General features: G+C 40.4%; 1 protein-coding gene across 1 annotated transcript; it reads left to right on the forward strand.

Moving 5' to 3' along the window:
* The first annotated feature begins 3,681 nt into the window (after positions 1–3,681).
* Positions 3,682–40,774, forward strand: FDX1 (ferredoxin 1). Its single transcript, XM_061144414.1, has 4 exons — positions 3,682–4,088; positions 12,682–12,806; positions 33,861–33,990; positions 40,185–40,774. Exons 1-4 carry the CDS (start codon positions 3,910–3,912, stop codon positions 40,309–40,311), a joined length of 561 nt encoding a protein of 186 aa, XP_061000397.1. The 5' UTR covers positions 3,682–3,909; the 3' UTR covers positions 40,312–40,774.
* Positions 40,775–72,089: the final 31,315 nt, after the last annotated feature.

Below are 72,089 nucleotides of genomic sequence, written 5' to 3' on the forward strand. Positions count from 1 at the left end.
TCTCCAGGGGATCTTCCCGACCCATGGACTGAACTGGTGTCTCTTGTGTCTACTGTATTAGCAGGCAGAATCTTTACCACTAGTGCCACCAAACAAATGGGACCTAATAAACTGTAAAAGCTTTTGCTCAGCAAAAATACCCCATCAACAACATGAAAAGACAATCTATGGAATGGAGAGAATATTTGCAACAGATGCAACAGACAAGGGCTTAATTTCCAACAAACAGCTCTTATACTTCAATATAAAAAAAAAAAAACCAAACAATTCAAACAAAAAATGAGCAGATCTATAAACACTTTTCTCCAGGGAAGACATGTAGATGGCCAACAGGCATATGAAAAGATGATCAACAATGTTAACTATTAGAGAAATGCAAATCAAAACCACAACGAAATACCACTTCAATCCTGTCAGAATAGCTAATATGAAAAAGTCTACAAACAATAAATGCTGGAGAGGGTGTGGAGAACAGGGAACCTTCCTATAATGTTGAAGGGAATGTAAACTGGTGCAGCCATTATGGAAAACAGTATGGAGTTTCCTTAAAAAACTAAAAGAGAGCTATCATATGACCCAGAAATCCCACTCTTGAGTATATATCCAGAAAAGATGAAATTTCAAATTCAAAAACATACATGTTCATAGCACTATTTACAATAGCCAAGACATAACAATCCAAGTGCTCATCAAGACAAGTGGCTTAAGATGTGAGATAAGTATATAGAAATCGCTGGTGGGCATTTGAGGGCTAGAAGGGGAGGGGTTTCAGCCATCTCAAGTAAGGTTGTGCTGAGGTTCCCCCAATACTACATGCAGATGGTGCATCAACATGTACAGCATTCTATAGGTTCCTCGCGTTGCCAGCACTGAATCTCTGGTGCTTACCGGGTCCCATGGTCTGGCCGTGGAGCTGATGCTGGCCGTATATATTACTCAGCCACAAATAAGAATGAAATATTGTTATTTTAAAAAACATGGATGGACCTAGAGTTTATTATACTTAGTGAAGTAAGACAGAGAAAGACAAGAGTTATGTGATATCACTTATAGGTGGAATATAAAAGTAACACCAATGAATCTATATATAAAATAGAGACAGACTCACAGACATAAAAAACAATCTTATGGTTACCAAAGGGGAAATGGAAGGATAAATAGTATGGTATTAACAGATACAAACTACTATACATAAAATAGATAAGGAAAAAGGATTTATTGTGTAGTAATACATAAGGAAAAAGGATTTATTGTGTAGTAAAGGTAACTATATTCAGTATCTTGTAATAACATATGGTAAAAAATAATCTGAAAAAAAAAATGTAACTGAATCACTTTGGTGTATACCTGAAACATAACATTGTAAATCAAGGACACTTTAATTTTAAAAAATTGTGAAAGTCTATAACTTAGTTCTTAACAAAGATACTATTAAATGGCTGCTTTTGTACCAGGCACTATGCCAGGTGCTGAGAGTATGAAGATGAAGAAGACAGCCTTCCTACTTTTGATGCCTTCACTCTAGAGGAGGTATACAAAGTATTTGTGATAGAGCACATGTACCCTGAAGCTCAGAGTAGGTGCTTAATCAACGCTGAACTGGAAGTTTTATAACACTTTACAGTTTACAAAGCACTTTCATGAACATTATCCTATTTGAAACAATGGGGACCATAAAGTTTTCAAGAATAAACAAAGATCTCAGGCATTTAGCAGAGGGAGGGATGATCTTTTGCGATTAGTAGCTATGACTTCATGGGAAAGATAAAATATGAGATGAATGAAGGAATAGGCTACTCACTTCAGTAATCTTGAGCTTCTCTTGTGGCTCAGCTGGTAAGGAATCGGCCTACAATGCAGGAGACCTGGGTGTGATCTCTGGGTTGGGAAGATTCCCTTGGAGAAGGGATCAGCTACTCCCTCCAGTATTCTGGCCTGGAGAACTCCCTGGACTATATAGTCCATGGAGTCAGAAAGAGTCCGACAGGACTGAGAGACTTCCACTTTCACACTTTTAAAACACAGATGGATTTTGACAGGAGTGAAAGATGGGAGAGTGGGAGTTTTAGATAAATACATCAGCAAAAGCATGTCCTCAGTAATTTCATATTGCTTTTTAATCTTTGTTTATGAACGTATAAATTCTCTCTGGAATACTGCTGAATCTGCATGTCTGTAATTTTCGGAATCTACCCGTATTGCCCTTTGAAAATCTGCAAAACTTTTTTTTTTCCCATTTTTAATTTTCCTGCACATTATTCATGAATTCTGATGATTACTAATGGAGATTATAGTATTCATTTAATTACAGATACTTATTGAAACCCTGATACACTCAAGGCCATGGCCCTGGAAGCATGGGGACTACTAAAAGGAACTATGTATACAAACAACTACCCCACAAAGCAGAAATCTGTAAGTGCCTCAGCTGAGCTGAAGCTGGCTTTACAGGAGGGCTGAGAAGTTTTTGGAATGTTTGTTCATTTCCAGTTCTTTTCCTACAAGTAATTCATCTGACCTTGGAGATTTCACCTTAAAAAATGATTAACTTTTTAAAAACAACCTCCTCTCCCAGGCTACTCTTAGGGTTTAATGAGAACGGTTCAACTTGAAGGTCTTTATCGGAAGATTGAGGCAATTTAGGAGCTGGCAGACTGCGGGTCTCTCTGACCTCCGGTTCAATACTCACGGTACATTGTCTCCAGAGACGCTTTCCTCAGGCCTACACTTTCTTGTTCTGAATATTCTTTAAAGTATCTTTTATTGTGTTTAGCATATTTGCAAGAGCCACCTGACTTTAACCTTTAAAGAGTAGCCTTAGGCAGGAAGGCTCAGGAGGAGTTATGGCTCTTTGTGACGCACTATCCCATCCTTACCCCATCTTGCGGGTTAGTTTGTCTAACCCTCAGGATGGCCCTGAAGGATGGAACATCTTATCCACGTAAAAGTGTTCTGGGGATTCTGATCCTCTAAGAGAGTAATTTATCCAAGGTCTCAAGAGCTCAAAAGTGGTAGACCTTGGATTTGAACATCGCTATTTCTGACCTCAAAGCCCATGCCTTCCCCACAACGTATTAACCACGATGAAGTGTATTTTTAAATTCATCTTCCTGGTTTTGTAAAACTCTTTTAAAAGGCTGTCAGTTCGTCAAAGTTTCCTGTTCAGGCTCATGAATTTCAGCTGCTCAACGAGCATTTATTTGCCACTCAAAGTCTGGGAATATCACTTGCCTTCTCCGGTATCCTCGTTCATTCATTACTGTATTTATAACTTTAGAGTCACAGTTATTCTTCTTTGTATCTGCCTATTACCATGTTGAAATTTCCTACGGTCCTTTTTTTTTTTTAACTACTGTTGTAATTCTCTTTTATTCTATTTTTTGAACTCCAAGATGGCCATCTCCCACTTTTTTTAATAGGCAGGAGAAGGAGGGAGGTGCAGAAAAAAAAGAAGAGAGTGGTATAGTTAACTGGGGATTGTTTTATTGTATCTTTTCGTCAGACGTCCTGCTATCTTTTAAAATTTAATGTTCTCACTTGGGGACCCTAGACACCAACGAAGCAGCAAGATCAAGACAAAACCTGGTCAGTAGGTAAAACGAGGCGCGGAACCCCTCCCCTAAAGCCAGGGCCAGGGGGCGGGGCGGAGCGCAGCCAGGGGGCGGAGCGGAGCGCGGGTAGGGGGCGGGGCTGCGCTCAGGACGCGCGGGCCTTATAGTCTCCCGGAAGGCGCGCGGGGCCCGCGGTGGTGAACACAACAGGCCCTCGAGGGAACCCCGGCCCTGCGATCCCCCTGTGCCTCTCCTCTCCGCAGACCCGCGCGGCGTCAGCTCGCCCGTACTCGCTGAGCCTAACCCCGCGGCCGCTGCCGTGCGGCCTGCGTCGCCTCCCGTAGTTCCCCGACAGGCTATGGCCGCCCGCCTCCTGCGCGTCGCCTCCGCCGCCCTCGGCGACACGGCCAGCCGGTGGCGGCTTCTCGCGCGACCCCGCGCGGGAGCCGGCGGCCTCCGCGGGAGCCGAGGGCCGGGCCTGGGCGGCGGCGCGGCGGCGACGCGGACGCTGAGCGTATCGGGGCAAGCGCAGAGCAGGTGAGGCGCGCGGGGTGGGGCGCGCGCGGGGTCGCGCCGAGCTCGTGGGTCCTCTGGTGGCGGCGCCTCCGTCGCCTCCAGAGGTTTCCAGTTCTGTCGTCCTTCCGGGCGCCGGCGTGCGGGCCACAAGCCCAGCCCCGCTGCCTTCTCCTGGCCCCGGGCTGGTCGTCCCGTGCGGTCGCTTCCTCCGTGTCGTCCGGTTGCCAAGTTGCTTCTCAGGTCCACCGACACTTGGCGGAGGACCGGGGCCTGGGGCCCCCGATTTCCCTGTCCCAGCGCTCCCTGTGCCCTCAGGAAAGCTGGCAGTTTGCTGCTGCTGGTTCTCCGTGCGGTGTGGCGTGGATCTAACCTTTGCCCTGCCGGAGACCGCGGTGAACCTCGCGCCCAGTTTGTGTCGCGGCCACGGCTTTCTTCTGGGCTCTCTTCCTCCTGCCGGGTCTGGAAACGTTCTGTCCCCAAGTCCTTGTCCATTTAGGGTACACCCGCTCGTCCCCAAACTTCCCGGTGTGCTCCCTCTGGTGCCTGCTAAGTCGCTTCAGGCGTGTCCGACTCTTTGCGACCCCATGGACTGGTGCCCATCAGGCTCCTCTGTCCGTGGGATTCTCCAGGCAGGAATACTGCAGTGAGATGTCATGCCCTTCTCCACTCCCTCTGGTTGCTGTCGGATAAAAAGCCCCCTGCATTGGACTGGCAAGCCAGGGTTTTAAACTGGGCTTTGACACTTATTATCCAGTTTGTCTAATGCCTGTAACTGGGGGATAAGAGTCGTGTAGGCCTCACAGGACCATTTAAAGAAACCAATAAGAGCATACACATATTGTAGGGAGTCTGGAGGGCTCAGTAAATCCCACCTGTTAGCCTCAGCCGCCTCCTAGGCCCACAGCATTGAGTTTTGTGTACTAAATGTCGAAACAGATGTGAAAAAAAATTTGCCTAGAATATGTTGCAGTTTTGAGTTCTTGGGTAGATTTGTTTCTCAAAGACACGATCCCCTTTAGATACAATAGAGGTAAAATGTACTCATAATTTCAGAGTATAGCACTGTGGTGGATGGAGCCTTAATATAATGTAGGTCTGAACAGCTCTCTGACCCGCTGCCCTGTAGTAGGAAGCAGGGAAAAACAGCTGGGTTTGTGTTCCTCTCTAGTTTCTTCTTTGTGAAGTTCCTGAGAATAGGGTGTGGGACTTACTCATCTTTTTCCCCTTATTCTGTGAGGTAGTGGGTGCTCACTAAATTTTTGTTGTATGAACTGTGGAGGAGATAATGAAGGCAAGCTGGGGTTATTCGTTTAGGCACGGGTGGGGTTATTTGTTACTTCTCAGTTTTTGATGTCCATCTGCCTGGATGCCTTGTTGCCTTGTTTTCTACTTTGGTTGCTTTCTTGAAAAATTGTGTATAAATTGGGACTCTTACTGAACACATTTATGTAACTAATATTTAAAGGGACATGAGTGCTTTTGTGAATGGGAATTCTCTCTTCCAAGTTACTGTTTGATTTGGTATATCAGGTTGTCATAAAGGGAAGCACATCTGTTTTGTTCCCACTTAAACCTACTTTCTGCCCCATTGGCAGAGTTTCTGTCGATGGCCTGTGTTTCCTATCACAGACTGGAGCTGCAACTAAATTTTCCAGGCTACCCAGTATGGTCACCAGTAACCACAAGTAGCCATTTAAGATAATTAAAGTTGAATAAAATTGAAGAATCAGTTTCCCAGTTCCACTGGCCACATTTCAAATGCTGGATAACCACACATAGCTTAGTAGCTACTGTCTGGGACATCAGTTATGTACAACTATAGAATATCTTTGTTATTGCTCAAGTTTAATTGGACAGAGCAGTCTAGAGGCTGTAGTTCTGACTTTGAAGTTTAACATTTAAGTAAACTTTCAGTAACTGAGAGTCAAAAAACTCCTTTAACTCCAAAATACTGTGTTGTAGTACTTTACATTTTGTAGTGATTTCGGTTGCAAAGGGCTTTCACGTATATTATTTCACTTGACCCTTAAAATCTCCTGAGGCAGGTAAAGTAGATAAATGAGAATAAAAATTTTATATTAAGTAGCAGGCAAAACTGGGACTAGAACTTACATAGTTTTTGTTTGTTTTTTGAGCACCATTAGAGTTGATAATTGTTTAGCCCATTGGGTCATTTGGAAGAGTTAAGGTGGCTGTGGAAGTGGGGCACTCTAGATGGGGCCCTTTTCTTGGACCAACTGCCCCAGACCACCCCACATAGTGAAAGGGTGAGCATTAGCAGCCATAACTCCCCTGTCTGTTAGAAGTCTGTTAAGAGCTTTGCCACAACAGCCACTGACACCTTAGTTGAGATATCTGCTGTGGTTGAACAGAATAAATGGCCGTGCATGGTGCATAAAGGGTAACAGTTGAAGGAAGTAGTTGTTTGTGGTACTGGTTGATATATTGATGATGATAGAGGATTTAGAGGGATCATAGTTATTTTCCAGTACCTGAAACCTTGATCTTCTGGGGAATAGGTAAAAACTTTTTGCTAGTTCTTAAAATTGGGGAAGAGAAACCTACAAAACCCATCAGTACCAATTGTTAATAATGAATAAAGTTAGTTGAGTAAAGTACACATGTATGATGCTTTTTAGGGAATAAAATGTTTCCACAAACTTTCTCTCCTTTAATTCTCTCAGCAGCTTGGTGAAGTGTCCGTTGTTGCCACTTACCCATGGTCACCTAATGAGTACATTGGAACCAGGGCTGGACTTTATGTCTTCTGACTCTTACATTCCATACTTTCTCAGCTGCACAATTGCTTTTACTCTGTTATTTCTGCTTTCTCTCCCATCCTTTGGTAACCCTGTTATTACTCTTCATTCTGCAGTTTTTTCTGGGGCTGAACACCTTTAATGGACTCTATTCCTGGGTCGGGAAGACCCCCTGGATGGAGGGCATGGCAAGCCACTCCAGTATTCTTGCCTGGAGAATCTATAGACAGAGGAGTCTGGTGGGCTGCAGTCCATACGGTGGCAAAGAGTTGGACATGAGTGAGGCAACTTAGCACACACGCATGCACACCTTTAATATGTAGCAGCAGTTCAGGCTCCTTAGTAGCAAAAGGACTGCGACTTTAAATAAAAGTTACCAGTGTTTGTTGAGCTCTACTCTGTTAGGAATTTTCCAGATGTTATCAAAACCGTGAGATAAATGATACCCTGATTTTAAAGAGGAGGAATCTGTGTCAGAGTTGAAATTCCTTTGCTGTTGCTTCTCTGGTGACTCAGTGGTCAGTGTTGCTTCGCTGGTAACTCAGTGGAGAGAATTCGCCTGCCAATGCAGGAGACATGGGTTGGATCCCTGGGTCAGGAGGATTCCCTGGAGAATATGGGCAGAGGAGCCTGGAGGGCTGCAGTCCATGGGCACAACTTAGTGACTAAACAACAATAACAAAGCTTAGCTCTAGGGTGCGCCAGAAGCGCAGCAGTCCCCAAACCTCCAGCCTTCAGTGGTGTGTATAAACTATGGAATTCTTTCTGTTGTACTTATTGTCGCTTAGTACCAGGCATTTTTTGATGTCAAATCTCTAGACTTCTGTGGGTTTCAGACATATGTTTCCATCTGGCTTCTGGACCTTTTTTTTTTTTTTTTATTTTTTTATTTTTTTTATGTTCAATAAGATAAGTTTTATTTCTGATGATAAAAGTACACAGTTTGGTGAACTAGGAATAAAGATTTTATAGATTTAACAGTTTAATGATTTCAAAGATTTAATAATCACTAGTGTTAGCACATCAATTTTCTGTCTTTAGCTAAGCATATCATAACTTTCCAGGTTTGTTGGAAAGGCAAATCATTCAATATCATGGTAATCCAAGCCTATGCCCCAACCAGTAACACCGAAGAAGCTGAAGTTGAATGGTTTTATGAAGACCTACAAGACCTTTTAGAACACACACCCCAAAAAGATGTCCTTTTCATTATAGGGGACTGGAATGCAAAAGTAGGAAGTCAAGAAACACCTGGAGCAACAGGCAAATTAGGCCTTAGAGTACGGAATGAAGCAGGGCAAAGGCTAATAGAGTTTTGCCAAGAGAATGCACTGGTCATAGCAAACACCCTCTTCCAACAACACAAGAGAAGACTCTACACATGGACATCACCAGATGGTCAACACTAAAATCAGACTGATTATATTCTTTGCAGCCAAAGATGGAGAAGCTCTATACAGTCAGCAAAAACAAGACCAGGAGCTGACTGTGGCTCAGACCATGAACTCCTTATAGCCAGATTCAGACTTAAATTGAAGAAAGTAGGGAAAACCACTAGACCATTCAGGTATGACCTAAATCAAAACCCTTATGATTATACAGTGGAAGTGAGGAATAGATTTAAGGGACTAGATCTGATAGAGTGCCTGATGAATATGGATGGAGGTTCGTGACATTGTACAGGAGACAGGGATAAAGACCATGCCCATGGAAAAGAAATGCAAAAAAGCAAAATGGCTGTCTGAGGAGGCCTTACAAATAGCTGTGAAAAGAAGAAAAGCGAAAAGGAAAGATATTCCCATTTGAATGCAGAGTTCCAAAGAATAGCAAGGAGAGATAAAGCCTTCCTCAGCAATCAATGCAAAGAAATAGAGGAAAATAACAGATTGGGAAAGACTAGAGATCTCTTCAAGAAAATTAGAGATACCAAGGGAATATTTCATGCGAAAATGGGCTTGATAAAAGACAGAACTGGTATGAACCTAACAGAAGCAGAAGATATTAAGAAGAGGTGGCAAGAATACACAGAAGAACTGTACAAAAAAGATCTTCACGACCCAGATAATCACGATGGTATGATCACTCACCTAGAGCCAGACATCCTGGAATGTGAAGTCAAGTGGGCCTTAGAATGCATCACTACAAACAAAACTAGTGGAGGTGATGGAATTCCAGCTGAGTTATTTCAAATCCTGAAAGATGATGCTGGGAAAGTGCTGTACTCAATATGTCAGCAAATTTGGAAAACTCAGCAGTGGCCACAGGATTGGAAAAGGTCAGTTTTCATTCCAACCTCAAAGAAAGGCAATCCCAAAGAATGCTCAAACTACCACACAGTTGCACTCATCTCACACGCTAGTAAAGTAATGCTCAAAATTCTCCAAACCAGGCTTCAGCAGTACATGAACCGTGCACTTCCAGATGTTCGAGCTGGTTTTAGAAAGGCAGAGGAACCAGAGATCAAATTGCCAACAGCTGCTGGATTATCGAAAAAGCAAGAGAGTTCCAGAAATACATCTATTTCTGCTTTATTGGCTATGCCAAAGCCTGTGACTGTGTGGATCACAATAAACTGTGGAAAATTCTGAAAGAGATGGGAATACCAGACCACCTGACCTGCCTCTTGAGAAACCTGTATGCAGGTCAGGAAGCAACAGTTAGAACTGGACATGTAACAACAGACTGGTTCCAAATAGGAAAAGGAGTACATCAAGGCTGTATGTTGTCACCCTGCTTGTTTAACTTATAGGCAGAGTATGTCATGAGAAAGCTGGGCTGGAAGAACCACAAGCTGGAATCAAGATTGCCAGGAGAAATATCAATAACCTCAGATATGCAGATGACACCATCCTTATGGCAGAAAGTGAAGAGGAACTAAAAAGCCTCTTGATGAAAGTGAAAGAGGAGAGTGAAAAAGTTGGCTTAAAGCTCAGCATTCAGAAAACTAAGATCATGGTATCTGGTCCCATCACTGCATGGAAAATAGATGGGGAAACAGTGGAAACAGTGTCAGACTTTATTTTTTTTGGGCTCCAAAATCACTGCAGATGGTGATTGCAGCCATGAAATTAAAAGATGCTTACTCCTTGGAAGGAAAGTATGACCAACCTAGATAGCATATTAAAAAGCAGAGACATTACTTTGCCAACAAAGGTCTGTCTAGTCAAGGTTATGGTTTTTCCAGTGGTCATATATGGATGTGAGAGTTGGACTGGGAAGAAGGCTGAGCTCCAAAGAATTGATGCTTATGAGCTGTGGTGTTGGAGAAGACTCTTGAGAGTCCCTTGGACTGCAAGGAGATCCAACCAGTCCATCCTAAAGGAGATCAGTCCTGGGTGTTCATTGGAAGGACTGATGCTGAAGCTGAAACTCCAGTACTTTGGCCACCTCATGGGAAGAGTTGATTCATTGGAAAAGACCCTAATGCTGGGAGGGATTGGGGGCAGGAGGAGAAGGGAACGACAGAGGGTGAGATGGCTGGATGGCATCACCGACTCGATGGACATGAGTTTGAGTAAACTCCGGGATTTGGTGATGGTCAGGGAGTCCTGGTGTGCTGCAATTCATGGGGTCCCAAGGAGTCGGATACGACTGAGTGACTGAACTGAACTGACTGATCATAACTTTTGATAGAATTGGAAAACATTTATTTGAGGTATAACATAAAATAAACTGATAGATATAAAATTCAGTGATTTTTAGCAAATCTTTAGGGTTCTGCAGCCATTACCATATCTTTGATTTGTCTAGCCATAAACACAATCCAGCACTGGAATAATTTCGTTTCACCAGACAGTTTGACATTTTACAGTCAGTCCCCATGTCCAACCCTAGTCCCAGGCAACCACTGATCTGCTTTCTGTCTTTATAGATTTGCCTTCTCTGGGAAATTTATGTATTGATATATATATAAAACTGGGCTTATTTAACTGAGTGTAAATGTTATCAAGGTTCAAATGTGTTGAAGCATATGTTTTTTCTGTCAGTTCAGTTCAGTCAATCAGTTCAGTTCAGTCATTCAGTTCAGATCAGTCGCTCAGTCGTGTCTGACTCTTTGCGACCCCATGAACTGCAGCACGCCAGGCCTCCCTGTCCATCACCAACTCCTGGAGTCTACCCAAACTCATGTCCATCAAGTCGGTGATACATCCAGCCATCTCATCCTCTGTCGTCCCCTTCTTCTCCTGCCCTCAATCCTTCCCAGCATTAAGGTCTTTTCCAATGAGTCAACTTTTTGCATAAGGTGGCCAAAGTAATGGAGTTTCAGCTTCAGCATCAGTCCTTCCAATGAACACCCACGACTGATCTCCTTTAGGATGGACTGGTTGGATCTCCTTGCAGTCCAAGGGATTCTCAAGAATCTTCTCCAACACCACAGTTCAAAAGCATCAATTCTTTAGCACTCAGCTTTCTTCACCGTCCAACTCTCACATCCACATCAAGCAGGTCTAAACTTGAACTAATTTCCAGTCTTCCCCAAAACTCCTTCTCCTAAGTTAATCCTCGGTTAACCTGTACTCGCCATTACCCAGGCAAGAAATTTGTGTTACTTCCTCCCTCTCCAGAACCTTTTGATTCTGCCTTCTGAATATCTCTTAAATTAGTATCTCCTACACTGTTGCTTCGTTTATGCCCTTTCATAACCTCCAGCGGGTCTCCCTGCCTCCAGACTATCTTCATTCTTAGTCATTCTCTTTGAAAAAAATGCCAGTTGCCTAGTTGAAAATTGTGCATGTTTGGGAATACTTGCTTTAAAGCATTTTTTTTTTTCCCTGTGAAAAGAAGTTGGAGAGTACAGGCCCATTTAAGGGACATTCTCTCTTTCTCAACACAATTCTGATCAATTTTTAACAATCTTTTTTTTTCAGCATTGTGTAATCAGGGAAGACATTATCTGATAAGGCTGCCTTGGTTGTGAAATGAGATGACTGGACTTGGTAATTTGCATGATATTTATAGCTCTGAAATTATACAATTCTAGGTTTACTTATATTAAAGTTTTCTTTGATGAACTATGCCTATTGGGAGTGATGAAAATTACAACTAATTCTTTTAAGTCGAAGTACATCTTTTCAATTATGAAGTAAAAATTAAAATGACCAGTGGTGGGGAGGGTATTATCTAGTTGATAGTATGATTTTCCTTCCCAAAATTTGGACTCATGTTTGAGAGAAGGGTAAGAAATGTAAGCACGTTAGCAGACTGATGACTGACTGATAGATATCCTATAATAATGAAAAATATAAGGAGGGTTATATTTATCTTCCCACAGATTTAAACAGAGAAAACCTTTTTCTAATCCCTTTGGTTTTCGACCAAAACGAAATGTTGAACTACTCAAAGCTATCAAACTGCTGCCTCTTGTTGACTGTGTTTGTCAGACACTTGCATAACAATTGCCTTATCAATGGTATGATGATTTGTGTTTAAAGCTCTCCACAGCCCTCATCTAGTTTTTAGGGACACATTCATAGAGAGGTTGGTTTTCAGAGGATCTGTGTGAGAGCAAAACAGACTTCATAAGTGATAATGATTGCTAATGATTTCCTGTAACTGTGACTGAAGGTGACGACTGGGGAGACATACTTCACGTGGCCTTGATAGTGACGTACTTACTGTTTCCTTTAGGGTGGCGGAACTTCCCTTCGGGTTGGTGGGTAGAAAGTTATGCCTCTGATTTCTGGTGTCTCCTTCCCAAATAAACTTTAGAAAGAAAAGAAAATCCTGTAAAGGAGAATATTTGCATGCACACAGACACACACAACCTAATTATTTCACCTTATGGGTTCTTCAAGCAACTATTTTAAAGTATCTTGAAATTACTGAAAGTAATAAAGGACTGTTTCCTTTTCCAGCTCAGAAGATAAAATAACAGTCCACTTTATAAACCGTGATGGTGAAACATTAACAACCAAAGGAAAAGTTGGTGACTCTCTGCTAGATGTTGTGGTTGAAAATAATCTAGATATTGATGGTTTTGGTGAGTATGGAACATTCCTTAAAATTTATAAGTGAAACTATTAAATAGGTTTTACCTTTGTTTTGTTGTTTATTTTTGAAGAATTTTAACTATAGCATGCTAAGTGAACTATTAAAATTCAGGATGCTTTAGTGTTATATTCTCACTTATGAAGAATAAGAGTGACACCGTGTTTCTGTTCTTTGAACATTTAATTAGCTATATGCCCTAAAGTCTGTTGCCTCATTACCTTATTGATTATATGTGTGATGCAAAGCTGGGAGTAGTGCGTGGAATTGAAAAATACCAGGGACGCTGTGGGAGAAGGCGAGGGTGGGATGATTTGAGAGAATAGCATTGAAACATATATATTATCTATGTGAAATAGATCACCAGTTCAGGTTCGATGCATGAGACAGGGTGCTCAGGGCTGGTGCACTGGGATGACCATGAGGGATGGGATGGGGAGGGAGATGGGGGGGCGCTCAGGATGGGGGACACATGGCTGATTCATGTGAATGTATGACAAAAACCACCACAATATTGCAAAGTAATTAGCCTCCAATTAAATGAATTAAAAAAGAAAATACCAGATTGAGATACTAAATGTCATATTACAGAGGCTTATGGGATCTTAGTTCCCCAACCAAGGATTGAACCCAGGCTCTTGGCAGTGAAAGTGCCAAGAGTCGTAACCACTGGACTGCCAAGGGAATTCCCAGACTGGTATTTTCTTAATTACAGTGAACTTATGCATTCTTTTTAAGTGAGTACTTTTTTATTGAGCTGTAATTGACGTGTTAGTTTCAGGCATACAACATTGTGGTTTGATACTTGCATGGCAAAACCCACTCCAGTTTTCTTGCCTGGAGAATCCCATGGACGGGAGCCTGGCCGGCTACAGTCCCTGGAATCTCAGAGAGTTGGACACGCCTAAAGTGACTTAGCACGCATGCCTTGTACAGTCTGGAATGTCAGCTCACTTTCCTTCAAAGGGTAGTTAATCTACTTCTTATTAAGGAAGTGTTTGGTTTAGGAAATTTTCACTCCTAGACTTTTCACCTTATTCCTTTACCACTCACAGAAAGCCCATATCCAGGAAACTGCCATCTTAGACCTCAGGGATACACTGTGTGTCACTTGCCAGTTTTGCTCGAGCATTCTCTCTAGTCTAGAATGGTAGTTCTTTAAGAGAGTTCCATGAGTGCCACTTGGGAAATTCACATTCTTAGGCCCCACCCTGGACTTCCTGAATCAGAAAGTTTGGGGTAGGGCCCAGAAATGTGTATTGTAACAAGCCTGCCATGTGATTTGATGCATGTGGAAGTTTGAGAACCACTAGTCTGCAGTCAGGTCCAAGGAGCATATCTGACTATTTTTCATTCAAGGCACTGTTCATATTGCACTTTTAAGAACTCTTTTCAGATCAGAATTATTTCTTCCCTTCCATTTTCCCATTTTATATTAAATATACTTCTCTATATTAATCCTCATTTCAGTTTTCTTTTTTAGAGAGAATGTCCCTTCCCTTTATTAGATTGTGTGCTTTTGGAAGACTCTTATCAGTCAGGTAACCAGAGTTGGCACTCAGTAATAATTTGCTAAATTTGTGAATCTAATGTCAATTACAGGGATAACTATAATTGGACCTACTACATTCCAGCATATGTTATCTATTATTGTAACAACTCTTAAGAGGCAGTTTTTTTTTTTTTTTTTTTAACTTCCAATTTATAGGTGAAGAAACTAATAAAGTTCAGAGAAACTTAATGTTCCCTGGATCATATGGTAGCAAGTCAGAAGGCCTTGTAAGATTCAGGCCTGAGTCTCTCTAACTCCTGAACCTCGGCTTTTTCCTGTAAGCATTTCTCTCTTAAGAAGTGTCTTTCCTTTGTGAACACTTGTTAAAGAAATTAGGTGATGACATAGTTGCTATAGCTCTAGTTTTAAGGCATTTCTTACTCTAAAGCAGTGGTTCTTGGCTGGGACTAAGTTTCAGAATTCTTTAGAAATCTTAAAGATATGTTATGTCATGATAGTGTAGGGAGAGCGGAAGTTGTGCAGATATCCTTTTAAATTCACATGATTCAGATCCATACCATGGATTGACTGATTTATGGAAAAGAACCCATGGATAATTTATATATATATGTATATTCTGTAAAAATTTGTATATAATTGAGTTCCCTCATGAGTTCATATTCAGCAACACTTAGTTGACTAAGTTTGGTTTCTCTGAATTGTTCTCTCACAAATGAAGAGTAACACACTGCACAGTAATTGAGAATAGACCCTGGAATCAGACAAATGTGATTCATAAACCAACATTGTCACTGACTGTTCATAATACCTGGAGCAAGCTGCTTTATATCTGTATGCCTCAGTTTCCTCTTCTGTAAAATATGATTGTATTAGTTCTAACATTATAGGGTTGTTGAAGATTAAGTGGTATAATGGAAGTGAAGTGCTTAGCACAGTGGCTACGTTGGTAAGAACAGTAGAATTTGTGGCATTTTAACTTGGCCTGCTCTCCTCCTCTCCCCTGTTCAGCAGTAGCCTTAAAAATTGGCAGCCTTGCAGCCACTGGAGGAACAAACTGATTTGACTTCCTCAGAAGCGTTCTCCAGAATTTTGTCACTTTATTTTGCAGCTTCTCGGAAAAGCTCCATTCCAAGGAATTGTTTATCTGATTTGCCTCAGAGATTGCTCTGTGAGGAGGCTCTGTCCCTAAGACTTTTGTCTGAAATAATTACCTGCAGTTGTTTAACACTGTGCTGCCTGAGGCTGTGATGCCTCTTGGAGCAAACAGGAGCCTGACCAGAAAGCCTAAAAGAAAGATCTGGGGAATGCAATGTCTGTAGTGGGCTTTGAAATACTTTGGGGATCTGAAGGCCATGCACAAAAGCAGGACTGTGTTTATGTCCAGAAAAGACCTGATAGGGCCTTAGTCTCTCATCTGTGCATCTCTGGCTGACCTTGAGGGTCCCGTGCAGGTGAAGGCCAAGACAGACATGCAGAGTACTTGAATGTTGAAGGTGTGCGTAATCATGAACTGAGCTCCTCAGCAGAGGGCAGAAGCCTTTATTGGGTCAAAGCCCTGAAGGAAACCTCCATATAGTGATCTAGCTGACCACTAAGCTCACTGAACAGAGACATTGCTGATCACATGCTGCTGGGATTACAGGCCTCAGAGTTAGTTTGGGAAAGTCAGTAAAGAAACAAATAGCTGCAAGAACAACCGCCAAAAAGCCAGCATGGCAACAAACCTAGGGGAGACAGTGGTGATCCTTATTTTCAGGGTTGTCATGTTATATTATTTAAAATGTCTACTTTGCAATAAAAAATTCAAGACTCCCAAGGAACAGGAAGGTATGGCCCATACTCAGGAAGAAAAGCAGTCAATAGAAGCTGTCCCTGAGGAGTCCCAGCTATTATACTTACCTAGACAAAGATGTTAAATCAGCTGTTACCGAAGTTCAGAGAGCTGAAGGAAAGTATGTCAGGATGTTCTTTGGCCTTTGTACATCAGTATGTGTGGACTTTGTTACCACTGTGTGTGAGGGTACATTAAAGAAGGAAAGAACATTTTTCCTGTCCTTGAGAAAGCTAATCTTTTGTGTTCTGGAAAGGCTAATGTGGAGGCTGTGATCCAGTAAATCTGTTTTTATACATTTCTCCACAGCTTCAATCTCAGCTTTATGAAAAGACGTATATACTAGACTCTTTACTCCAGAGTTATTTGTGAGAGCAAAAGATTTGAAAGAAGCAAATGCCCATAGATAGAAGACTGATATTTAGCCATGCAAGGGGTTACTATATTACTCCATTAAAAAACAACAAGACTGTGAAAGGAGTTTTGAAAACAAATATCAGTAGTTTCCTGCTGGTAGGAGGGAAGCTTTTAATGCTATGGTATATTTAATCGATATCTTTCTTTGAACATTTAGGTGACTTCCAGTTTTCAGCTATTACAAATACTCTTAAGGTGACCATCCCCAAGAATACTTTTCTGTGTTTGTGTTCCGTAATTTCCTTGTGGTAAATTCCTAGGGAAAGAATTACTTAGTAACATTTGTTTTATTAACTGTTTGCTCTAATTATTTGCCTGTTTTTCTGATGAGGTATTATTTATTTTTAGCCATTAGGAAAGGCTCTTTAAATGTGCTGTTTGACCAAAAAACTAACGAAAATGAAAATTATTTTTAAACATTTATTTGAAAGGCTCTTAACCTCTGTTTTACATGGAGCTACATTTTCCTCAAAATAATGTAAAATACTTTATTTACAGTAGATAATTTTCATGAGTTGCTTTCCATTTCTTTGAAATAAAAGCATATTTTGACCTTAATATTGAAAGTATCTTTAAATTTTTAAGTATTTTTTCTTTCATCATTCATGACTATATATTGCAATAACACTTTTTCACATTGCAGTTTGCAACCATTAGTCATATAATCAGTTTAGTAGCTCTCAGTTACCGGTTAAAGTAATTAAAAAGAAAATATAAAACCACCATTTTTTGTATTATTCCATGAAATGCTTGTTTAACTATTTTACAAAGTGTATGTATACCAGGTTGTGATGTAAAATGGGACTCATACTGTGAGTCAAAATTTAAAACATATATTTTTTCTTTTTGGAAAGCTGTTGGCTAGAATGTTAAGAATGGAGTTCCTGCCTGTGTTTGTTTCCCAGCTCTGTCACTTTGCCACCTTTGTGACCTTCAGTTAGATCTCTAATCTCTTCATACCTTGTCTCCTTAAGGGTAACATAGAAATAATGTTAGTACTTAAGTACTTTGTAAGGTTGCTATAGAGATCAAATGAGTTTATCTAAGCAAGGCTAAATTAATGTTAGCTATTCTTGTTAGCATAGTTATTACTACAGGTTCATTGTTCATTATAACAGATTTTAAAAATACATTAAAAAATGGTAACTTCCCATAGTCTTAACACACAGAGATAAACACTAAAAGAGTCCTTTCCCCCCCAGTTTCCTAGAAGTACTGAAAATTTAATGCCAACAACAGTCTTTAGTAGTTCAATAAGAATTCTGCATTTGTTTACATGGACATAGATACTTAAAGATCAAGGATCCTAATGTGTCCAGAATTTTGGGTATGTAAATATAAATTTGAGATAAGCTAAACTAGGTTCACAAAAGATAAGAGTTAAGCGTAAGTCACTTTCTAGAATAAAAATGGAAGAAATGAAATCAAGAAGGCTGAACTACTGTGTTTATAAAGAAGAGATAACAGCATTGTAAGGGACACCTATGCTTCTCAGGTGGAGCTATTGGTAAAGAACCCGCCTGCCAATGTAGGAGACATAAGAGGTGCAGGTTCGATCCCTGGGTCAGGAAGATCCCCTAGAGGAGGAAATGGCAACCCATTCCAGTATTTTTCCCTGGAGAATCCCATGGACAGAGGAGCCTGGCAGGGTACAGACTGAAGGGTCGCAGAGTCGGACACGACTGAAGCGACTTAACAGGTATGCAGGGCCAACTATTTCATTCATTTCTAAAGCTGAATACAGGAGACGCTTTAAATATTGCCCTTGTTCTAGTCACACTTAATAGGTAAGCACTGTACACAGCTGAGGCTGGCCTGGTTCAGAGTGTCTGTACGGTTTCTCTCTGGGTGATCTTATCCCTTCTGTGACATTAAATCCCATCTGGATGACCGTAAACTGTGTATTGTTAGCGCACACTGTCCCTCTGAGCCCTGGACTTACAGATTTCAACTTCCTACTTATATCTTTTCTTGGAAATTGCACAACTTCCTACTTTATATCTTTTCTTGGAGCCTCTTGATGAAAGTGAAAGAGGAGAGTGAAAAGTTGGTTTAAGACTCAACATTCAGAAGATTAAGATCATGGCATCTGGTCCCATCATCTCATGGCAAATAGATGGGGAAACAATGCAAACAGTGACAGACTTTATTTTTTGGGGCTCCAAAATCACTGCAGATGGTGACTGCAGCCATGAAATGAAGACACTTGCTCCTTGGAAGAAAAGCTATGACCAACCTAGACAGCATATTAAAAAGCAGAGACATTAGTTTGCCAACAAAGGTCTGTCTTGTCAAAGCTGTGGTTTTTCCAGTAATCATGTATGGATGTGAGAGTTGGACTATAAAGAAAGCTGAGTACCGAAGACTTGATGCTTTTGAATTGTGGTGTTGGAGAAGACTCTTGAGAGTCCCTTGGACTGCAAGGAGATCCAACCAGTCCATCCTAAAGGAAATAGTCCTGAATATTCATTGGAAGGACTGATGCTGAAGCTGAAACTCCAATACTTTGGCCACCTGATGCGAAGAGCTGACTCACTGGAAAAGACCCTGATGCTGGGAAAGATTGAAGGCAGGATGAGAAGGGGACAACAGATGATGAGATGGTTGAATGGCATCACTGATTCGATGGACATGAGTTTGAGCAAGCTCCGGGAGTTGGTGATGGACAAGGAAGCCTGGCATGCTTCGGTCCATGGGGTTGCAAAGAGTCAGACAAGACTGAGTGACTGAACTGAAAAAAGTTGTCATATTTAAATAGATTTAAATATGATTTTCACACCCCCCCCCCCCCTGAAAATTACCCTTCCGAGGATCTTGACTATCAGCAATGAGCATCTCTTAGGTGCTCAAACCTGAAACTGGAGAGCATCTTTTATTATTCCTTCTGCATCGTCTCCCTTCAGGCCATCAGCAGTTCCTATCAGATGTGCTCTCTGTCTGTCTCCAGTGGGTCCTGTTCTCACCATTTCTGCAGTCACTGCCTGGGGCTGCCAGCTACGTGTTCCAGGAGCTGCACTTCTCTGCTTCTGCTTTTGAACCCAGCAGCTGGGGTCATTCATCATAATGCAGATAAGACAGGTCCTCTAATTAGAAACCATGAATAAATTCCCATTTCCTTTAGGATAAAATCTACATTCCTTATGCTAGCCTCGGCATTACCTGGCTCCATCTGCCTTTCCTCCTCTCTCCCACTTCTCATGTTCTTTCTGTCACTTTGGCCACACTGGCCATTTATCAAGAGCTGAACTCACCTAAAATTTCTAGCTTGAAGTCTTTGTATATATACTTTACACTTTTTTCTGCCCGGGACTCCTTTCGTCTCCTTCCTGAAAAATCCTTTATGTGTTGCTTTTCATCTTTCTGGTCTCAGTTTGTTACTTCCTTAGAGGGACTTTGCCCAACCACCCAGTCCAATAGGAGTTCTTTTATTACCCTGAATCTGTTTTTCTCCATCACAGCATCCTGTTCATTTCTTTCATCGCATCACAGTCTATTTATGTATTTGTTTATTTCTGCATCTTTCTCCCTGGGGACTGTGAAGAAGGATAAAGTGATTCTTGTTTTCATATATGAAGTGAAGTAATGAATGGTTCAGTTAGTAAAATAAATTTTGGAAGCAATAAATTTATAAACATTCCTATTTCCAACTTTTATGTTAATGTAGATTTTTTTGGATGATCTTTTAAGTTTTCAGTATTATAGTATTCTGTCACTAGGGGGCAGTTACACCTTTCTGATCAAATGTACCTCATTTATTATCTCAGACTACTTTTATTTTCTTACTATGTATTTCCTTTGTGTGACTGTTTCGAGGGAAATTATTCAAATTGTGTGGTCCTGATAATCATATAAATATTTATTCATGTCATGTTAATTGATTCTTTCTGGCTCTGAAATCAAGCTTTACTTCAGAAAAATTAGATTTTAATATTTATTTATCATTTCATATTTTTAGGATATAATATTCCAACATAGCTATCCTCTGGAGTTTTATTTGAGAAAGGGGTTAGCAGTCTTTCTTGTCAGCATCATTATAGAGCTCCAGTTTTTCTTGGTATAATATAAGCTATACACACACACACACAGACCCATGAAACAATCTATTCCTGGTGGAAAGCTCTTAAGTTACATGAAAGGAGCCGTAGTCTGCAGATAGCTAACTTACTCTGGGAATTAGTTTTTTATGACAGGAATTTTAATCTTTAGTATTAGTCTTGTTAAAAAGAAAAAACAAGTTTTATTCATCATCAGCCTTGAAATTAGCCATGCCTTACCTAAACAAAATGCCTTACTTATTCTTAACATAATTTTAAAATTATACATATTTGAAATTGTACAGATTAATAATATTAAGTTTCTTGCTCTAGTAAAATCAGAAGTACTGTGAAGCCCAAAACTTCTGTCAGGAATCCCATAATTTCACGCTGGCAGACTGTGTGAATTATAAATTGTATATTTGTTTCGATACCGTTTACAGTTATAAGCCAGGATCTGCCAGCCTTTGTCAGTGTCTTGTGAACTGTGCTGTTTCCAGACATCTGATGTCTGTGTGATTTTTGTTGACTGTAGTGCTGATATTTTAAACTGTGGTTATAGTTTAATATCATTTTAAAGCCCATGATGGTTTCAGCCAAGCATTTATTAAGTGTTAATGCTGAAAAATGCATCTGAAAATGAATTATTTTGGAACAGAAGTTAAATGTGACAGAATGCAATGAAGGAAGCCAAAAACCTGTCATAATTTCTATTACTGCTAATTTAGGAGAGAGAACTCTGAATTATTAGGTAAAATGCCAGCAAAATTAAAGCAGCACTAAATCGTATATACCTTTAACTTCATGGCAGTTATTGGACGATGGGTAAAACTTTGGTACCACGGACTCATGAGGCTGTAATGTGTCCCTAAGTCATACCAGATTATCGTCTGTTGTAAGGCATAGAGTATTTTAGATTATTTGAAAGGTGGACATAGTAGTGTAAAAAGTTTCACTTCAAATATTTGTTCTACTTAAGTATATTTTGCCACAAAAATAATGACTGGAAGATTAAAGATTTATGGATTGTAAGAACCCATTTTGTTTTATTGAGACTATAACTCGAGTTATGAGACTTCTAACAATTTCAAAATCTTTGAGAATGTATTCCTCATAAAATGTGATCATGTTATGTTTAATATAAGTATGTATCTGTATATATAAGTGTATAGATACATACATACATGTGTATATACACATATATATCTACACATTTTATCTATTAATTTACTTTTATATAGCCAACCACTTACAAAGACACTTAAGCTGTCAGTACTGCTTTGGGATTGTGTATAAGCATAAGTCACATAACTTGTACTTTGAGTTCCCATCTCTCCACATGTATTATTGCATCAATGTACCCATATTTTGATCAGCTATCATTTTAGCTTTTAAAATTTATTTTAGGTTATCATTTTTAGATTGAAGTTTCTATAGTAGTTGCCGCTTGTGTATCCTTTTTTGTTTGATAAGTTGTCTCCCACTGTTTTGTGGACTTGTTCCCAATGTATGTGATTAGCATAAAAAACAACAAACTCTTTTCATTTTTGGGATAGGTTTTGTTTACCAGATTCATTTTCAGGTCAACTTCTTAGCATCTGGAATTTGTTTTCACATGGAGATACTGTTACACATGATGGCTAAATTTTCAGGCCAACCCACAGAATTAACTTAATAGCTAACTAACCATTTATAGCCTGGTTTCTATGAGAGACTGCATTACAACATCTAACTTTTAATCCTAGATCAAGAACTTCTAAACTCCTTGGGCCCACCTACTGCATATGCACAATGCACGTACCCCCTCATATGTTATAGGAACTCTACTTTGCATCCCAGTTTGGTGGTAGGAATATATTTACTGCTGATTTTCAATGCTGGTGATTTCATGGTGGATAGGAACCTGGGAATTCTGTAATGCGGAAGAAAAGTTAGATGAGGCCCAAGGGGAGCATCATTCACTTTGTTCTTGCCTGTAGCGTATGCAGTTTGGGTTGTGGCTTTAGTGGAGTTTGGAGCTGCAGGGATGGTCAATAAGGACATGAACTTGGTGTCAAATAGGACACAGAATTGGTGGCAGCTCCTGCATTTTAACTGAAGACAAGTGGGCAGTGCCAGATCAGCTCTGGTGCAGATCCGGTGCTGATAAAGGTATCTACAAAAACCTACAGCTGACATCATGCTTAATAGTGAAGGACGAAATGCCTTTCTCCTAAGATTAGGAACAAGCTTAGGATGTCTGTTCTTACCGTCTTATTACAATGAAAGTCTGTGTAATGAAGCAAAAAAAAAAAATCAAAGGCATACTGATTTAAAAGAAACAAATAGAACTGTCTGGTTTTTAGATGCCTGTTACATAGACAATCACAAGGACTCTTAAAAAAATAAACTTAGACCTGAGTGAGTTTAGCAAGGTCCTAGTACGTGATCAATACATGAAAATCCATTGTATTTCTGTATACCAGCATGAATAGTTGGGAACCAAAAAAGTTTTTTAAAAGAACATTTATAATACCTACGCCAAATGAAATTTTTAGGTTTAACAAAATATAACATCAATATCTTGAAAATTATAAAACTCTGATGAAAGAAAGCAAAGACTAAAGTAGTTAAGAGACATACTATATTCATGAATTGGAAGACAGCATAGTAAAGATGTCGATTTTTATTGATAAATAGATTTGTTATATTTCCCGTTAAAATCTCAGCAGGATTTTTTGTAGATACAAACAAGCGATTCTGAACTTTTTACAGAAAGACAAAGGAACTAGAACAGCCAGTTTTAGAAGAGAAGGATAAAATTGGAAGAAGTATGTGTAGTACAGATATTAAAACTTGATGTTCCATTAAGCGAGACAGTCTAATATTAGCAAAAAAAAAATACATCTAGTTGATTTTTTGGGGAAGAGCTTTACTGAGATTTAATTCACATACCATATGGTTTACTCATTGAAAGAATACAGTGTTTTTTTTTTTAGAATATTCAGAGTTATGTAACCATCACCACTATTGGTTTTATTTGTTTTCTAGCTTTATTGAGATATAATTTACAACTAACATTGTGTAAGTTTAAGATGTACAATGTGATAGTTTGATACACATATCAGTTGCAAAATGATTATCACAATAGGGTTAACCTCACATCATTCCTTTTTTTTGGTGGTTAAAACATTTAGGATTACTCTTAGCAAATGTCAAATGTATAACACAGTGTTGTATCTGTAGTCACCATGTTTTACAGTAGATCCTCAGACCCTGTTCACCTTAAAGCTGAAAATTTACACCCTTTGACAACTCTCCATTTCCTTTAGCCCCTGCCATCACTTTCTGTTTCTATGAATTTGACTTTTTTAGATTCTACATACAAGTGAGATCATACTGTTTTTGTCTTTCTCTGTCTTACTTATTTCAACTTAGCATAATCCCTCAAGGTCTATTGTTGTCTCACAAATGGCAGGATTTTATTCTGTTTTATTGCTGAATAATACTCAATTGTGTGTGTGTGTGTGTGTGTGTGGTGTATGTGTAATATCTTACTCATTCGTTCATAGGCATAGACTTACATTGTCTTCATATCTTGTGAAAGTCGCTCAGTTGTGTCCAAATATTTTCTCCTGTTCAGTAGGTTGTCTTTTCATTTTGTCAATGGTTTTCTTTACTCTGAAAAAGCTTTGAAGTTTAATTAGGTCCCATTTGCTTATTTTTGTTTTCATTTCCTTTGCTTTATTGAAGTAAAGTGAAGTGAAGTCGCTCAGTCTTGTCCAACTCCTTGCGACCCCATGGACTGGAGCCTACGAGGCTCCTCTGTCCATGGAATTTTCCAGGCAAGAGGACTTTTTTATTGCTTTATTAGCCAGATCCAAAAAAATTATTGCTATGATGTCAAAGAGTATTCTGTTTTCTTCTAGGAATTTTATGATTTCAGGTTTTCAGTTAGGTCTTTAATCCATTTTAAGTTTATTTTTGTATATGGTGTTAGAGAATGTTCTAGTTTCATTCTTTTACATGTAATAGCCAGTTTTCCCAGCACCATTTACTGCAGAGACTGTGTTGTCTTCCTTTTGAGTTCATTTTTGTATATGGTGTTAGAGAATTGTTCTAATTTCATTCTTTTATATGTGATAGCATTTTCCCAGCATGATTTAATGAAGAGACTCTTTTCTCCATTGTGTATTACTGCCTCCTTTGTCATAGAATAATTGACCATAGGTGGGTGGGTTGGTTTCTGGGCTGTCTGTTCTGTTCCATTAATCTATGTGTTTGTTTTTATGCCAGTCCCATGTTCTTTTGGTTACTGTAGCTTTGTAGTATAGTTTGAGGTCAGGGAGATTGATACTTATAGTTTTGCCCTTTTTCAAGATTATTTTGGCTTATTTGGGTCTTATGTGTTTCCATACAAATTAAAAAAATTTTATTCTAGTTTTATGGAAAGTGCCATTGGTAATTTGATAGGACATGTATTGAATCTGTAGATTGCCTTGGATAGTGTGGTCATTTTAACAATATTAATGTTTCCAACCCACGAGCACAGTATATCTTTCTATCTGCTTATACTGTCTTTAATTTTATCAGTGTCTTACAGTTTTCTGAGTATGGTTCTTTTACTTCCTTAGGTACATTTATTCCTGGGTATTTTATTCTTTTTGATGCTATTGTAAATGGAATTGTTTTCGGAATGGAGGAATGTAGGCTGTGCCTTCGAGAGCACAGCAAGCATGAGGGTTTTCTTCTGGGTGATGAACCTGCTTTGTGTCCTGGTTGTGGTAGTGGGTGCACAGACTTACACATGTGTTAAGATTCATAGACCCATATACTGAAAAGACAAAAGTCAGATGCTTATTGACTGGGGGCCTATCTCTGATTACAAGACCAGGAAACAAATTGGCAGAAATACCCATCATGAAATCATGAGATGAAAAAAAAATTTAAAAAGGAGTAACTTAAAGTTTTCTTCTCACAGTTTTAGGCTGTCTTTTAAAATCTTTTTTTTCCTCCAAATACCTTATCAGAGGCTTGTCTTCACTGCTCTCTAATTTTTTTCTTTTTTATTGAACATACAGTTTAAGAAAAAAAAACCCTCCCCCAAAATGCTCAGATTGTTGTATTATTTTGGAGTTTTGCAGGAGAGACTATTTCTTCTTATAAGCACTATTCACAGGGCTTGTAAGTCTTTGCTCCAGGTTTTTTTTTTTCTATAGTGATACTTGTATTACAGTATGACCATATGTGTCTCTGGTTCAGTGATAGCCATTTTATACAGGCTGAGTTGATTTCATCCTGAGCCTTAAAGTTTCTATTATATTTGAGTTTCTTCCCAGTACAAAGAATAAGAAAAGCATATCTATTGACAACTTGTGATAGAAAAAGTTTGAAAGAAACTGTAAAATAAGGAGGAATCCCAAGCATGATGTGTTTATCTAAAGAATAAATATGGGACTAGAATGTGTAATAGGAGCTTGAATGTAGGAACCAAAAGTTAATCTTTTGTATATACTCAACATTTGTCAAATTCTTATTAGAATACTCTCTTCAGCTCTGAACTTGGCATCCTAAGTAAGATGTGGAATCAGCTGGAAAGGTTCCTGAGAGGAGCTATGAAAATTATTAGAGAGAAATAACTTTAAGAGAAAGTTAAAAGAATTGAGATTTCCTAGGGAAGAAAGTGAAGACCTGGGCTACGGATGGTAACTCTTCATTTTGACTGACCAGGTGGTAAAAAAAAGGAATGTCCTAAATATTCTGCAGGGGTTTATTGGCATGTGAACTTTTCTGTGAATTCCAGGATGATTGAGACCATACTGTATGCGCTGGCTTCTTCCTTGGGCTTTTCTGATATCACCCTTTTCTGGTTCTCTGCCTCCCAGTTGACACATCTGTATTTTAATTCTTTTTCTTGGTGGGTGGGGGGAAGTGTCTCTGTGACGATCTCAGTCTCTTATCCTCTTCCTCTTTTACCCCTCCTCTCTGGTGAAATGTCATGACTTTTGCTTCTGTCTTATCCATGTCAAACCCATCCTTTACACACAGGCACCAGCAGGATCTATCCAAAATAAACGTGCCATGTCACTTTCCTACTCAAAATCCTTTAGTAGCTTCCTGGAACTTCACCAGCAACCACTGTTCTCCAGGGGCTGGGTTCAAGAGGGGTGGTAGAGTGACAGTTGCTGGTAATCCCTAGCCAGTAACATCTCTGTGGCAACCCACCCACTGAGAGTGTGCTAGTTAACCCACCCAATGTGTCAGCAAACGGAGCACGTGCTTACAGCACACGCTCAGGCTCCTTAGGAGAGCTTGGGAGACTGCTTGGTCCTCCGTCTGCCTCTATAGCCAGCTCCCAACTCCGCGTTCTGTCCAGGATTGTGAGTTTGTTTTTCTTGCATCTTCTGATATGCATTGCTCGCAGTTCTCAGGATTTGTTTTTTAATAATAAAAATTTGAAGCTTTTTTAAGCTTTTTAAATTAGGGAAGTTGCTTGGTATATTTTAAGGAGGGTTTTACTTACATTTTAAGACAAAAGATGCTGAATCTCCTCAACTTTGTCCCCCAGTATCTCCAGATGGATTTGACATTTTAGCTTTGAGATTGTCTGGATTGGGTATTATTTTTCTTTTTTTCTCTCAGATAAGAACAGAAGGCAAAGTTAGTATGTATTTATTGAATACTAGTGAACAAATCCATTAAGAGCTACAATTCTTCTTTGTGGAGTCATAAAATATTAGAGTGAACAGGCCCTTAGACATCATCTACCTCAATCTCCCATGATATGGATGAGAAGAAAACCGGGGTCCTCGAGAGGCCTGCCCAGGACCCAGTGGACAGTATGGCAGATTCACCCAGAGCCCAGCTGGCCTCAGGGTTGCACCACACCAGTTCTCCTTTTACTGCAGGGGTTTTCTTTCTTTCTGCCCCTCTACCTACCTACTTGGTGGCTCAGCTCTGAAGAATCCACCTGGCAATGCAGGAGATGTGTGTTTAATTCTTGAGTTGGGAAGATCCCTGGAGAAGGAAATGGCAGCCCACTCTAGTATTCTTGCCTGAGAAATTCCCATGGACAGAGGAGCTGGGTGGGCTGTAGTTCATGGAGTCGCAGGAGTAAGACACAACTTAGCGACTAAACAACAACTTAACCTACCTTTTTTTAAGCAGAGGAAGCCCACTTCCTTTTAAGTAAAATATATCCATTTACCTTTTTGTGTGATAAGCCTCAAATATATGCAAAAACAGAAGAGTAAACTACTTGTTAAAATAGCCAATTGGTGTGGGTATATATTTGTGTATTACATAAATGTACAGTATATATATATATTTATATATTCAATATATAAACATACATATAATTTTTTTAAACATACATATAATTTAATATATAAAAAAGTTGAAATTCTCTTAAGTTTTCTTATAACTTACAAATCATAATAATTGCCAACACTTAAATAGGTCTTTTTGGGCTTGATAAAGGACAGAAATGGTAGGGACCTAACAGAAGCAGAAGATATTAAGAAGAGGTGGCAAGAATACACAGAAGAACTGTACAAAAAAGATCTACACGACCCAGATAATCACGATGGTGTGATCACTCACCTAGAGCCAGACATCCTGGAATGTGAAGTCAAGTGGGCCTTAGGAAGTATCACTACGAACAAAGCTAGTGGAGGTGATGGAATTCCAGTTGAGCTATTTCAAATCCCGAAAGATGATGCTGTGAAAGAGCTGCAGTCAATATGCCAGCAAATTTGGAAAACTCAGCAGTGGCCACAGGACTGGAAAAGGTCAGTTTTCATTCCAGTCCCAAAGAAAGGCAATCCCAAAGAATGCTCAAACTACCGAAACAATTGCACTCATCTCACACGCTAGTAGAGTGATGCTTAAAATTCTCCAAGCCAGTCTTCAGCATTACGTGAGCCATGAACTTCCAGATGTTCAAGCTGGTTTTAGAAAAGGCAGAGGAACCAGAGATCAAATTGCCAACATCCACTGGATCATCGAAAAAGCAAGAGAGTTCCAGAAAAACATCTATGTCTTGCTTTATTGACTATGTCAAAGCCTTTGACTGTGTGGATCACAATAAACTGTGGAAAATTCTGAAAGAGATGGGGATACCAGACCATCTCACCTGCCTCTTGAGAAACCTACATGCAGGTCAGGAAGCAACCGTTAGAATTGGACATGTAACAACAGACTGGTTCCAAATAAGAAAAGGAGTATGTCAAGACTGTGTATTTTCACCCTGCTTATTTAACTTATACACAGAGTACATCATGAGAAATGCTGGGCTGGATGAAGCACAAGCTGGAATCAAGATTTCCAGGAAAAATATCAATAACCTTAGATACGCAGATGACACCACCCTTATGGCAGAAAGTGAAGAAGAACTAAAGAGCCTCTTGATGAAAGTGTAAAAGGAGAGTGAAAAAGTTGGCCTAAGGTGCAACATGCAGAAAACTAAGATGGCATCCGGTCCCATCACTTGATGGCAAATAGATGGGGAAACAGTGGAAACAGTGGCTGACTTTATTTTCTTGGGCTCCAAAATCACTGCAGATAGTGATTGCAGCCATGAAATTAAAAGACGCTTACTCCTTGGAAGGAAAGTTGTGACCAACCAAGACAGCATATTAAAAAACAGAGACATTACTTTGTCAACAAATGTCTGTCTAGTCAAGGCTACAGTTTTTCCAGTGGTCATGTATGGATGTGAGAGTTGGACTATAAAGAAAGCTGAGTGCAGAAGAATTGATGCTTTTGAACTGTGATGTTGCAGAACACTCTTGAGAGTCCCTGCAAGGAGATCCAACTGGTCCATCCTATAGGAAATCAGTCCTGAATATTCATTGGAAGGACTGATATTGAAGCTGAAACTCTAACACTTTGGCCACCTGATGCGAAGAGGTGACTCATTTGAAAAGACCCTGATGCTGGGAAAGATTGAGGGCAGGAGGAGAAGGGGACGACAGAGGATGAGACGGTTGGATGGCATCACCGACTCAATGGACATGGGTTTGGGTGGACTCTGGGAGTTGGTGATGGACTGGGAGGCCTGGCTTGCTGCCGTTTATGGGGTCGCAAGGAGTTGGACACAACTGAGCGACTGAACTGTAACTGTAACTGTAAGTAGGTCTTACTTTACCAATCAGTCATGGTTGCAAGTACATATGTTAAGTACACAGTCATATGTAATGCTTGCAGCTGCCCTGTGAGGTTGGTACAGTTACTATTGAGGAAATTCAGGCATGGAGGGTGAAGTAGCCCAAGGTGATGCCATTAGTAAAAAGTGGAACTGAGATTGAATCCGGGGAATCTGGCTCCAGAGTCCATGCTTATGACCCTTGTACGTCGCTTTGTGGTATGTCTCTGCTTTATCTTGTTTTGCTTTGAATGAGATTTAATAAAATCTGCTTTGAATGAAATTTAATAAAAATTAACATTTAAGGAAGCCTCTTTTCTTTCTTCATGTTTTAAAATAACAAAATATGAGTAACAAATGTTTAAAGTATGAAAGAACAATTCTTGTTACAATGATATATTTTTTCACAGGAACTAATTATTGATAATAGTTCCATTAATATTTTATATAATGTTTATTGACCAGAAGAATCTAAATCCAACTGAAGTTACTCCTAAGAGTCTATAATCTTTACAATTGTATAATGACTTTAAAAATTATTTAAAAAGAAAACCAGAATAACTTTTTAGGTAGAATTATTATTATTTTTTTCATTTATTTTTATTAGTTGGAGGCTAATTACTTTACAATATTGTAGTGGTTTTTGCCATACATTGACATGAATCAGCCATGGATTTACATGTGTTCCCCGTCCTGATCCCCCATTCCATCCCTCTGGGTCATCCCAGGGCACGAGCCCCGAGCACTTGTCTCATGCATCCAACCTGGACTGGCGATCTGTTTCACACTTGATAGTAGACATGTTCCAATGCTGTTCTCTCAGATCATCCCACCCTCGCCTTCTCCCATAGAGTCCAAAAGTCTGTTTTGTACATCTGTGTCTCTTTTTCTGTCTTGCATATAGGGTTATCGTTAACATCTTTCTAAATTCCATATATATGCATTAGTATACTGTATTGGTGTTTATCTTTCTGGCTTACTTCACTCTGTATAATGGGCTCCAGTTTTATCCATCTCATTAGAATTGATTCAAATGTATTCATTTTAATGGCTGAGTAACATTCCATTGTGTACATGTACCACAGCTTTCTTATTCATTCGTCTGCTAATGGGCATCTAGGTTGCTTCCATGTCCTGGCTATTATAAACAGTGCTGCGATGAACATTGGAGTACACGTGTCTCTTTCAGATCTGGTTTCCTCGGTGTGTATGCCCAGGAATGGGATTGCTGGGTCATATGGCAGTTCTCTTTCCAGGTTTTTAAGGCATCTCCACACTGTTCTCCATAGTGGCTGTACTAATTTGCATTCCCACCAACAATGTAAGAGGGTTCCCTTTTCTCCACACCCTCTCCAGCATTTATTGCTTGTAGCCTTTTGGATAGCAGCCATTCTGACTGGTACCCAACTGGTGTAGTGGTACCTCGTTGTGGTTTTGATTTGCATTTCTCTGATAATGAGTGATGCTGAGCATCTTTTCATGTGTTTGTTAGCCATCTGTATTTCTTCTTTGGAGAAATGTCTGTTTAGTTCTTTGGCCCATTTTTTGATTGGGTCATTTATTTTTCTGGAATTGAGCTGCAGGAGTTGCTTGTATATTTTTGAGAGTAATCCTTTGTCTGTTGCTTCATTTGCTATTATTCTCTCCCATTCTGAAGGCTGTGTTTTCACTTTGCTTATAGTTTCCTTTGTTGTGCAAAAGCTTTTAAGTTTCATTAGGTCCCATTTGTTTATTTTTGCTTTTATTTCCAATATTCTGGGAGGTGGGTCATAGAGGATCTTGCTGTAGTTTATGTCAGAGAGTGTTTTGCCTATGTTCTCCTCTAGGAGTTTTATAGTTTCTGGTCTTACATTTAGGTCTTTAATCCATTTTGAGTTTATTTTTGTGTATGGTGTTAGAATGTGTTCTAGTTTCATTCTTTTACAAGCAATCAGAGCAGAAAAAGAAATAAAAGGAATACAGAGAGGAAAAGAAGAAGTAAAACTCTCAGTTTGCAGATGACATGGTCCTCTACATAGAAAACCCTAAAAACTCTACCAGAAAATTACTAAAGCTAATCAATGAATATAGTAAAGTTGCAGGATATAAAATTAACACACAGAAATCCCTTGCATTCCTATACACTAACAATGAGAAAACAAAAAGAGAAATTAAGCAAACAATACTATTCACCATTGCAACAAAAAGAATAAAATACTTAGGAGTATATCTACCTAAAGAAACAAAAGACCTATATACAGAAAACTATAAAACACTGATGAAAGAAATCAAAGATGACACAAATAATGGAGAAATATACCATGTTCATGGATTGGAAGAATCATTATTGTAAAAATGAGTATACTACCCAAAGCAATCTATAGATTCAATGCAGTCTCTATCAAGCTACCAACAGTATTTTTCACAGAACTAGAACAAATAATTTCACAATTTGTATGGAAATGCGAAAAACCTCGAATAGCCAAAGCAATCTTGAGAAAGAAGAATGGAACTGGAGGAATCAATCTGCCTGACTTCAGGCTCTACTACAGAGCCACAGTCATCAAGACAGAATGGTACTGGCACAAAGACAGAAATATAGATCAATGGAACAGAATAGAAAGCCCAGAGGTAAATGCACGTACCTATGAACACCTTATCTTCAACAAAGGAGGCAAGAATATACAATAGAAAGAAGACAACCTCTTTAACAAGTGGTGCTGGGAAAACTGGTCAACCACTTGTAAAAGAATGAAACTAGGTAGAATCTAATGAGAACATGATTATGGATGATTCTGTTTTATTGAGTCATCTTTTGGATGCTATATTTTAAGGAAAACCCAACCAGACTGAGAGAAAGGATTTAGAACTATGTTACTATGTAAGAAAAATCTGAAGGACTTGGGTATGCTCAGTCTGGAGAAGAAAGAACATTTTTAAATATATGAAAAGCTGTTGTTTAGAAGGATTCACTAAATAAGCTCATAGACACAGAGTAGAAAAGTGGTTGCCAGGGACTTGGCAGAGATCACAGAAATAGGTTACTAGGTAAAAGGTTTACCTCTAATATTAAGGACTGAGGATCAAATGTAAATCATGGTGGCTATAACTCTGTTGCTGAGAGAGTAGACCTTACATGTTCTCATGGAAAATAAATAAATAGACATATATAGGCTTACAGGTGTATTAACTGGAGTCCTGAGAGGAGTCCTTTCACAGTATATTCATATATCAAATCATTATGATGTGTGCTTTCAGTATCTTAGAATTTTGTTAATTTTACCTCAGTAGACCCAGAAAGAAAAAAGGATTCGACTCCATGGGGTAGAGTTGGAGCAGTAGGTGGAAAGTTACAGAGTGACAGACTTTAGCACAGAAGTAGCCAAATGTGAAATCGGCCGGCTTTACCAGGAGGATTTCTTTGTCAGAAATTTTCGAGCAGGAGCTGGGTAAACTCTGGGAAAACGGTGTTGGAAAGCATATTCAGTCATAGTTTGGTTGGACTAGAAGACTTTTCAGTTCCCTTTTTATAGTGCCTGGCGTATAATAGGCACTCAATAAATAACTGTCAAATTAATGACTTTTAAAAACATGGAGCAGGATAAATATTCTCTTTATTTTTAACCAATGTGACTCTTAAAGTGACTTATTTGATTCTGTCTTGATTATAAAGAAAGACTGAGAGGGAAGAATATTTAACTTTATTGAGATGTCAGTTTGATTACTTTCTGATCCCTGTTACATACCACGAAAGCTCCTATAAATTGTGTTGAGTTCTTCAGGAAAAGGTAAGTAACTTCCACAGCTGTATGTAAATTATTAACTATATAAATTTAAAAGGCATATACTTTTGTATCTATGCATGTCTCATTAACTTGTAAACTCTTTCATATTAGGATTTGAATTTTTGAGTCTCCCTCACAGCATCTAACCCATAACCTCTTAAAAGTAATATTTGAAAGTGATTTCCAACTCTTTGTGTGTTGGGTATGGGAAGTTGTCCCTAATTCTCATTATTATTCAGAAATAAAGTCCTACCATTGATGTGTGCTAATGCTGATTTTTAAATTTAGAAATTACTTAATTCCAGTCAATTTTGAATCTTGTTGAATGTAGAGAGGCGTGTTCAATGTTTGTTGCTTTTGTAGGTGCATGTGAGGGAACCTTGGCTTGTTCTACTTGTCACCTCATCTTTGAACAGCACATATTTGAGAAATTGGAAGCAATCACTGATGAGGAGAATGACATGCTTGATCTGGCATATGGACTAACAGATAGGTAAGATTTTCAGACCATTGCTGTTGTAAGAATCATCTGGGAGGGTAAAAGTTTTATTTGTTCATGTCTGTCTCTAACCAGAGACATGTAATCTGCATGTGTGTAATAGTGTTCTCCCAGTGTAGACAGACAAGTTGCAAACTTTGAATATCAAATATGTGACATTTCTCCATGTATTCTACAGTTTAACCCTTAAGAAACTTTCCTTTTAACAAAAGTAAAAAAAAAAGTTAATTGAAAGTATTAGAAGATAAATTCTGGATCCTAATAAATCTTCTTTCATCTATTTTTATTCAAGGAATTAATATTTGTCACAATTTAATGAGTTGGGATGAAATGTAATGCTTTTTTTATGGTATTCTTGAAGGACAGATTTGATAATTGAAAGAAATTATAATGAAAAGTTTTACTTGAGAGAATACAGTTTTTAGAAACAATATATAATAGTTTTGTTAAAATGAATAGTTCTAATTGTACATTGAAGAAGCTCAGATCTTATTCTTGTTATTAATAGAATTATTCTTAAAAGTGGTAAGATTTATAGTAGTAAGTGATATCAAGTGATACCACTTTTTTTTTTTTAATTATCTAGTCTTTTGGTTTGAGATAGGGAAGATACGGAGTTAATTTAATGTTTCAAAGGGCAAGATAATCAGAGTTTACTTCAGGTTGGCTTTGACTTTTAACTTGTTTGGTGGCCCTAATGAAAAAGGGTTTAAAATAATAAAAAAGAGTAATAATAAGCTTTATTTCATGTGTATTATGTAACCACCATTTTGTTAGACCCTTGATGTAAACTGTAATCCTCACAGAAGTTGTTAGTTCATTGGCATTTTTTGTGGCTGCTGCCTCCCAGTCTCCCCTCACATCTTCAGGTGCTACATTCTCTGTCAACACCTCCTTTTCTGTTCTAAAGGATAACACACAGAACACACTCAGTGGTTGTGTTGATTTGGTTCTGAAAATTGTTTCTCTCAATGTGAGGGCTAAACTGTAGCTAACTGCTTGCTGTTTTATTCAGATAAAATTTATAGGTGCATGTAACATAATAGTATGAACGAAAAGAAAAATGGGAGGAAAGGGAGAGCTACATTTAGGAGAGATACATGACTATGAGAAGATGCAAGACCTATTGCAAATGTAAGCTAGCCAAGAATTTTGATAGTAAAATTCAGAAGTTTTAGAACAAATAATGGAAAGCAAGAAATAGCTTTTATGACATTTTATAGCTGGTATTTTTAAGTGCACAGAATTTTAGTAGAAATGCTCTGTGGGGAAAGAGTATAATGCTTTTAACAGGTAGGATTTAGAAAGCACTGATAAAATGGAATGAAAATAATTTTGTTCAAAAATGGTAGCTGCATGTAAACTTCTATTTCTAGGGTACTATATACTTCCAAAGATACAAGGAAACTCAGTCTTTAAATCTAGGTTTATTTTAAAATTAAGTTTGATGTAAGTGTCCTTAATTTTTGATTGAAGAGCATTTTAATGTTATTATAGAGTGTACTTAGCCTTGATTAATAATGGACTGATGATCCATTAATAGCAAGAGTAAGTTCTGATTAATTTTTTTAATGTACAATTAAAACTCTTCATTTTAACATTATTATTATACATTTTTTCTAAAAACTATTCTCTCAAGTAGGCAAAACTTTTCACTGTAATTTCTTTCAATTATCATATCTGTCCTTCAAGAATACCATAAAAAGCATCAAATTTCATCTCAACTCATTAAATTGTGGCAAATATTAATTCCTTGGACAAAAACAGATGAAAGAAGATTTATTAGGATCTAGAACTTATCTTCTAATACTTCCAGTTAATTTTTTTTGCTTTCGTTGAAACTGATGATCCAGTATTTCATCATTGTATCTCTAGTGCCTAACTCACAGAGGGCATCATCACCAGCTATTTTTGGAATTAATGGTTAATAGATTCAGGAATTATTTGTGAATCTATTTTTGATAGTTGTCATTGCTCCCTGCTACGAGTTTCTGTGGATAACCTACACAGAGGCCTCATTTTCATATTTGTAAAACGGGGATAGTAAAATAGTACCTACCTCATAGGATTGTTGTGTCATGTCAACTAATACATGCACGTGCAGCTCCTTAAATAGTGTCTGGTGGAAAAAGCATTCACTCAATGGTGGTTGTTGGCATTTTAACTATAATAATTTTAATTCAAATGCCAGACATTTACTATAATGCCTACAGTCTTAACAAAGATTGTTTCTAACCTTCAGAGTTTGCAGTATTATCACCACTTTATAGAACAGGGCTTAGTTTTCAGAGATTTGCTCAAGGCCACATAGCTGGAAATTGACAGAGCCCTGGTTTGAATCAGTTACATTGGACCCCACAGCCCTTGGTTTCTTACAGTTTGAAGCTGCTTCTTTGCTGTGAAAACCAAACTTTAGAAGTCAAGTTAACACACCTAGTATATTTCCTCTGTCAGGTGTATATGGCAAAGTGGCTGTAGAAAATGTCTTCAAGGTTTGCACAAGTGGGAAATTTTGTGGAGTTAATAATGAAATCAAGGAAGACTTGCTGTCTGGCTTTTCCTCTAGCGGTTCTACACTGGTCCACCTTAGAGCCAGGACCTTCCAGGAAGAAGCAGGGGAGTGAGAGTGGTCCCAGCACCACTGCCATATCCTCTCGGGTTACAGAACCAGGAGGGGTTCCCTGTGTTCTCCTACACACTTCTGGTTCTTCTGTTACTGTGCTTACTTGATTCTGCCCAATATCACTGATTGCTTTTTCCATCCTCTTTCCCAAGCTCCTTGAAGACTAGCATTACTCTACTTAATTTTATATGAACACCAAGAGTATAACCAACAGTCTTTCTCAGGTCACCAGTCTTTGTCTTGTCTCGTTTTCGCTTGGCTTGGCGTGGCTTGAAATTGGCTTGCCTCATTTTCTCTCTTGTTGAGAGAGCTTAATGCATAATTGAAGATTGTCAGTTCAGTTCAGTCGCTCAGTCGTGTCTGACTCTGCAAGCCCATGGGCTGCAGCACGCCAGGCCTCTCTGTCCATCACCAACTCCTGCAGTTTACTCAAACTCATGTCCATTGAGTCAGTGATGCCATCCAACCATCTCATCCCCTGTCGTCCTCTTCTCCTCCTGCCTTCAGTCTTTGCCAGCATCAGGGTCTTTTCTAGTGAGTCAGCTCTTCGCATCAAGTGGCCAAAGTGTTGGAGTTTCAGCTTCAGCATCAGTCTTTCCAATGAATATTCAGGACTGCTCTCCTTTAGGATGGACTGGTTGGATCGCCTTGCAGTCCAAGGGACTCTCAAGAGTCTTCTCCAACACCACAGTTCAAAAGCATTAATTTTCCAGTGCTCAGCTTTCTTCACAGTCCAACTCTTACATCCATACATGACTACTGGAAAAACCATAGCTTTGATTAGATGGACCTTTGTTGGCAAAGTAATGTCTCTGCTTTTTAATATGCTGTCTAGGCTGGTCATAACTTTTCTTCCAAAGGGCAAGCGTCTTAATTTCGTGGCTGCAGTCACGACGTGCAGTGATTTTGGAGCCCAAGAAAATAAAGTCTATCATTGTTTCCACTGTTTCCCCATCTATTTGCCATGAAGTGATGGGACCAGATGCCATGATCTTAGTTTTCTGAATGTTGAGTTTATGCCAACTTTTTCACCCTCCTCTTTCACTTTCATCAAGAGGCTCTTTAGTTCTTCTTCACTTTCTGCCATAAGGGTAGTGTCATCTGCTTATCTGATGTTATTGATATTTCTCCCAGCAATCTTGATTCCAGCTTGTGCTTCATCCAGCCCAGTGTTTCTCATGACGTACTCTGCATATAAGTTAAATAAGCAGGGTGATAATATACAGCCTTGATGTACTCCTTTCCCAATTTGGAACCAGTCTGTTGTTCCATGTCCAGTTCTAACTGTTGCTTCCTGACCTGCATACAGATTTCTCAAGAGGCAGGTAAGGTGGTCTGGTATTCCCATCTTTAATAATTTTCCAGAGTTTGTTGTGGTCCACACAATCAAAGACTTTGGCATAGTCAGTAAAGGAGAAGTAGATATTTTTCTGGAACTCTCTTGCTTTTTCGATGATCCAGTGAATGTTGGCAGTTTGATCTCTGGTTCCTCTGCTTTTTCTAAATCCAGCTTGTACATCTGGAAGTTAACGGTTCACGTACTGTTGAAGCCTGGCTTAGAGAATTTTGAGCATTACTTTACTAGCATGTGAAATGAGTGCAGTTGTGTGGTAGTTTGAGCATTCTTTGCTCAAGATTGTCAGGGCTGTTTCTAATTCAACAAATAGGAACTACTGGCAGAAAGGGATTTTTTTCTATCAGCAGTCAATATTTTCCATGACTGTAGTTTTTCGTTGTTGTTGAGTCACTATGTTGTGTCTGACTCTTTTTTGACCCCATGAACTGGAGCCAGTTTCCTTCTCCCGGAGATCTTTCCAATCGAGGGATCAAACCTGTCTCCTCCTTTGGCAGGTGGGTTCTTTACTACTGGGCCAGCAGGGAAGCCCTTGACTGTAGTACTTACTCCCTTTCCGAAACCTCCCAGGGTCCCTCATTGCTCACTAGTGAAAACATGAACCACCCCTTCCTTGGTGTTCAGAGCTGTCCGTGGCCTGACTACCTTTCCAGCCCATCACTCGTCCTGCCCTTGTTTGGCCTGTACAGCAGCCAAGTCAGAGGCCATATTAACTCAATCGTGCCTTGAACCCCTGTTACCTTTGCCTCAAGTGCCTTTCTCCTTTATCTTTTATTAAATATTAAATCCTACCCAGTCTTCAGAACTCATTAGAAACACCATCTCCCCAGCCAGAAGTCAGTGCTTTCTCCTCAGACCTTTCAGCTTTCTCTCTCATGGCATTTGTCACAGTCTCACATGTTAATTACCTGCAAGTGTGTCTCAGCTCTTCTATTTGATTTAAAGTTCACGCCTTAATACTGATATTAGCAACCAATCCTTACAGCAGTCCTGTGAGGAACCCACTTACTATTAGGATGACATTAGGAAACTAATATTTCTCAGGATTAAGAAAGTTGCCTGTGAACGCGTCATATTCAGTGCTGGATTTGGACCACTGGTCTGTTTGGTTCTAACCCCCATGCTGCCTCCTCATGGCGTCCCTGGTGCCTGGCCTGTAAAAGGTGTTCAGTAAGGATCGAGGTGAATTGCTCTTCTTTGCAAACCCACTGACATGTAGTTCTGTCCCTTTAGGTGCTCAACAGGTGCTTGATGAGTATGGTGATGAAACCAAGACCTGCATATCACATTCCATCAAATTTTTTGAAGGCAGTTGGAGTATGAGACAAATATAGTATTTATTTTTATGTGCCATTAAGAAAGAAAAAGCTTTGCTAATTAAAATATGGTGTAAAATGATCTTATAACTTAACATTTTATACTTATTGAAAGATCTGTTTATACTTATATTTAGAGCTACATAGACGTAGATTTGTACATCACTGTTTAAGATTCCTTTTTAAACATAAAGAGAATTGATCATAATTCTGTGAAAAAAATGGAATTAAAGTTATTCTTCCAGTGATAAATATTTACTTTCCTTTTATCAATTTACACTATTTCTATATTTTTAATTTTTTTGTAGTCTTTTTTTCTATAAATTATTTTTATTTGAAGGATAATTGCTTTACAGTATTGTTACTGGTTTCTGGCAAACATCAACATGAATCAGCCGTAGTGTAATCTTTTTGGGCTGGGATTATTTTGAATGGTAATAAAATTCATACATAGTATTAATATATTTCCCATAACTCAGTTGAAGGGATGGCTACCTCTGATGTGCCTATCACCTCCCAGTGTAGTTGTGACTGTGAGGTAATTATTATCTTGGCATTGCTAAAACCTCAGTTCTCTTCTCCACTGTTGTGTCTTCTCATCGTTTCATTGCTTGTCATTCCTGTCACCAAAAAGTAGTAGTTCTGATGAAACAATTAGTAAAATATAGAAGCTAGAGATTAAAATAAAACTTTGACATATCACACTTTTTGTTTTCATGTTTACATTCTGTTATCCTCTAGTTGAAAGGGTTGGGTGTATCTTTTTTGACTTAATGAAAACTTAAAAGGTAGATAAGTCCCAATGTTCTGGGTAAGAAAAGATCTTATTAACTGCATTGCCTTGTGAATAAGATAAACTTAATACTAAACCGCACCTTCCCCCTTATTTATACAGATCGCGGCTGGGCTGTCAGATCTGCTTGACAAAGGCTATGGACAATATGACCGTTCGAGTACCCGATGCCGTGTCTGATGCCAGAGAGTCCATTGATGTGGGCATGAACTCCTCAAAGATAGAATAAATAGGAATATTTTCACAACATTTTACCTATTTTTATAATTATTATTTCTTAATGTAATTAAATGAGGACATGGATGAATGGATTTATTATTATGACTAGATTTACTACTTAATTCATCTAACTGCTGAATTTTGTAGTTCTGAAAGTATGCCATCTTTATTTTGATTAAATTATAAAAACAAATATTAGAAAGTAGTTAATATGATAAAACCTTATATATTTTACCTGTGTTTGATCAGCAACATAAATCTTATGCCTGCTTACCTATAGGTAAGTAGGTTAAAAAAAAGAGTGTCATTATCTCTCTTGGACATGGGTGGAGGCAGAGATGTAAGATGGCTTGTCTAGGGTCATACTGCAAATTAGAAGGTCAGTACTAGAACTGTACGTGTTTAGGTTGAAACTGGGGAAATTAGGGATATCTTATTTAAAGTCTGAGCACAGATAATAAAGCACTGTCAAAGATGTTTGGTCTCAATTCTGACTGAGCTGGAGGAGTAAACTAAAAATTAGATGTGTGTGTTGTTGTTGTTGCTTTTAATCCTGATCAGAATGGTCTGTCTTTGTAATCTTTAAAAAGTAATGCTGATTTATAAATCTCTCCCTGTGACAGAATGGATATCTTATGGGTTAGGTTTTCTCTGTCCTAAGGAGGGAATGAGTGGGCTACCATCCCCTCGGCCAGGACAGAGCCGTGTGGTATGCAGCGAGCATGCAGGCAGGGTCCTGGGGGTGGGGGGCTTGAGCCCCTCAGATCACCATCCATGCAGGGCAGACATTTGTATTTTATCTTTACTGTGAATAAACTGATAAATGATAATAAAGGGGTATGAAGTATGCTCTTGCAAGTATAATGAAATAGTAACTAGTTTGGACTAAAGGGGAAGGGCAGAAAAAAATTAGTGCAAAGTGAATTGTAAAGTTGAGTTAGCTTCAAGTACATCTGTGCACTTTGAGCATTAGAAGCCAGGTGCTAGAATCATCTGAAGGCTTATGATTTCCTCATGTGACTGGCAAGTTGATGCTGGTGTCTGCTGGGGATCTAGCTGTGGCCATTGACCGAACATGTATGTACAGTCCCTTCGTGTGAGCTGGGTGTCCTTACAACGGGGTAGGTGGTTTCTGAGAGCCAGTGCCTTAAGAGGGCATGTAAGCATTGCTAGGCAGAAGCTGAAAGTCATGGAGTATTGCTTTTGCTTGTTTGTTTCATTAGAAGTGAGACACCAAGTCTGACCCATCATTTGCGTTGTTGGTTGTCAGAGAATTTGCAGACAACATTTTTAAGTCATCACAGTAACATTACTTTCAGATTAATTTACTAGTACTTCATTGCCTGTGAAGATTAACCTTTTAATTAACGGTGTTCTAAACTTTTTAAGAGGGACTAGGTTTTACTCTTGGGTTGTGTTTCAAAAGATTCTTATGTCTCCTTTATTATGATGGTGCATTTGTTTTATTCTGACTCCTCACAGTTTTCTTCTGAATGGCTTAAATCCAGGAGAAGAAAGATAGGCTTCCTTGCAAAGCTGGGTAATTTTTAGTTTACATTTCTCTGTCACTTTGCCATCAAGAAATGCATCTTCCTTTGGCACAGTACTCTGTATAATTGTTGGTTACGTGCTAATACTTAATGTTGTATTTGGTCTTCACAGATAAAACCATCCTGTAATTATGGAAGTAATTCAGAACTGCTGAATTTGTTTTTTTTAAGTGAACAATTCTAAGAATTTCCAAAACCTTTTGCTTAAGTTTCACTGTGAAAAATACTGTCAAATTTTTGTCTTAAAGGACAACTTTCCTCCTTTTTAAATAACTACTTAAGTATCACACGGTGATCCATGTGGTTTTTGTGGTCACTAAGCAATAGAAGAGTTACATTTCACTTGGAAAAATGTTTTCTGAGGTTAATTTAGATTCAGTATATATTTTCCCATTTTTTTCTTTTTCTTCCTTTTTACAGCTCTTGTAATTGCTTTTCCTTTAAGCTACTTGAAATTTTGTGGTAAACCACATTTTGGGATCAGAATTTCTTTGATGACTTTCTTATTTGTAGGATAATATCACTATAAATAAAAAAACCAAAATAATTGTATGCGTATTCCTAAAAACAGCCCTTGACAATTTATTCTAAGTGTAAACCATTCATAGATATTCAGAAATTACATATACACTTTGTTTCTTGTTGGAACAGTTTTGAAGAACAGAAGCATGATCTTTGTGCAGCAGCAGCAGGCTTCCTTTAACATGTCAGCATGTCACATGACATCAGGTTATTCTTACCAGGTTTTCTTCTGTTTCAAAAGTTGCTAGAAGCTGAAAAATTAGACAGCCAGCTGGCAGGAGGAAGACATGATCACCAGCAGACAGAAATAAATGTGGCTGTAACAACAGAAACAGGAAGTTAAAAGATAATTTAAATCTACCCGCAGCAACTTGAGAAGTTGATGGGAAAGGTCTTTACAGTGAGAGGTGTTACTTCTGCAGAAACTGTTTAGTAATAAATCACCTAATCAATGCCCTATTCCTCTTCCCCTTTGAATCCCATTTGCTTATCTTATTATCTGGATGTATTTGGTCATTTAATTTTTAGACTTGATTAGATAATAGCGTTATAAAACTAAAGCCATTGTGACTTTCTGGCTCCCCTGTCCGTTTGTCTGCTGGTCGCTTCTGGAGTAAGGACTCCGTTGTGCTCAACTTGGCTGGTTCTGATGGTTTAGCACACAGTAGGTACACAGTGGGCCGCCCTGGTGGCTCAGGGGTAAAGAATCCGCCTGCAGTGCAGAAGCTGCAGATTTGGTCCCCGGGTTGGGAAGATCCCCTGGAGAAGGAAATGGCAACCCTCTCTAGTATTTTTCTGTGGGAATTCCCATGCACAGAGGAGCCTGGCAGGCAACAGTCCATTGGGGTTGCAAAAAAGTTAGATGTGACTCAGCGACTAAACAACAAGGTATACAATACATAGGTGAATTGATCAAAACCTGGTCTTACAAGGAATGTGCTTCTGACACTTTGCTCTTCAGCAGTCACCTGTTAGTGGTGGGATTACATGAGCCCAGTATAGTCCTTATATTGTGCCTGCATCCTAACTCCAACTTAACAGGAGTCAGATACATAGGAGTATTTTCTTGAGAGGTCAGATAATCTCCATTATATTTAAAAGGATGGTATTCCACTTGTGATCTTTTTTTTTAACTGAAGTGTAGTTCATGTACCATATTATGTAAGTTACAGGTGTACACTGTAGTGATTCACAGTTTTTAAAGCTTATGGTCATTTATAATTAAAATACTGGCTATATTCCCTGTGTTGTACAGTGTATCCTTGTAGCTTATATGTAACAGTTTTGTACTGTTTGACCCCCTAGCCTTATATTGTCCCCCTCCTTCCCTCCACTGGTAAGCACTAGTTTGTTTTTTTATATCTGTGAATGTTTCTTTTTTGTTATGTTCACTAGTTTGTTTTGTTTTTTAGGTTCCACATATAAATAATATCATTCAGTGTTTAACTTATTTCACTTAGCATAATGCTCTCCAAGTCCATCCATGTTGTTGTAAATGGCAAAATTTGACTTAAATCATTACAGTATTTTTTGGATCTGTCTGCTAAAGCAAAGGAAACAGAGGCAAAAAATAAACTTATGGGACCTAATTAAACTTAAAAGCTTTTGCACAGCAGAGGAAAACATTGGCAAAATGAAAACACAACCTACTGAAAGAAAATATTTGTAAATGATATGACTGATAAGGGGTTAATATCCAAAACACATAAACATTCTCTACACATCACATCAAAAAAACAACCCAGTTAAAAATGAGTGGAAAACATGGGTAGACATTTTTCCAAGGAGGACATGCAGATGGCCAACTGACACATGAAAAGGTGCTCAACATTGTTAATTATCAGGGAGATGCAAATCAAAATCGCAATGAGATATTACTTCACACCTGTCAGAATGTTGATGATCAAGAACACAACAAATATTTTCAAGGATGTGGAGAAAAGGGTACCCTTGTACATTGTTGGTGGGAATGTAAATTGATGCAGTCATTGGAAAACAGTATGGAGCTTTCTCAGAAAAGTAAAAGCAAAACTATCTTGTATTCCAGCAGCCCCACTCCTGGGCATATACCTGGAAAAGATGAAAACTCTTAATTCAAAGAGATTCATGTACCCCAATGTTCAGAACAGCATTATTTATAATAGCCAAAGTATGGAAGCAACCTAGATGCACATGAACAAATGAATGGATAAGGAAGATTTGTATGTACACAATGGAATGCTACTCAGCCATGAAAAGAATGAAGGTTTTGTTAACATTTTAGCTGAAACAGTTTTGAATCAGGTGAATGCAGATCCCTCTGCTGGTCTTAGATTTCATTGGTTCCTGAAGTCGGAGTGTTGAGGTCCTATAGGTGGTACATGGACTCCATTCCCTTGAATCATGTGACACTTACCACCATGCCTGAAACAGTTTTGAATCAGGTGAATCTGCATTCCCTCTGCTGGTCTTAGATTTCATTGGTTCCTGAAGTCGGAGTGTTGAGGTCCTATAGGTGGTACATGGACTCCATTCCCTTGAATCATGTAACACTTACCACCATGCCTGCAGATCAGTGGCGCTTCATCTTGGAAGTGTCTGACATCCTATAATTTTTTTCACCACACTCCTTCGTGTGCATGACTTCCCCGGCCAGGAACTGAACCTGCACCCCCTGCAGTGGAAGCACAGATTCTTGACCACTGGACCACCAGGAAAGCCCTGGCATCCTGTGTTTATGGCAGCCTTCAGTGACTTATCATCAGCATTGGGTTTTCCATCGGTTCTGATGAGCATTCTTCAGGGATGTGGAAAAGGAATAGGAAATCAGAATCTCCCCAGACCAAGCAAGCAAAGACGTTGAAAAGACCTCAGTGGTTTTGTTTTAATGTTCTTTTTTTGTTGTTTAGTCACTAAGTCATGTCAGACTCTTTTTGTGACCTCATGGACTGTCCATGGGATTTTCCAGGCTAGAATACTGCAGTGGGTTGCCATTTCCTTCCCCAGGGGATCTTCCTGACCGGAGAATTGAAGCACAGCTTGTGCTATGTCTCCTGCATTGCAGGCAAGTTCTTTACTGCTGAGCCACCGGGGAAGCCCCTAAAGTTCTTTAGTGAGAGCCTTATTTTGTTCTGTAACAGAAGTCCAAAGTCTGAATGAGCCTTAGAGAGACAGCGAAGTTAGCTGTCTTACATAGTGCAGGAAAAGCACCACAGAAGTTATTGTTTGAAAGCCTGGGTATTACCGTTTTTAAGAAATTATCTAAATCTTGGAAATAAAGCAGAAAGATTACTGCAGGTCACTTCAGAGTTGTTCTTAGAGGGTTGTCTAACTGGGCCACCCAAGGATCATCTGAAGCTCTAGGGCAAGGGAGCTGGCAAAGTGTCCTGTGGGTCACATCAAGCCCATCCCCTGTTTTATGTAAGTAATATGGCAGCATAGCCACGCTCATTCATTCATTATTCATTACCTGTAGCTGCTTTGATGCCGCAACAACAGTTGAGTAGTTGTGACAGGAGCCAAATGGCCTAGAACACCTGAAGCGTACATATATATTTGCTGTCTGGCCCTGCACAGAGAAAACTTGCTGACTCCTGCTCCAGAGGAGGTAGCTAACTTGGTACTTACTATTGACTAGGGCCCAGTCCCTCTAGAGTTAGATGTGAGATAGTTTAGAGAAGACTGGTAAGTTGCAAAGGATTCGTTTGGTAAAAAAGGTAACTCTTAAGAGTTTTCTTGCCTTGTAAGGCATCTAGTTTTGTATCTGTCTCTGCAGTCTTAAAACAGCATTCTGTTTTCCTTTTGCGCGCACGCACGTGTGTGTTTGTGTATCCGTTTCTCATGCCTTTCTTTGGACCAACCTTGTCATTCTGCTATCTTCTTGCTAATGAGTTAAATCTTTGACATGTGGTCACTATACCTTTGCATGAGAGTTTTTTATAATTTGTAGAAAATTGTACAGTGTCCACTTGAGGCCTGGCTATGCCTCCTCATGAATGCTCCATCTTGAGGTAGTCACTTAACCCTGCGGAATCTCTGGTTACATATCTGTTAAGTAGAGATGATAATACCCATACTTGAACCAAGCTACTTTTTCATCTGTATGGTAGTATCTGCTGGACACAGTTTAGTAATTATTTAAGATGATGCATATAAACATTTTCTGTTAACTGTAAAACACTTTGTTGGTTGCTTCTTGACAAAATCTAACCCTTAGATATTAAAACATGGAATTCCTGTTACATATGAATTGCAAACTGAGACTTGATTCTTTGACTTTTATATTCAGAATGTTATTTTTGAAAAGCAAATGTGCAAAGGGATTAATCTTAAGCCTACTACCTGTCTGATGAATGCACTAAAAATTGCTTTATTATAGTGCTTTGTTATAATATTTTATGTTAGACATATTCCATTGACAACCACATATACTAAATTCTCAAGTAGTAGTTATGAGTTGAAAATTTCTAGGCTATAATAACTACAAAAGGAAGCAAATAAGATAATACAACTGTGTCTGAACTGGAAATAACTGCCTTTTTATTGAAAGAAAAAGCAAGGAGCAACTTTCAATAAAAGTGAAACAAGCGAGGGCCCCATTGCTGAAAAATGAAAGAATAAGTTGTTTACTTTTTAGAGCAATGTCAGTTCTTTCAAACCACACATTTATTCATATACAAAAATATTAATACAAATTGCTATATGGAAACCTGTTTTTTTTTTTTTTAGTGGAAACCTGTTTTGAAAAGAATAGCAGCACTGCTGTGATCAGCTTACTTCCTTCCCACTAAACTGAGATAGACATATGAGTTTTAATTTAGTTTTAAAATCAACTCAAAAAATATTTATACATTTCTTGACACCCCAAATTTTTTAAAGCATGATCATTGCTCATGATAAGGTTAATCATTCAGTCTTTTATTTGTTATGTTCCAAATGCCTTGAGAGGAGTATCTGACATGTAGTAGGTGGTCACTAAATATTGGTTGAATTTATTGAATGAAACTCCTATGAAAAGACCCACTTCCTTTGCCCACCACTGTGCTCTGAAAGGTTTCAGGGGTGAAGTGGGAGGGGCTCGAGAGGAGAAAATCTCAGGTTAGGGGTTTGGATTAAGTAAGTGTGATTATGTTAAACGAGTCCACTAAACTAAAGGAAAGCAAAAAGTTTATATACTATCAACAGCTTTCAGGGTTAAAATCTTGGGGTATAGCTGTTCTCGGGGCTTCCCTGGTGTCTCGGCGGTAAAAAATCTGCCTGCCAATGCAGGAGGTGCAAGAGACTCAGGTTCAATCCCTGGGTCGGGAAGATCCCCTGGAGTGAGGGCATGGCAACCCACTCCAGTATTCTTGCCTGGGGAATCCCAAGGACAGAGGAGCCTGGAGGGCTACAGTCCATGGAGTTGCATAGAGTCAGACACGACTGAGTATATATACACACATAGTGATCACCAGGATGATGAGGAGACAAACTCTCAAGTGTTTTATTACTCTGTATTACTCTTGCCAGACGGTTGAACTCTTCAGAAGGAAAAGATGATTATTTCTTTTAAGGATGCTGCCAGAATTTACAAAGCTGGAATTGTTCCTATACCCAACAGTGGAGTGGACGTACTTTGACCTGGCCCCCAGCTCTATCAGCTTCTAGCATCTGGGATATCCTGCCTGGTGATCACACCTTCAGGAGATGGAGGCTTCTTACTGTAGAGGACAGCGTAGTAAGAAACTGAGCTCCTTGACTTTTTCCTGCCTCTACCAGGGACTAAACTGTTTGTCTAACTGTTGTACCAGCTCTCAGGCTGGTTATGTTTGTGTAGTCATGCATGACAACTCAGTCCAGTATCCTTGCCTGGAGAATCCCATGGGCAGAGTCGTCTGGCGGGCTGCTGTCCCTGGGGTCGCAAAGAGTCAGACGTGGCTGAGTAACTTTCAGTTCACTTCATGTTCAGACTTGGAGCCCTTCCTTCCAAAGCCCCCATGAAACCCCATCCTGGGTGGGTGAGAGCCTCATCTTGATGTGGTTAATGTGCACACCTCAAAACAACCGTCATCAGACTGAGATTTCATGCCGAGCAGCGGGATGACAGAACTTATCACAAGACATTAGATTGCAAAACCACCTGTTGGCACTCACGTGTCCCCATTATTACACAATTTTTTTTTTTATGCCACAAGTCCAGTTTTGTAGGCTGACTGCAGCCTTCCAAACTAAAAGCTGTTCGGAGAGCAAAGGACAAACTGAACAGGAAAGAAAGCCAGCGGTCATCACCTAATGCCAGTGCACAGAAAAGTTTAAAAGTACTTCAAAATGTTTGTAGATACCAAAGAGCAAAACCATCTGGGTGATGGTCTTGCTCTTATTTTCTGTAGGGGTATTAATTCTGCACTGGAAAAAGCTCACCCTGTCCAGGTTAACATACTTGGTACCTAACACCTCATCCCAAACCCCTAAGCATGTAAATTCTAATTAGTAATAAAATTTAGAAGTGCATGGCTACTAATGCTTTTTTTTTTTTTTTTTTTAACATTTGACCATGAGGCTTGAGAAGGAGAGGAAACCCTCCCTGTCCCACTCACACTTTGTGCCAAGATACTAATTCCGTTCTAGTTCCTCTCTGTCCTGCCCCTCTCCACCTAGGTCTTTTTTTTTTTTTTTGGCTTCTAAACAAGAGAAATTTATTTCTCACAATCTGGAGGCTGAAAGTCTGAGATCAAGGTACCAGCATGATCAGGTTCTGGCGAGAGCTCTCTTGAGAGCTGCAGACTCCCAGCTTCTCATCGTGTCCTCACCTAGAGGAGAGCAGAGAGAGAAAGCAAGCTCTCTCTTAACTTTTTTTTTTTTTTTATTAGAGTATAATTGCTTTATAATGCTGTGTTACTTTGCTGGACAGTGAAGTGCATCAGCTCTGTGTGTGTGTATATATCGCCTCCCTCTTGAACCTCCCCCGCCATCCCACCCGCCCGGGTCTCACAGAGCGCCAGGCTGAGCTCCCTGTGCCACGAAGAAGCTTCCCGCTGAATCGTCCACAGCGGTGTGTATGTGTCAGTCCTGCTCTCCCGGGCTTCCCTGGTGGCTCAGCAGTAAAGAATCTGCCTGCAGTGCAAGAGACAGCCTGCAATATAGGAGACACAGGTTCGATCCGGGTCAGGAAGATCCCCTGGAGAAGGAAGTGGCAAGTCACTCCAGTATTCTTGCCTGGGAGATCCCATGGGCAGAGGAGCCTGGCAGACTGCAGTCCATGGAGTCACAAAGAGTCAGACATGACTTGGCGACTAAACCACCTTCACCATCACTTTTCCTAATTCGTCTCACCCTCTCCTTCCTCCACCATGTCCACGTGTCTGTCCTGTACATTTGCGTCTCTATTCCTGCCTGGAAATAGGTCCTTCTGTACCATTTTCCTAGATTCCATACATATGCATTAATATATTTGTTTTTGTCTTCCTGACTTACCACTCTTTAAGATAGATCCTAGGTCCATCATATCACTACAAATGACCTAATTCCGTTCTTTTTGTGGTTGTCTTAATATTATTATTTTAATCAGCTCCGTAAACCCTTCTGATCCATCAGGGTGCTCTGCCTGCCCTGACTGCTACCTGACCCTACCTTGTCTTTTTCTTCCTTTCTGTTAGTGCCCATTGTGTCCTCCTTTACCATGATATCTTCCACATCTAACCCAATAATAGCACCGAGGACTTGGCCAGAGAGTACCCACACAGAGAGTGTGGGTAACACTCATTAGTCTTGAAGGAAATTTTCAATTTGATCACCTGATAAACCTGGATGGAGATGGGCTATGATCTTGACTAAGGTTAAGACATCTAAGAATGTTTAGGGTCCACTGCTGAAGACTCAGAAGGCACCTGTAGGATCCCAGGCAGGGACTGGCATGTGACATCATGCCCCATCCAGGGCGGGGAGGAAGACAGGGCGGTGGTGGCAGCTGCTATTTCACTCCAGCCAGTTGTTGCGACATAGGAAGGCAGACCAGTATTTTCAGATTATTTTCTCCAAAAAAAGCTGGGACCCATATTTTCACATGAAATCTCGTGATTGTGATATTTTTGCATGGATTTTAAGTTGTTTTAGCTTTTGTTTTTAATATTACATAAGATGAGTAAAACAGCATTGAGCAGATAAAGTGGCTGCCACCTTGCAACCTCTGGTCTAGAGAATCCCTGAGAAGTAAGTTGGTTGAGTCATTATTAGGACTTTCATGACACTCAGAAGGCTCTGAAATGTCAACATGGGTCTTTTTCAATGAATCTGATTTTCGAGAAGCCTCAAAGTTGATTCACTTGCTTCTCTGGTTTTTAGGAGGCTCAACAGACGTAGTGAGCCTATAGGTTGACCGTGTACTTTAGTGGATCACCCAGCCTCTCTAGGCATTTTGCCTAATTCTATTAATAAGAAAGCCTCTAGGCCAGGGGTTCCCAACCTCTGGAATCTAATGCCTGATGATCTGCAGTGGAGCTAACATAATAACAATAGAAGCAAAGTATATAATAAATGTAACGCGTTTGAATCATCTGGAAACCATCCCACCCCACCCTCCCATAAAATCTGCTCCTGGTGCCAAAAAGATTGGAGACCACTGCCGGCTACAGCAGCTTCTGAAGGGTCTGTATCTTCTGTTACTATATGAAAAAGGCCAGATGTGTCATCCAAGATCTCCCCAAGTCTTGCTTTCATAGACCTAAGGAACCTTTCACAAGCCTGCATTAAAACTATCCTCCATTTGAATGATCAGTCTGCAAGAAAATGGAATCATTTCACATTCTAAGCGTGAAGTCTGCACCCCTGCATATAGCATGTAAGTGACTCTAAGCCTCATGTCTTAGGTCCTGGTAACGCAAAGCCCTGGTAGTTCCGCAAACATCATAAAGTTTTGTAACTGCATTTAGAATGGTCCCTGGACCACCCTCCTGGCCTTTCTTGGCCTGGGGCTGACTTGATCTCTTCTGGATGTCTCTGGAAGTCATCTCTGAATTCCCGACTGGGGTTAAATCCCCCCTTTCTGGGCCCCCTAGGGGGTACTCTCAGCATTTGCTGAGGGTGGCTGTTGGTGTTTGTCTGCCCTTGACTGAGCCCCATTCTGTGTATCACAATGCCCAGAACGTGGTGCCTGACACACACTTGTCAGTCAGCAGATGCTTGTTCTGAAGTGTTGGAAGGCAGCGAGCGGTGCCTCCATGCGAGGGGGACAAGCCACGTGAACACTAAAACCCCAAAAAACTGTGAAGGCCCAAATCACAAACTCAGCAAGGAGTTATAGTATGAATCCAGAGGCCCTGGTAACACTAGCCCTGGTAACCTGGTCCAGATGAAGGACCGGGGCTCTTTGTCTTGGAGCCCTTTAAGTGTGTTTTAAAGTTACTTATGGTTAAGTTTTCTTCTTGCCTTTTTCATATTTTGGAAGGGCGGGCTGTGTGACTTTGGAAGAGGAAGGAAAGGAGGGAGGAAGGAGGATAATATCCATTTATTCATTTAGCAAATATTTATTGAGCATCTAGTAGATGCTGGGGATTCAGCAAGCACAAAAAGCAAACAAACAAAAATAAACCAAATTCCTGTCCTTACAGCTTAACTTTTCAGGGCCAAGGGAGGTTAGAAAATAAATGAAAATACATAGGATATTTTAGATGGTGGTAAGTGCTTTGGAGAACAAAAAAGCAGAGGAGAGCCACAGCATTGAGAAGAGCATGGGGATGAGGAACTGCATTTTAAGTGAGGCGGTCTCAGGTGGATGCCCCAGGTGCAGCAGGAGCCAGGAGGGTCAGGATGGGGTTAAAAGATCTGTGTAGGGGCATTTCCAGGGGGAGCAGGCCCAGGAGGCTTTATTCCTGTGGGATGGAAGCTGCTGGAAGGTTTTGAGAAAAGCCGTGTGATGCTCTGACTGGTGAGTCCGTGATGTTCTGACTGCCCAGCTTTCTGTGCTAGACATTCACGTAAACTCCCCATTTAATCTCGTAAAGTACCCCACAAGGTACTTTATCATCATTTTGCAAATGAGAGCTTGCATGGCCTTTTCCAAAGCCACACCTACAGTAAGTGGACAGGGTCAGGAAGACTTAACCTCTGTGCAAGCCCTGGCTTCGTCCCCTGTGAGATAGAAATGATACCTATCAACCCTGCAGAGTTGTTGTGAAAATCAAATGCTAGTGTATATCAAAGGCCTAGCAAAGTGCTTGGGGAACACAATGAATGTTCATCTCCTTCTTTGTCCTCAGATGGCACCCACAATTAAGGACAAAGTCAACAGGCTAGATAAAAGGCACTCGCAGAGCCTAGGCACAGCCATGCACTTACTAGATCTTAGTTTCCTTCTTTCTCCTTTTCCCACTCTGTCTCTGGGTTCAGTTTTCTTATCCATGTATAGAGCCTGTTGGACTTCTCCTCTCAGGCAGTTTGCAGTTAGAAAGTTCTCCGTTGGTTCTACGTTGTTTTAGAGGCTTGTTACACCCCTCAGCAGCCAGCTTGTGCACACTGTGGGTACTCCATCCTTCTCAAGGATGATTTGAGAGGTGAGATGATAGGGTGGGCAGGTGATGTCACGTTCAAGTTTCATTGAGTCAGTGGTCTTCCCAGAGGGGCAGGTCTGAGTGCCCCAAGGAAGTTCTTAGATTTTCTGAAAACGAATGCAAAATACAAAATGTCATTGCTTGGAGTGATTCTGCCTCTCATATGTCATCCTTATTACTTTATAATTACCTTCTGACCTTTACTGACTCTGACAGTTGTGAGTCTTTAAAAAAGATTCAGGAATATTACCATTATGCAGTTGCCTAGAAACAGGGCCTAAAATACATCTGGCTTTAATAGAAGAGCTAAAATGAGTTTTCATTTTTTGGCATTGTCTTGCTTTTCTCTCTTTTCTCCTCCCCCCTCCCCCCCCTTTTTTTTTGAATCAACCATGAATTGCAATAAAATTTCTCACTAATCCTTTCTGAACTCTCTGAAGCCAAGATATTTAGCATCGAGAGCATTTTTCCGTCACGGGAAGCTTTAGCAACACTAACTTGGTATTAGGAAATCTAATCCCTAGCCCACTTACGCACAGCATGTATAGGATCTGTATTGTCAAATCACTCACCACTCTCTCTGAGGAAGCTTTTGCCAGCACTCCTTGAGAATGCTAGGAGGAGGAGATATCATTTGTCTCTTCATTAAGGCATGTTCTATTACACTTTGCCAAATGGCTGCAAACCTCATTATCTGACCCATAAAAATTTCTCCTCACTACTCCAACCTTTCTTCCAGGATTCATCCTCTCCATTCTACTCCAATTCAATTGCAGTATTCAGACAGTCTATAGCTAGTGCACTCTGCAAACACAAGATCTCATCACCTGATAAAGAGAAAAGAAAACAACAACAGAGAAAAGAAAACAACAACAGAGAAAAGAAGACACAGACAATATTCTCTTGCTTCTCTGTCTGCTGTTTGATTTCTGCCTGTGGGAATGTACTGGTCTGCAGGGGTGCTGCTGGTGGCAAAGGTCACACCCAGCCCCAGCAGGTCATGAGATCCGGAAGTCGGCACCCCAGGTCATCGGACCAACCCCTGCTTACCCTGCAGACCCTGAGGGAGATTCAAGGGTGTGCACTTCTGCAAAGGGAGGGGTGAGGATGCATCTTGTTATGAGCAGGTCTAGAATTAGCTCCCATTGCCCAACATTGCCTCCAGGCTGTTTCCAAATGTGCTTGGTCATAAGAACCACCGAAGGCTTGCTGAAAGGCCTCGTTCAGAGCCTCGCTGACGACACTGGTATAGCAGGCCTGGTTCAGCCTTTAACAGGCACCTGGGTGGTTCTTATCAGGCATGTTTAGGAAACACAGACCAACAGAGTCGAGTCCAGGCAGGCACCTTAGACCCACTGCCCCGGCTTCCTCTGGCGCTGATTCCGCCGTTGCTTGTGCATCCTTTTGGCTCCAGCCACACCACTGGTGTCAGTGCGGAGACAGGAGGGAGGTGGGCTCGATCCCTGGGTTGGGAATATTCATCTGGAGGAGGGCATGGCCACCCACTCCAGTATTCTTGCCTGGAGAATCCCATGGACAGAGGAGCCTGGGGGGCTCCAGTCCATGAGGTCACAAAGAGCTGGACGTGACTGAGGTGACTCAGCAGTGGCAGTGCGCCACTCACGTGTTCCGCGCTATGGCACGACCCCGCGCCTTTGCTCCTGCTCTGCCCGCTGCCCCGTGCTGCACGCCCCCTTCACCAGGCTCAGCATTAGGACTCCGGGCAGGTATCCCTTGTGCTTCTCGAGTCCCCAGCTCTCACTGGAACAGGAACAGCCCCAGTATTTATTACAGTCAGTGGTTTCTCTGCCGATAACCCACGTCCTACTTTCTTCAGTTCACCTCTGCCTCAGACTTCTTATTTTGAGTGCAAGGGACTTGTCATGTTTTATGGTTCTTGTGTTCTCCATCCCACTCTTACGCTAGAGAGCCAGGCACTAGGCACTTGATAACTCTGTTAACCTCTGTCTGCTGCACTAGACTAGGAGCTCCTGAAGCCGGGCCTTCCCCTCCACCAGGCCAGCACCCTGTTCATGCCAGCCACTTGACTGTGAGTTGAATGAATCATTGAGAAACTTGACTTTATAAGGAGGCATGGGTCCAAGCACAACTCTGGGTGGAGGGGAGATTAAGCGAAAGCAACTTTGAAAGGGAAGAAAGGAGCCAAATAGTGGGAAAGCACAGAAACCTAAAGAAGGGTGGAGGGAAGAGAGACACAGGAGAGTGGCTGAGAGCCCGGCTTTCAGATGCAGTAGGTGTGGTTTAGAGACCTTGCTCCACCAGGTCCAAGATTTATGACCTCAGGCAAGTTACTTAATTTCTCTAAACTTCACATCTTCCTGTGTAAAGTGGAGCTAATAGCTACTTTTTTATTGAGCACTCACTGTATGCTGGGCACTTTGCACCCATTAACTTGTATGACCCTAACAACTATCCTGTAAGAATATAAGCCCCATCTACCCATCACCCAGTTTCAACAAGTGCCAACTCCCAGTGATGACTCTTTCATCTGTAACCTCAAACCCTCCAACCCCACCCTTCATGCCCCTGTCAACTGAAATAAAAATGCACGTTGTGAGAGCTGTGAGTTTTGGGTTTTTTGGAGGTTTACTGAGGGCTAGAGGTGGGGAGACACCTCTCAGAGAGCTCTGAAGAGCTGCTCCAGAGAGGGTGGGGGTGAGGAGGTCAGTAGAGACGTGGTTTTGGAGAAGGGTTACATGTAGCCAAGCATGCATCTTGTTAGAAGGTTACTATCAGTCACAACCAGTTAATGATTTTAGTGCTTTTCTAAGTATGGGGAGATGCAAGAATCTGGGTCCATGAAGTTTTTTCTCCTGAAAATATCTACCTGAAGGCCTGTTCTGTCAGTTTGCCCAGAGTATAGAGGGTCTCGTGGCTGGTGTTTCCCTGAATTCTTTCCAGAGTGTGTTGCAGGTCAGTGAGTGCAGGCCTAATGTCCGGATTTTTACAGAACTGGGTGGCGAGTGACATTCCTTAGTTGACTCTCCTACCCCAACCGTACCCTCTGGTTATTTTCAAGCAGACCCTAGACAGAATGTTGATCTGTTCTATAATGTCTTGATAGCTTTACCACATCTGAAGTTATTCTAGTTATCCTAATCTTAAGTAAACAACCTGGGTTCTGGACCAGAAACAGTTGAACGCCTTTCCTGCTTTTGTTGCCATTCTTGTCTTTCAACTTCTGAACCACCACAGCCCACTCATGAGTGGATTGATATCCATCAGGCTGCAGGCAGCCCTGGAGTTAGAGAAAGAATGAGGTTGAGCACCACTGCTCGCCAAGTGAGAAGGAGCTGGTGGAGAGCGTCATGGAAAAGCATCTCTTTTCCTGGGCTTTGGGTGCATGAGCTCGATAAGGATGGTTGCAATGCCTGGTTCAGACCACAGCCAAGCCAGACTCTCCCTGAATAAACCTGCCTCCAGACCTTAAACTCTGTCCACGTGGCACATTCTCATGATTGCTTAGAAGAAACCAGGGTGCTCATCTGGGGATGGTTCTGGGCCGCTGAGACCTCATTAGAACTGGTCTCCTTTGGGCAACAGCAGTGAGCTTTAGCAGCTGCACGGGCAGACAGCAAAAAGAAAAACCCACTTGGACTAAATTGTCACTTGGACCTGTCACATCAGGCTATCTTTTTGGCTGATCTTTCAAAGTTCTTTGTCCCCACCTCTGAAGGAATTCTAAAATACTTGAGTTCTGTGGTGAGCAGATAACTGTCCTGAGTATTCCTTCTTTTAGACATGGATGTCTCTGCCATTTTGAGACTAATGTGCTGTTTAAAAGTTTCTTTTCTTCTTTTTTTTTCCCCCAGAGCTCACTTTCCTACTTAAGCAATGAGCTCTAAATAGACCGGTTCACCATGGCTACAGAAAAAAACAAACAAAAAAAGCAATCCTTGTAAAAAGGGAAATATGATCAAGTTGCCACTTCATAATTCTCTCTGTAGATTAATACCAGTTCCTCTTGAATGAGACTCTAATCCTGACGGAATCTCCTAAGGTATTCTTTGTGATCAATATAAGGCAAATCAAAGGTAAGCTTGGAGCCAGCGAGAGAGCTTTATTTATTTACCATTTATTTTTGGAAGTGATGCCAATATTCCTGTAACACTCTAACTTCTGAGGCAGACAGCATTATGTAACCATGCATCGATAAAAACCACCCCCGTCCTGCTGAGGGAGGGCTTCTCCTTCCTCCTAATAATGAGCTGGAGGTTGTTAGAGGTGAAGAGGCAGGCTGCCTTCTTTCTGTTGCAGGAAAGTTTTGATGTCAGCCCTTGGCACGAACAGGAAGCTGGTCGGTCCTGGGAAGGAAAGCCTGATCTGGGCTCTGCCTCAGGGATGGCAGAGGTTTCTACATCTCCATGCCTGCCGTTCAGAGCACAGTAAGCAGTAGGCGATGTCCTCATTTAGAGGTTACGGAAATTCCTGTTTCAAGACCCACTGTTAAATATATCCACAGAAAGGCTGCTTCCACCACCTTTGGCCATAGTCTTCTGAAATGGTGTCTCTAAGTTAAGCTTCCCTGCTAGTTCAGAAAATTCTAAGGCAAAAGGGGACTCTAGTGACGCCCTCCATTTTAGCTAACAGTACCTGATGCCTGAAAGCTCTACTCATCCTCTGCAGTATTGGACCAAGATGCTGGTTCTCAAACCGCAGTGTGGCTCTGTTCACCGACATAATAGCAGTAGCTGCCCTAAAAGACAAAACGGCAAACCTCAGTGACTTAATCCAGAAAGGTTTATTTCTCATTTACTCATTGCCTCTCCCCTCCCCTCCTCTACCTGGAGGCAGGGCTCTCTGAACACAAGGATCCCAGGGTCTCTGCTACAGGGAAAGGAAACGATGGAGGCTGTTAGCCCATTGGCCAAGATTAGTTATGCGACCCCAGCCCACCTTCAAGCGAGGCTGGGAAACATGAAATAGCTGGTGAGCACTGATATTCTGTATTACATTTGCTGTCATAATTCCATGATTTTCTGTGTTTTCCAGCAAATCACCGACAAAAATGTTGAATAAAGTCAGGACAAGAACCCTGAATGCACCGTGAAGTGACTTCCCTCTTGTATTTTGGTTCAGAGAAAGCCATTCTTCACGCCCCAAATATCCAGCTCCACTGTGGGGTTCAGGATAGGTTCTGGGTCCCGGTGGGAGGACGTTCAGGAAACATCAGGGCCCTAGCCCTGAAGGAATGGTATTCTGCTCAGGGCAAGAAGAGTTCTGTTCTTTTGTAAGAAACCAGCATCATTCCTAGAAGCAAGGGACCATGAAAACAACACTGTTCTCTTTTTGGTGGCTGAAGTTCATATGCTCATTTTTAACTCCTCTGTTGAGGTAGGTTTCCAAGTCCCAGCTTGAGGATGCATTTTGTCCTCTGTTGCTCAGTTCCTAATGAACATAACGAAGGTAGCAGCTACAGAAAATGTTTCAGGTAGTAGAGGAACTACTGAAAAATAAAAGAGCATCCCTGTCCTGCCCTGCTGATCCAGACTGTGAAACTGACACTAGCCTCATAAACAATACAGGCAGGGAAAATTCTAGCCCCAGTTCCAAGTCAGTAGTCTTCTACAGCTGGGGGATCAAGTAAAAACATGTGAGCTTTCCACCTGGTGCATCAACTTTGTATGAGTGATAAATCAGAAATTAAGAGGAAGGCACCCTTCAAAGGCATGCCAGAATCTTGGAGAGAGGATGATTGGGAGACTTAAGACTTTTTATTTATTTCTCAAAAGAGACTTAAATTTAACAAGGAAAGAAGGAAGAGAGAGAAAGAGTTTTTAAACTTATAGTTAGCAACTTTCCAAACCTGAGCAGGGTTTGAGTGGGTGGCTGAGTGCTCATGTATAATTACAATGCTATGGAGCCTTGCGTTATGTGGAGTAGAGATGAATAGATTTTCTGAAGTGCTGTGGTGGGACTTTTTCATTACTCTGGAAGGAGGGGCTGAATCTGAGGTTTCATGATGAGGGGGGTTTCTTTTTCCTGCAAGGGGTTTTCAGTCTATGACCTGGATGTAACCAGAAGCACTTATGACCCCTAAGATCTCAGTAATATCTTTCCATAGTATATTGAAGTGAAGTGAAGTGAGAGTTTCTCATTTGTGTCCGACTCTTTGCGACCCCATGGTCTGTATAGTCCATGGAATTCTCCAGGCTAGAATACTGGAGTGGGTAACCTTTCCCTTCTCTAGGGGATCTTCCCAACCCAGGGATTGAACCCAGGTCTCCTGCATTGCAGGCGGATTCTTTACCAGCTAAGCCACAAGGGAAGCTTAGTATATTAACCATAGTATATTAACGTAACATAATAACACCAGTTTTACTGCCTGTGGAGGTCCATTGCCAAATTTCCATCAATTCTTGGGAACTAACCCTCCCATAGCCTTATGCCCTTGGCTCTACACACACTGTTTTGGTCCTCATCATGTTAGCAAAACATGAAAATTAGCTCTTTCAGCAGTTTTCAAACACACACATACACCCCACTAAACATTTACGAGTATGTATTTATAAGCTATGACTTCACTGAAGTTAGCAGACAACATTTCAAAATCCACTTTATGGAGAAATATTCCACTTTTGTGAATTAGAAGACTCAACATTGTTAAAATGTTCTCCCTAAAATCAGCTATAGATTGAACACACTCCCTTTCAAAATTCCAAGAGGTTTTATATAGAAATTGATAAGCTCATTCTAACATACATATGCAAATACAGAGGACCTAGAATAGCCAAAATAATTTGAAGAACAAAGTTTGAAGACTTACATTACCTTAGTATAAGATGTATTATATTACACTCTTCAAGTAATGTGATACTAGTGTAAAGATAGGTATATATGAATCAATGGAGCAGAATAGAGTTCAGTGATAGACCCACACATAAATGGTCAACTGACTCTGACAAAGGTATAAAGATAATTCAGCGGAAGAAAGATAGTTCTTTAACTAATGGTGCTGGGATAATTAATGTCCATATGCAAAAATATGTACACCCATGGTGGATTCAAGTCAATGTATGGCAAAACCAATACAATGTTGTAAAGTGAAATAAATAAATAATTTAAATTAAAAAGAAAAGAAAAAAAATATGATCTGAGATACATACTTGCTCCATGTCAAAAGAAGGAACTCAAAATGAATCTTGGATCTAAATGTAAAACCTAGAAATATAAAACTTTTGGAAGGAAAAATAAGAGACTATCTTTGTGACCTTGAGTTGGGCAAAGGTTTTTTAGTTATGACACCAAAAGCATCATGCAGGAAAGAAAAGACTGAATAAACTGGATTTCATTAAAATTGGGAGCTTCTACTTCAAAGGCACTGTTAAAGAGAATGAAAAGTCAAGTAACAGACGGTAAGAAAATATTTGTAAGCTACATATCTGGTAGAGGACTTGTATCCAACAGTATAAATAACTCTCAAGACTCAGTAAAACAACTCAATAAAAGAAATGGGAAAATATTTTAATGGATATTTAATAAAGAGAGATACATAGACGGTAAGCAAATACATGAAATGGTGCTCAATGTTATTTGTTATTCTGTTCAGTTCAGTTGCTCAGTCATGTCTGACTATTTGTGACCCCATGGACTGCAGCATGCCAGGCTTCCATCCTTCACCATTTCCCAGAGCTTGCTCAAATTCTGGTGATGCCATCCAACCATCTCATCCTCTGTCATCCCCTTCTCTTCCTGCCTTCAATCTTGCCCAGCATCAGGGTCTTTTCCAAGGAGTCAGCTCTTCATCTCAGGTGGCCAAAGTATTGGCACTTCAGCTTCATTATCAGTCCTTCCAATGAATATTCAGAATTGATTTCCTTTAGGATTGACTGGTTTGATGTCCTTGCAGTCCAAGGGACTCCCAAGAGTCTTCTCCAACACCACAGTTCAAAGATATCAATTGTTCGGCTCTCAGTTTTCTTTATGGTCCAACTCTCACATCCATACATGACCACTAGAAAAACCAGAGCTTTGACTAGACAGACCTTTGTTGGCAAAGTTATGTCTCTGCTTTTTAATATGCTGTCTAGGTTGGTCATAGCTTTCTTCCAAGGAGCAAGCATCTTTTAATTTCATGGCTGCAGTCATTATATGCAGTGATTTTGAAACACAAGAAAATAAAGTCTGTCACTGTTCCCATTGTTTCTCCATTTATTTGCCATGAAGTGATGGGGCCAGATGCCATGATCTTCATTTTTTGAATGTTGAGTTTTAAGCCAGTTTTAGAGTACTGGAATGGGTTGCCATGCCCTTCTCCAGGGGATCTTCCCAATCCAGGGATAGAACCCAGGTCTCCTGCATTGCAGGCGGATTCTTTACTGTCCAAGCCACCAGGGAAACCCTCATCTGTTATTAGAGAAACACAAATTAAAATCACAATGAGATGCTACTAGATGAGATACATATCTTTAAAATCTTTATGGAGAAGAAAATGTCTACCCAGTCCAGTATTCTTGCCTGGGAAATCCCCTGGACAGAGGAGCCTGGCAGGATGTTTAAAATTAAAGAGACTAATGATACCAAGTATCCTTGAGGATGTGGAGGAATTGGAATTCTCATATATTGCTGGCATAACTACTTTTGACAGAAATTTGTTAAAAAGTTAAACCTAAACCTAAAATATGACCCTGGAGAAGGAAATGGCAACCCACTCCAGTGTTTTGACTGGGAAATCCCATGGACAGAGAAGCCTGGCAGGCTATAGTCCATGGGGTTGCAAAGAGTTGGGCATGACTTAGTGATTAAACAACAACAGCAAAATTATGACCCACGGACTTCACTTCTAGTAGAATAAATGCATTTGTCCATTAAAAAGAAATAAACTACTGGTATCAGTTATCAACAAATTATCAATGAATCTCAAAATAATTGCACTGAGTTAAAGACACCAGACAGAAAAAGAGTTTGTACTATGTGATTTCATTTATATAAAATTCCACAAAAGGCAAACTAATCTATAATGACTGAAAAGAGGTCTTGGTTAACTGGATGGGAAGGAGGTTGGCGGTTACTTTGGGGGTGATGAATGTATTCACTACCTAGATTGTGGTGATAGTTTCAAGTTATCAAATAGTCTAAATATGTACCATTTATATCCGTTGTACCTCAAAGCTGTTGTTAAAAAAAATTATAAACATTCCTGTTCTCCAGAGATCCATTTTAGGCTTCCTCACCACAGGTAGCTCTTCTCCTGGTGCTTTCCCACATCATCCTTAGACTCTGCTCTCCTCGTCTCTCATTCCTTCTTCCTACCACGTTCTCTTGCTTCAACAACAAAAGTCTTTCCTCATCTCATTAGAAGTTCTGCCTTTATCTCTGAACTCTGAATTTTTGACTCCAGTTCAAACTTTGACTCTTACCATCTGTCCTGTGGTGGTTCAGCCCCCAAGTTCTAGAGCCAAAGTTCATGGATTCTGAAGCTCTGCGCTCCACTCCCTAGCTGGGAGCTTCAGCAAGTTACTCCACATCTCTGCCCAAGGTTCCTTATCTACCAATGGCAGTGAAATCAATAGTAGTTTTATAAGATTTTATAAGATTTGGTGTGAGGGTCAAATAAGTTAATGTGATAAATACAGAACATTTAGCATAATACCTGGCACATCACAACTACATATTGTGTGAGTGCGTTCTAAGTCATATCTGACTCTTTGCAACCCTATGGACCATAGCCTGCCAGGCTCCTCTGTCCATGGAATTCTCCAGGCAAGAATACTTGTATGGGTTGCCATGTCCTCCTCCAGGGGAATCTTCCCAATCCAGGAAGACTGAACCTGTGTCTCTTATGTTTTCTGCATTGGCAGAAAGCTTCTTTACCACCAGCACCACCTGGGAAACCTCAATATATGTTAACTGTTATCATTTCTTCTAGGACTTAAAAGTATTATATATATAATATAATATATATTATATTAATATATAATATATAAAATTTTAATATTATATATTATAAAATATAATATATAGTATATAATATATTATAATAATATAATAATATATATATATCTGTGCATTCTATCAATTGTGTTTTTCTGGAAAACTCTAATAGAACATTCTCTTGCTAGATTACTTTCAAAGTTTTTGATAGCTATTTTTGAATTGCTTCTCAGAAGGCTTAACAATGAATATTCCTTCCAGTAATGTATGAGAAGACACAAGCTGACATTCAGAAAAGAGAAGAAATACAGTGTGTCTGCCTCACCCACAGCATTCAGCATTCATCTTTTAAAAACCCTATTTATATACTATATGGAAAAGGACATTTCAATGTTGCCTCAATTACATTTCTTTTTCTAACCAAAGAACCTGAGCATTTCTTTATAATTTTTCTAGCAGATAAACATGCACATTTTTTTTCTATTTTTCTTTTTTAAAGATTGATTTTTTTTTTTACATTTAAGTTACTAGAGTTAATTTTGATGTTTAGTGCATGATAAAGATCTGATTTGATTTCTTCCAAAATGTGTCTTGTGGAAAATTCTTAAAGAGATGGGAATACCAGACCACCTTACCTGTCTCCTGAAAAACCTGTATGCAGGTCAAGAAGAAACAGTGAGAACTGGACATGGAACAACAGACTGGTTCAAAATTGGAAAAAGAGTGTGTCAAGGCTGTATATTGTCACCCTGCTTATTTAATTTAAATGCAGAGTACATCATGCCAAATGCCAGACTGGATATAGCACAAGCTGGAATCAAGATTGCTGGGAGAAATATCAATAACCTCAGATATGCAAATGACATCATCCTTATGGCAGAAAGCAAAGAGAAAGTAAAGAACCTCCTGATGAGGGTGAAAGAGGAGAGTGAAAGGCTGACTTAAAACTCAACATTCAAAAAATGAAGATCATGACATCCATTCCCATCACTTCATGGCAAATAGATGGGGAAACAATTTTAAAAAAATGACAGGTTTTATTTTCTTGGGCTCCAAGATCACTGCAGATGGTGACTGCAGCCATGAAATTAAAAGACTATTGCTGCTTGGAAGAAAAGCTATGACCAACCTAGACAGCATATTAAAAAGCAGAGACATTACTTTGCCAGCAATGGCCTGTCTAGTCAAAGCTATGGTTTTTCCAGTAGTCATGTATGGATGTGAGAGTTGGACCATAAAGAAAACTGAGAGCCGAACAATTGTTGTCTTTGAACTGTGGTGTTGGAGACGGCTCTTGGGAGTCCCTTGGATTGCAAGGACATCAAACCAGTCCATCCTAAAGGAAATCGGTCCTGAATATTCACTGGAAGGACTGATGCTAAAGCTGAAGCTCTGTTACTTTGGCCACCTGAGATGAAGAGCTGACTCCTTGGAAAAGACCCTGATGCTGGGCAAGATTGAAGGCAGGAGGAGTAGGGGACGACAGAAGATGAGATGGTTGGATGGCATCACCGACTCAATGGACACGAGTTTGAGCAGGCTCTGGGAAATGGTGAAGGAGAGGGAAGCCTGGCATGCTGCAGTCCATGGGTGCAAAGAATCAGACATGGCTGAGCAACTGAACAACAACAAAATTGCTCCTATACTGGCCCAGTGTCTTTTATTTTCTAGTCTATGGGGCTGTGGCTTTCTCATCTGCAAAATGAGTATGTTGGATTAGAAGTGGTTCTCAACTCTTACTGCACATTAGAATCACCTGAGAAACCTTTTTTTCAAAATTTGTTTTTAATTGTTGCTTTACGATGTTTTGTTAGTTTCTACTGCACTACTGTATAGCAAAGTGAATCAGATACACATATACACATATCCTGTCTTTTTTGGATTTCTTTCCCATTTAGATCACCTCAGAGCACTGAGCGGAGTTCCCTGAGTAGGAACAAAGTAGGTTCTTATTTGTGTATTTTATTCATAGTTTGTGTATCTGGGGCACTTTTAAAAAACATCGCTGTTTGGGCTTCATTCCAGAGTCTTTGTTTCAGGTGGCCAGGAGTGGAAACTGGGAATTTCCCCCCTCATTTCTGGTCTTTTACATTTTAATGCACTGCCAGGTTTAAGAGCAGCTTCCGCAGTGGCTTAGTGGTAAAGAATCCATCTACAGTTTAGGAGAAGCAGGAAACGTGGGTTTGATCCCTGGATCAGGAAGATCCTCTGGAGGAGGAAATGGAAACCCACTCCAGTATTCTTGCCAGGAAAAATCTCACAGGCGAGAAGCCTGGTAGACTACGGCCAATGGGGTTGCAAAGAGCTGGACATGACTGAGCGTGCTGCCTGCCCACTGAGGTCATCTACCTCTAAGCTCCAGATCTGAGGAGGAGCTGTCTGTGATACCCGTGAGCCCACGTCTCCCCAGGTTAGAACCCCATCCAGCCGGTGGAGTGTGGGGCTGTGGGGGACGGACAGGGAGAGTCCCTTTCCCTCCTCCCTGCGCCTTGTGGGCCCCTTCGGGAGCTTCCCGGTTTGTGGGGACACTGGTCCTCTGCTCTCTGTGAGGACTTCAAAGTGTGGAGCTCAATCATTACTCATCAGACCGAGATATCTACAAAAACCTTGCCAAAAAGAAATCAGTAGCAGAGCAAACAGTGCACATATGTATGGGGAAAATCAGGCTCTGGTTAAATTACTGGCTGAGTTTTGTCCTGTTGTCTTGTAATCCGTGGATTGACCCTAGCTCTGCATTCCTGTCAGCCTTTGCACTTCACTCAGCTGTGACACTGTCCTTGGGAAATTGTTCTCAAGTCTAGTTGCACATTAAATCCCCTGGGAAGCTAAAAAAAAGCTGATGCCTTGATCCTATCCCCAGCAACTCTAAATTAATTAGTCTGGAGTAGGATAAAAGCATAAGTGGTTTTTTTTAAAACGTTTTATTTTGTATTGGGGTATAGCCCAATAACAATGGCTATACAATAGCAATAAAGCCGATTAACAATGTTGTGATGGCTTCAGGTGAACAGAGAAGGGACTCAGCCATACGTATACATCTATCTTTTCTCCCCCAAACTCCCCTCCCATCCAGGCTGCTGCATACAGGTGTTATATAATAGGTCCTTGTTTATCCATTTTATTTTATTTATTTATTTATTTTTTCATTTATTTTTATTATTTGGAGGCTAATTGCTTTACAATATTGTAGTGGTTTTTGCCATACATTGACATGAATCAACCATGGATTTACATGTGTTCCCCATCCCAATCCCCACTCCCACCTCCCTCCCCATCCCATCCCTAAATATAGCTGTGTCTCCATATCTATCCCCAACTCCCTAACTATCCTTTCTCCCCATTCTTCCTCCCTAGTAGCTATAAGTTTGTTCTCTAAGTCTGTGAGTCTTTTTCTGTTTTGTAAGTTCATTTGTATCATTTATTCCACACATAAGGGATGTCATATGATATTTCTTCTTCTCTGACTTACTTTACTCAGTATAAAAATCTCTAGGTCCAGTGTTGCTGCAAATGGCATTATTTCATTCTTTTTAATGGCTGAATAATATTCCACTGTATATATGTACCACATCTTTATCCATTCTGTCAATGAACATTTAGGTGAAGCATCACCATTTTTATCCCTTTCTCCATGTGATTCTAATGTGTAGTCAGATTTGAGACCCATTGCCTGGGAGATGGTGGCTGGATTTCAAGTTGTATTTGGAGAGAGAAATATTCTTCAGAATGAAAGTTCTAATCAAATTATTATTATTATTATTAGTGGACAATCAAAGGGAAGAGAAAAGAAAATATATAGCCTAGTCTGGATAAACCATATTCACGGGCCAGAACGATTTTATTATAAGCTCAAGCAGGAAGCATACTGGGGCATGAACTTCATCATAGCTCCAGAGAAAATGGTGGGATGGAGGCAGGAGACACTGGATTGGCTCACATGGCAACCAGGGGCCCAAAGGGCTTGGGAAATTTGGAAAGACTCCTGGCTAGTATTTGCACTTGGAGCGGCACGGTCTACGGAGAGGCCGGAGGCCAGACTGTAACCCAGGCAGTGTTTGGGCACTTGAGGGTCAGGTTAGGACACCCACAAAGTGAGTCAGAGAAGAGCATGACATGGTGACTCCCTCTGCAGAAGGAAAGTGGCTGAGGAGGGATCCCAGTGTTGGATCCTTCATTTCTGGGGAACTTTTCCTCTCCTGTTCCTCTTCTGGAATGTAAGTTCCATGAGAGCAGACACACATAATGTTGTCAACTGCGATATCTCAGGACACAGCACAGAAACTGTTGCATAAAAACAGGTTCTCTGGTGCTGGTGTGTTTGAGCACATCCTAAGTTAACCAGCCACATGGCTGCCACCCTCCTGACGGTAAGGGCCGTCTTCTCTGCTCTGGGATACGTGGGGGTGTGTAGGACTGGGCTGACAGGTAAGGCCTGTTGAGGGAATGGCAGGACTCTTTCTGCCAGGTTCCTGCTGCGCTTAACCCTTGGGGTGGCTGGACTGCTTCCCTCACTCCTTATTCCTCGCAGACTCCCAATGTCTGCTCTCAATGGAGGCCCTGGAAGAGAGTTCCTGAAAAGAAAAGGCATGGGGCCACTAGTTTTGACCTTCCCCCGCAAAAAGTCAGCAGATCTTCAGAGGGGCAGGTTTTCCCTTCAAACACACGTTAAAAACTGTCTCAGGTCTTTCAGAAGAGTTTGCAGTTTAGCCAAACACTTCAAGCCAAGCACATTTCCAATTTGGAAGAGGATTCCCTCAACTTTAGAAAAACTGGAATGAGCTACTGTCAAGGCAACTGACAGAACCCATAATATTTGGCCTCACCCATGTCAGCCATGCCCAAGTCCACTGGAGGGGTGACAGGCAACAGAGAATAAGCCTTGCTAAGAAGCAGGTAAGTGCAGTTTATTACATCTGACAGCAGGCTATGCATCTGTGGTGCATGCAGCACATTTCTTTCATCTCATGGTCTGAGACTGCTCCCTTATTAAGTACACATATTGATTCAGAGATATGGAGTTTTAAAAGAGGGTTTCAAGGAAGTTCAGAGAAATCAATCTTTCCCATCAGCTCTTCCTGGATTAAGGCTGCAGCCTCAACCTCCTTCCAGTTGTATCCTCCTGCAAGCCAGACTCTTCACAACTCAGTCAGAGTGATCTTTTAAACAATAATCATGTCATGTCACTCCCCTGCTTAATTTCCATTAATGAGTTTAAAAATCTTGTTCAGAATAAAATCCAGGTCCTGGTGAGGAGGTCCGGGGGCCCTGTTGACGTCAGGCCTCACTGGCCCCTGGCCCTGCTCGCAGCACCCCCAACCAGCCCACTCCTGCCTTCCTCTCTGTGCCTTTGGGCTCTGGGTTTGACAGTGTCACCCAGTCCTTCCCAGCTCGACTGATCTGAGCTCTGGTGACGCTGCCACAAGCTCATACTTTTCTCTAAACAGATTAACTCTTGAGCAAATTCTCAGTTTCTTCATGAAAAAACCCATCAGTAATAGACATGCTCAAGTCTGTGGGATGGGGCTAAAACTTGGCCTTACTGTTAGATCATCAGGTCCTCGGAAAGATAGGAAAAGAGAAGACAGGGAGAAAATGGGAAGCTTGGGGAGAGGAAACTCAGAGAGTGGTTACACAGAAGATGAGAGGGGAGTTGTCAAAGTAACGCTGTTGTGATATTCATTCATTATGTGTGAAAGTGAAAGTCACTCAGTTGTGTCCGACTCTACAGTCCATGGAATTCTCCAGGCCAGAACACTGGAATGGGTAACCTTTCCCTTCTCCAGGGGATCTTCCCAACCCAGGGATCGAACCCAGGTCTCCCACATTCCAGGTGGATTCTTTACCAGCTGAACCAAAAGGGAAGCCCAAGAATGATGAAGTGGGTAGGCTATTCCTTCTCCAGGAGATCTTCCTGATCCAGGAATATGTGAAAAAGCATAATATTAATCATGTGATAAGAAGCCGTACTATAACCCCTGGAAAAAACACTTATCTATACATACACAACCAAGAAACATAGATTTAAAAAAAATGTTTTTGTCTCCTTGTAATGAGAACTCTTAGGAATTACTCTCTTAACAACTTTCAGATATACCATGTTGATATTATTCAGTCTGCAAGTCATGTGCAACTCTTTGCAACCCCATAAACTGCAGCACACCAGGCTTCCCTGTCCTTCACTGTCTCCCAGAGTGGGTCAAACTCATGTCTATTGAGTCAGTGATGCCATCCAACCATCTCATCCTCTGTAACACTCTTCTCCTCCTGCCCTCAATCTTCCCCAGCGTCAGGGTCTTTTTCAGTGAATCAGCTCTTTGTATTAGGTGGCCAAAGTATTGGAGCTTCATCTTTAGCATCATCCTTCCAATGAATATTCAGGGTTGATTTCCTTTAGGGTTGACTGGTTTGATCTCTGTGCTGTCCAAGGTACACTCTAGAGTCTTCTCCAGCACCATAGTTTGAAAATATCAATTTTTAGGTTCTCAGCCTTCTTTACAGTCCAACTCTCACATCTGTACATGTGGTGTGGAAAAACCATACAGCAGCATAAACTGTAGTCATTATATTGTACATTACATTCCTAGTACTTCTTTACCTTATAACTGGAAGTTTGTGTCTTTTGACAAACTTCATCCAATTTCCGACCCTTACACATCGAAAAAGCAAGAGAGTTCCAGAAAAACATCTATTTCTGCTTTATTGACTATGCCAAAGCCTTTGACTGTGTGGATCACAATAAACTGGACAATTTGGAAAGAGATGGGAATACCAGACCACCTGACCTTGAGGTGAGAAATCTGTATGCAGGTCAGGGAGCAACAGTTAGAACTGGACATGGAACAACAGACTGGTTCCAAATAGGAAAAGGAGTACATCAAGGCTGTATATTGTCTCCCTGCTTATTTAACTTATAGGCAGAGTACATCATGACAAACAATGGGCTGGAAGAAGAACCAGCTGGAATCAAGATTGCTGGGAGAAGTATCAATAACCTCAGATGTGCAGATGACCCCACCCTTATGGCAGAAAGTGAAGAAGAACTAAAGAGCCTCTTGATGAAAGTGAAAGAGAAGAGTGAAAAAGTTGGCTCAAAGCTCAACATTCAGAAAACTAAGATCATGGCATCCGGTCCCATCACTTCGTGGCAAATAGATGTGGAAACAGTGGATAACTTTATTTTTTTGGGCTCCAAAATCACTGCAGATGGTGACTGCAGCCATGAAATTAAAAGACGCTTACTCCTTGGAAGGAAAGTTATGACCAACCTAGATAGCATATTAAAAAGTAGAGATGTTATTTTGCCAACAAAGGTCCATCTAGTCAAGGCTATGGTTTTTCCAGTAGTCATGTATGGATGTGGGAGTTGGACTATAAAGAAAGCTGAGCACCAAAGAATTGATGCTTTTGAAATGTGGTGTTGGAGAAGACTCTTGAGAGTCCCTTGGAGTGCAAGGTGATCCAACCAGTCCATCCTAAAGGAGATCAGTCCTGGGTGTTCATTGGAAGGACTGATGTTGAAGCTGAAACTCCAATACTTTGGCCACCTGATGCGAAGAGGTGACTCATTTGAAAATACCCTGATGTTGGGAAAGATTGAGGGCAGGAGGAGAAGGGGACGACAGAGGATGAGATGGTTGGATGGCATCACCGACTCAATGGACATGGGTTTGGGTGGACTCTGGGAGTTGGTGATGGACAGGGAGGCCTGGCGTGCTGCGGTTCATGGGGTCGCAAAGAGTCGGACACGACTGAGCAACTGAACTGAACTGAAACTGACACCTCTGGTAACAACAAATCTCATCTCTTTTTCTGTGCATTTGACTCCCTTCTTTCCTCCCTCCTTCCCTTCTTGCCTCTTCTATATGTGTGTGTGTGTGTGTGTGTCTGATTCTACATATAAGTGAAATTGAGGTATCATTGATGTGCAATATTATACAAATTTCAAAAACAACAAAGTGATATCATAATTTTATATTCCATTTAGAGTTACTATAAAAATTGCCTACAGTCCCTATTATACTACATATCCTTGTAACTTACATATTTTATACATAATAGTTTATACCTCTAAACCCCCTATCCCCCCCTTCCTTCCCTTTCCCCATTCGTAACCACTGGTTTGTTCTCCATGAGTCTGTTTCTTTCTGTTGTATTTACTAGTTTGTGTATTTTTAGATTCCAGATATAAGTGATATCATACAATGTTTGTCTTCCTCTGACTTATTTCACTAAGCATAATACGCTTCAAGTTCATCCCTGTTTTTTTAAATAGCAAAACTGCACTCAACCCACTCCAATATTCTTGCCTGGAGAAACCCATGGACAGAAGAGCCATGGACTGGCAGGCTAAAGGCCATTGAGTCATAAAGAGTTGGACATGCCTGAAGTGACATACACACACACACACACACACACACACACACACACACACACCACAGTTCCTTTATCCATTCATCTATTGATGGGTACTTGGTTTACTTCCATATCTTGACAATTATAAATAATGCTGCTATGAACATTAGGGTACCATGTTTCTTTTCAAATTAGTGTTTTTGGCTTTTTTTTTTTGAGGGGAGTAAATACCCAGGAGTGGAATTGATGCTTTATATGGTAGCAGCATTATTATCTTTTTTCAATTTTTTGAGAAACCCCTGTAACTGTTTTCCATAGCAGCTACACCAATTTACATTCCCATCAGCTGTGTACAAGTGTTCCCTTTTCTCAACATCTTCTCCAATGTTTGTTATTTCTGATATTTTTGTGATAATGATTCTGACAGGTGTGAGATAATATCTCATTTTAATTTGCCTTTCTCTGATAGTAAATGATGTTGAGCTTCTTTTTGTGTGCCTCTTGATCATCTGCTTATCATCTTTGGAAAAATGTCTATTCGGGTCTCTGCCTGTTTTGTGATTGGGCTTTTTAAAAACAAATTATTTATTTTTTTTTGAAGGATAATTGCTTTACAGAATTTTGCTGTTTTCTGTCAAACCTCAACACGAATCAGTCATAGGTATACATATATCTCCTCTTTTTTGAAACTCCCTCCCATCTCCCTCCCCATCCCACCCCTCTAAGTTGATTCAGAGCCCCTGTTTGAGTTTCCTGAGATGTACAGCAAATTCCCGTTGGCTATCTATTTTACATATGGTAATGTAAGTTTCCATGTTACTCTTTCCACACACCTCACCCTCTCCTCCCCTCTCCCCATGTCCGTAAGTCTATTCTCTATGTCTGTTTCTCCATTGTTGCCCTGTAAATAAATTCTTCAGTACGATTTTTCTAGATTCCTTATATATGTGTTAGAATACAGTATTTAC

This window comes from Dama dama, chromosome 1 (genome assembly GCF_033118175.1).
Source record: "Dama dama isolate Ldn47 chromosome 1, ASM3311817v1, whole genome shotgun sequence".
Classification (NCBI taxonomy): Eukaryota; Metazoa; Chordata; class Mammalia; order Artiodactyla; family Cervidae; genus Dama; species Dama dama.

Excerpts from the sequence above, each read along its gene's own strand:
- FDX1 (XM_061144414.1), top strand. The coding sequence starts at position 3,910 with ATGGCCGCCCGCCTCCTGCGCGTCGCCTCCGCCGCCCTCGGCGACACG. Across the intron at positions 4,089-12,681 it reads TCGGGGCAAGCGCAGAGCAG|CTCAGAAGATAAAATAACAG; the intron begins GTGAGGCGCGCG and ends TTCCTTTTCCAG. Across the intron at positions 33,991-40,184 it reads GCATATGGACTAACAGATAG|ATCGCGGCTGGGCTGTCAGA; the intron begins GTAAGATTTTCA and ends TTATTTATACAG.